The sequence below is a fragment of the Dermacentor albipictus genome, chromosome 5 (genome assembly GCF_038994185.2).
Source record: "Dermacentor albipictus isolate Rhodes 1998 colony chromosome 5, USDA_Dalb.pri_finalv2, whole genome shotgun sequence".
Lineage (NCBI taxonomy): Eukaryota > Metazoa > Arthropoda > Arachnida > Ixodida > Ixodidae > Dermacentor > Dermacentor albipictus.
This window is the reverse complement of record NC_091825.1, coordinates 31,453,770-31,525,858: the sequence shown is the minus strand read 5'-3', so window position 1 is coordinate 31,525,858 and position 72,089 is coordinate 31,453,770. Positions and strand designations below refer to the sequence as shown.

At 45.5% G+C, this 72,089-nt stretch overlaps 1 protein-coding gene across 2 annotated transcripts; it reads right to left on the bottom strand.

The window, feature by feature from the left end:
• Positions 1-26,609: 26,609 nt before the first annotated feature.
• On the bottom strand, positions 26,610-48,279 carry LOC135913827 (thiol S-methyltransferase TMT1A-like). 2 transcript variants are annotated; one of them, XM_070539536.1, is made up of 4 exons: positions 48,207-48,279; positions 36,258-36,994; positions 29,652-29,801; positions 26,610-27,390 (listed from the first exon to the last, which is right to left on the bottom strand). In XM_070539536.1, exons 2-4 carry the CDS (start codon positions 36,723-36,725, stop codon positions 27,157-27,159), a joined length of 852 nt encoding a protein of 283 aa, XP_070395637.1. In that variant the 5' UTR covers positions 36,726-36,994; positions 48,207-48,279; the 3' UTR covers positions 26,610-27,156. The 2 variants fall into 2 exon arrangements, with proteins under 2 accessions (XP_070395637.1, XP_065302591.2); XM_065446519.2 differs by lacking the exon at positions 48,207-48,279 and adding an exon at positions 40,935-40,973.
• Positions 48,280-72,089: the final 23,810 nt, after the last annotated feature.

The following is a 72,089-nucleotide window of genomic DNA, read 5'->3' as shown; positions in this document are numbered from 1 at the left end:
TTGGTTAAAACAAGATGTGTTCTGTAAGTCCGATGATACAGGATCTAAAGGGCACTGTTTATCATTAGAAGTGTTGTGCACTTCGTCATTAACAATGCCGATTCTATCTCTCATTCAGCTACCGGGGCAACTACTTTCAATTTTCAATAAATTTATTATCCAGACAACCTGTATATAATACTGCAAGAGAGGAGCAGAAGGAGGTAAGAACAACCTCTACAGCGAAGACAATGAATGAGCACATTTCTCTTGTGATTTGTCTCACTGGCACTACCTTTAAATGCTTCTTTGGAGAAGCGTTTGCCGAAAATCCCTTGTCCGTGACAGCATTCGTGGAACTGCACGTATCCCTTCATCGCCACACAGATTAGTGGTGGCCGCGACCTGCCTTGCTGATGGTGATGGCCTATCAACAGCACTAGCTGGTATGTCTGTGCTTGTCACCGATTACATCGAAACATCGCAATTCATTATTGTTGTCCCGTCCAATGGCTCACTGAGTTTCTCAGAAGGCGTGAACGGAACAGATTGGACCAGGGGTGCTATGCAGGATGCCCCGAGTTTCTCGTTCACCCGAGTTTTGCCCGAGTTTGCTCGACGGCAGTCAGTGAACGGAGATAGCGCGCAACGGGCCGAAGGTGCAGGCAAAAAATATGTAGACAGAAAGTCGCGTATGACAACATGAGCGCACCCTGCGCGGCACGCTGCTTCCACGTTTCAAGCGCAGAAGGCTGCACAACGAAACGCGCCAGCGCCGCGTATTGTTATCAACGGATTATCGCAACTTAGCGATACCGTGACTGCCCGGCTGTCTGTCAGCACACTTGCCGTGAGCCGTTTGCCACGCCTTTCCCGGGCGCGTCAAGGGCGTGCCTCATCTTTCGGGCGCTATCTATCTATCCTCCATCGAATGCGAACGGGGTACATGCGGCGCATTCTTGCACCTACACTTTCACTCAAACGAATACGTTAAAATGCGACAAATAAAATAACGCACATTTTTATTTCTTTAGGTATCTGTTTTTCGTTTTCAATGCTAGAAATTTGTGATGATAAACGGAGATCGAGCAAATTATTAAATTTTGCACATCTTGCCGTGAGTGGCGACAGGGAGGCGAAAGCTTAGAAACGGTACATTGAAACGGGTCGCACGCACGAGGGCGTTCATACGGTGATAAGTCGCCTAGGGGCGCTGCAGTGCTATTCTCAATAAAGTCGGTCATGATCCATGGAGGGTCATGGCCACTCTTTCTCTATTAGGGGAATAGAAACGCAGCGCCGCGGTACGGCTGTTCATCGCAGGCGCTTCACTAGGCTATTAAGGCCCCCGCTTTACCAACTAAAAACGACACAACAGCTGTCGCTGTAAAATGGCGGTATGTTATTTTAGAGTGCGTAGTGTCGCAGTTCAGTGAAAATGTACCAGTTTATCTTTGTGCGCGAAGCCTTTGCGATACATTGCGAAACGTGCGTGCTTCCCCAGCGACAGAATTCATCGCTTGTCATCGCTTGCCCAGTGAAGGCGCCTCTGAGCGCACGTACGCAGTATATGAGTGTGTTGTGCAGTCGAAGGTGCTTGCGGATTACTTCTGCTGGAGCCAGCAGCGATCGCAGATGGATATCGTAACGACACCGCAGCACTCGCATTTTGGCAGGTGAGGACTCTTGTGTGCAGTTATGAAATCAGATTTCGAACGGAGAGATGTGTTGGAACTGTTGAGTGCGCAGTGCTTGTGATGAAGAAATGTCATTGCACTGGGCCTAGAAGAGCGAGCGATTCTCGGACGCTGATCGTGTTTACGACGTTGTGGCTCCGTTTCATCACCGATGACAGAGCAGCTATCTGAAACGACTGCTGCAATAAGCCCTCCTCAGCATCGTCGTCCCCCTCGACGCCTTGCAAGCACCTACAGTGACGTGCCGATAATTATTTACTGTGCGCTACGCGCCGCAATGCAGGCAATGAAACCGTGTTGTGCGGCCATCTCAGCCCGAGAAGATGTGTGCCAGCGACAGTCAACGCTTTGTTTTCGATAGTGGTGCTCAGTACATCACCGATGACAGTGCGTTGTGCGTGTTTTATGTCGGCGGTCAAGATTGTTCATGCCTCTCAGCTCGACACCGCGTCGCTGTTGCCGGCAGATAAGTTGGGCGTGGCCCAACTGTAGTGGGTGCGCGCGCAATAGTTACATGCCTCGCGCGGGGCGTGACCTCTGGTTTTGATTGACAGGCGAACTCGCGCTAAACTCGTACATCGCGAAACCCCCTCCGAGTTCAACTCGGGAACATGGCGGCGGCAGCAGCAGCGGCAGCGGCATTGCATCCAGCGGCAGCAAGCGTCAGTATGACCGTCCGGACCCGTTCACCTGCATGACCGGCGGGGAGTTTCAGCGTCATTTTCGCCTGTCGAAGACATCAGTGTGCTGGCTGTGTGACGAGCGAGGCGAAGACTCTCGTCTGCGGTGACAGCGTGGCGGGCTTCATTCGCTCACCGTCTTAGAGCAAGTCATCTGTGCCCTCCGTTTCTACGGGAGTGGGAGTTTTCAGGGAAGCGTCGGCGCCGAGCGTTACATCGGACGCCATCAAACTACTGTTAGCCACTGTGTCAGAGATGTGTCTGACGCGCTTATCGATGCGGCAGTGCGTAAGCGGTGGCTAGCTTTCCAGAATACTGCGGCGGAGCGGGCATATATAAAAGAATGCTTCCCACTTCGTGGGAACATTACGAACGTAGTCGGGTGTGTCGAAGGAACGTACGTAGGAATTAAGGCGCCTTCAATGTCAGCGTTACTGTGATTAACAGACTTTTTCGCTGGTTGATCACTTTTTGTCGAGTGTTCTATTTATCTGTCAGGGTGCCTTCCAAATGGCTCACTTTCTTGGGAAAGGGGTTAAGTATAAATAGATAAATGGATATCACTAATTGTGTGAAGTAACCTATGAATCCTAATCTCATAAAGAACTTGGGGTTCTTCATTGGTGAAGTTACTAAGTATGCACAATGCTGAATTTTGGTCATGCGTAATCTATCGGCCGCACTATGAAACAGCGAGGCATTGCACAATTTGTTGCAGAGCGAGATGTGGATGTTGCGCCAAGCCGGTTGTGCCTATGCATTTGTGGCGAAATGAAAATGCATTGAGAATCTTAGTGTGTTGGCTTGCATGAAGAAAATACTTCAGATTGTTTGCTCTGTTCACTGTCGATGCATGTGCCAGAGGTTCAGTGCATCTTCTTTTTTTTTTTTGGGGGGGGGGGGCGGCGTTATTTTGGATGGATAAATTGTATATTTTCGTCTCATAATGGGGCTCTAATTCTTAAGCATTAGAACAATGCACATCCGATACTCTGCAGAACTCTCTGTACATGAAGATGTCATGAACCACCAAGGCATTATTACATATCGGGAGAAATGTGGTGCAGATGCCAATGAAAAGTGGGTCTTTAACCTACCATGATAAAAATAAAACTTGCAGAGCAAATAGACCATTTGTACAGCTTTAGAGCAATAACTACACAAAACGTGATATGCCCAAACGAGTAAACACTTGCCGCATTGCCAAAGTAGGCTGAGCGACATGCAGCATATGTTGGCATTGAACATGTCTCGTAACTGTTATTTTTATTGTAAGCCCTCGCTGTCACACCTTTCCCTCCAGCACTCCCTTTACTGAAACGTGGCACTGTCTTTCCATTGGTGTCATGATGATAATGGTAACGGCGGCAGCAAGGCTCGTTAATGCTTGCCTCTTTGATTCCTGTGAGTTTAGTGGTAAAGAATATGGCACGTTCATACATACAGCTGTGCTGCAAAATTTAACATTTGTGATTTTTTGGAGAACTAATTTGTGTTGGGAAATTTCAAAGATGTGCACCATTGTGGCCTAATAACTAGAGCATTGGTGAGGTTGAAGACGGTGTATTGGTATAGAAGCTTGAAGTTTAATTGCACAACAATTCGACGGGGCACAAAGAGAAATACACACAGCAGAATGCTTTGCTGTGTGTGTTACACTCCTTTGTGTGCCGTTGAATTGTTGTGCGATCCAACTTAAAATAGAGCATTGGGCTTCTTTGGTGCAGGACCGAGGAAGTGTGAGCTATTCGACAACATGCCAGTGCCTTGCCACACACTTATGGAAGTCGGAAGGTTTGCAAACAAAGCTTTGCTTTCAAATCCACCTGCTCATGTAATACAAGCGCTGATTGAAAGAACCATCACACAAAAATAATGGTGAAATCAATGGCCTGTGAAAAGTGTAATTTGTATATAGATACTGTTGACATAATAGGTGCCATACCGGTGCCATAATAGGTGCCATACCGGCCTCAAAATTGTACTGGACAGAGCAGTTTGTTTCCTATGTGAAGCTCGACCTCCCATTACATGCTGTGCAAATAACCAAGCTCAGTTTGTTTTGACGTGCTACACAACATTCAGTGTAATCTGTTTTTGATTCTAAAGAAGTGCCAAACACCACCTCTTTTTCAAGGACGTCATGGGAATATTTGGCGAGACCTTTTTCAGCCCCTCATAATGGAAGTGTGGCCAGCCAGCTTTGCTTGGATGCCTTTATAGATTTCTGCTCCTGATCATTGTGTGCTATCAAATTGCAGAAGCCTATGCAACTGGTGCAAGGCATTACGTGTTTCTATAGTCGGATACAACTTTAGGAGGCTGCGGAATCTGCACTTTAAGGCAGGTGAACACAAGCCTGCACCAATGGGCACGCACTCGAGACTGATATCGTGCCGCCAGACAGACTAATATTGCTCGTTGGAGAGGGACTATTTCTTTAGACGTGTAGGCAATCGGCTGCTGCGCTTTGGTCATCTGGGTGGGGCCTCTCCTGTCTTCTGAAGTTTTATCCGACTGTAAAGGATGCTGCTTTTCATACAACACAAAAGGACAAAGTGTACAATTATTTGGCCTATGAAATGGATACATCAGAAGTGTGCTATGCAAGGGCTTAAGATGTGTGAAATATGGTACATGCAATTATAAGACAATGTTAAAGAATATGTGGTATCGAACATGCATGTAATTTGTAAATGCATGGCACATTTGAATTGGGGAGTGTTGCAGTCATATGCACAGTCTATAGGTGATAGCATTATTAAGCTCCTGCTGTTTCCTTTCTTCATTGTGAATTACACACACCGTTCATCTTGTGGCTAATGAACACGCACTGTATTCTTGCACATAGAAAGAACAAACAGCATGATGACGTGTATGCTGCATTAGTGTATTTTTTATTTACATGGTCCAAGAGTGGCACAGGTTGTCTTACGTTTTTGCCTATTTTGAAGGGACACAAAGTGCATGTTATAAGTCTCCTAATATGCACAGCACAATGTTTACTGCAATAATTTTATTCATGTTCCTGAATAATAAACAAAATATTAAACTGAAAGCTCCTTTATAAGGTGCCTTCTGTGGGCTCGACAGGAGAGCAGTGAGGGCACCGATACTACTGTTGCGGAGCAGCCCTCTGGACCTTTGCCACACTCTCAAGAGCACGTGCCTGGCGCTCGCCTACTGCCACCAGGCGGTTGAGTGGCTCCAGCAGCAGAATGTTTTGCTGCAAAAAAGTGTATTGGAATGAATCAGCCACGTACAAACCATTATTTACAAAGAAAAATGCTCGTTGCACTATTAGTACCAAGTGCCCTTAAATGTGGAAGCCTCTAGTGTAGTATGCATAGTAAAACAATGCGTTGGGACAACATTGGTTTATTTTTCAAAACTGGGGTTTTCTTTTTCAGAGCCAATTGTCATGTGGATTAGTGTGCCAGCAGCTGAGGTGGCCCTGCACCTTCACGAGTCTCTACTGTCCGCACCACAAACCTATTTTTGTTCGCTGCAAAACAAATGCCTCACCCTACAATCCCGTCTTATACGAGCTGATTGCATCCTATGCCTACAAACATCATATTCTTGTCCCATTACGCAATTTTCTACCATCCTTGGCTGTAGTTCTCTCTCCTTGACATTCATTCTGTAATGCTTATGTAATCACCTGATATGAATTGGCAACAAATGATCGAATACGTGCATGGCCTGCCTGCCGATTCCTTTCTTTTTTAATCTCAACTAGCATATCAGTTGCCACGGTTTACTACGCCACTGTCTTCCTGCCTTAATGCTATCTGCAACAATTTTTGTTACTGCGCTTTCTACACAGTCCTTGACATCTCAAGTTTCTTTGTTAACCTCCAGGTTTATGTCCCATATTGCATAACCGGTGGAATGCAATGATTCTAGACTTTTTTCAAGGATATCGGTAACGTGGCGATCACGATTCGGTAATGCCTTCCATGTGCTGTTCAACCCATGAAATTTTTGTATAAGTTTCCTGCTTTATATCAGTACTTGCTATTGATATTTCACTTGGATAAAGATACTCTTCCATAAATTTTCTAGCTTAATGTCACTCATGAATTTCTGTTGCCTTACCAAGTTAGTGGAGGTTACCTTCATCTATTCCATATTTTCGCGGGCCCACTTGCACGTAAAAGCACGAACACTCATTGGTTCTCACTGCCTTCTTTAAACTGCTGGACATTCAGTTCGTTACTACGAAAGTGACTTAATCCGTGCACTCTTATTATGCTAAATATGAAACAGTAGAAATATACTTATCTGCAGTTTGTCGAAGTCTCCTTCACTGTGTTGGTAGCGAGATCCATCGTCGGTACCACCTCGTCGCTTCGTAGCTATATAGGATGTCTACCTTTTGCCCACACAATGTAATGTTCGTTACACTCGCAGTCACGCAGAGTGGAGGAACTCGGCGCACTCGCAGAAGCAGCACCGGACAAGTTGTTTCTTCAGCACTTCGCCGTGAACAGTAGGTGCGCGTTCCGATCTGTAAAATCGCCGAAGCTATTGGCAGTCTTACCGGGTGCACGGGAAGATTGCCCACGGAGGAACAGAACTATCCAAGAAATAGTGGCCTTCGTCGAGCCTGATCACTACGTCGCGCACTGCAAGCTCGTTGTACGGGTTTGTTTACACTGGGCCTCCCTGATGCTTAGCCGCCATGCTTGCCCGGTGAATGGATGTGATGACGCCACTACAGCGCTCCCTCGTGGTATAATGCGAAGCGTACTAAATTACAAATTAGTCTAAGACGCATTCAGTGCACATCTCGTAAGCTTCAAAATGCTTCTAAACCACGTTAAAGTAACTAATAATATTGTACTAAATGCATTTGTTTTACAACTTGCTTCTGCATGTAATGCACTCGGTGGAACGACAAACAAGTGAAAGAAGGCACGACCATGCACCGACGGTATGATCACGTGAGCCCCAGTTTGTCGACCGCCCAGAAGGCAACGCCCAAGAAATGATAGCCAGCCAGAGTGAATCTGGATAAACCAATGAAACTGGAGGCTTGTCGAAAGATAAACTGTGTCTCGGTACCATTCGTGCTTTCATTTTGGGGTGTCGCCAGAGCTCGTCAAGATCCCGAGTTTCGCCAAACTCGGCGCATCCTGCATAGCGCCCCTGATCACTAGCTCGCTAGTGTGATTTTATGGCAGGAGCTTCACTTTCTGGCTACGTCTTCCACAACCTTTAAGCATTGAGGCGAAACAAAGGCAACGTTATGGCACCAATGTACATCGTGGTGCTGAAGCTGCCTGTCACCCACGTGACGGTGTCTGTACTTGCTTGGTGGCAGAAAGGACGCCCTCGGCATTGCGTGTTTTGTGACAATACAGTGCTGGCGGACATGAAGGAAGGACAAAAGCGATGAGATGGCGAAAGGTCTGTGTCAGTGGTGCAGTCGAGAACGGCTGAAGGTAGTGTTGATGAGCGAAAAGTAATGGCATCAAGGTGTAAATGGGTGGCACCATAGTCAACCCCAAGATCTTCAGTACACGTGACCACTAGCACAACTCCTTAAGTCTCACCGCGCATTATTGTCCTTGCATAGTGGTGCGGATTACATATGGATACCAAAGAGGATTCAGACCTAATAGCGAGGACGGCGAACGGGAGAAATAAACTCTTGCGGTGAGCAAGCACGTCATATGAGGGAAACGCCACGGTGGAGTTAAGCACGGGAGTGCATGATAGGGTCCGGCTTGGAAAACTCGGCCGCCCCGGTGGCAGTAAAGCGCCTTAAACTTCGTAAAGTAGCAACACTCTCCTCCTCCGCCTTCCTCTTTCTCGTTCCTCCGCTCTTTCACGCTCCCTCCTCGACCGTGGCGCGACTTACGCTGCTAGAGCGGAGCAGCGGCGCCAACATGCGCTGCTCGCCACCCCGTAGACGACTCTCGAGCAAACATGGTGCTAAAGCAAGGCTCGAGGGCCCACGTGATGCTATTAGGCCAATAGCGACGAGGTGGTGGCCTCTGCCGGAGCGCGCGAGGAGGAGGCGGCATTCTTGAATACGTGGCACTACTTTACGAAGTTTAAGGGGTTCGAGGTGGCAGTGGCAATTGACGCCATCCATCGGGAGGGCGGCAAAGCAAATCCGCTTCTCTTGTACGACCTCCTAAATCTGTGCGAGCCCGCGCGCGTCGATCCAGGAAGCCCTGCCCTTTCACCCCTCCGCACAACTCGTGTCCCCTTGCGCACTCTCGCAACTCCCTCACCTTCGAATGTCACCGCGTGCGCCAGCCGGCCAGGCGCAAGCCTAGCCCGCTGCACGACATTTCAGGTTTCGTTGTTTACTGTTATAGGGAGGCGTGCGCTGCTGTGTGTTGACCGGCATGGGCAGTTTCATCAGTTTCGTGATCCTTGATAGCTGTGTGCTTGCGCGCCGCGATGTTTCACCCGTCTCACGACTCGTACCGCTCCTGCATCGGGAACTGGTGCACGAATAGCTCAGAAACAAGCCCTGCCAGGTTGTTCCGGATGCCTAAAGACAACAGGTGAGCGCGCAGACCCAAGGTCTTGAGAAGGCGCATGTAGACGAAGACAGCTCTGTCCATGTGTGGGCTCCGTGAGCTTCCGGACGTCGTTGCGCCTTGATTGTGCTACACTTCCCTCCTACCGGTAGAGAACGCTGACAAATAAATGTTCCTCCTGATTGTCACCTGGTCTATGACTTGTGTTTTTCTGTGCCAAGTCTCATTCTGCAACTTCAGAAACTTACCCAGCTTTATATTCCATGCCCTCAGTGCCCTTTTCTGTGTGTCACGTTCAACAAACGTACTAACAACTGAAAAATTACTGTTCATCCTTGTGTATTGTCTAAGCAATTGCCGATGGGAAAACCGCGCGAACAACCTTCATGTGTACGCATGATACGTTTTTTTTTCTGGAAAGCATGAGCATTGCAAGTGTCGTAAATGCCGATTTTTGCAGTCCTTGTTTATTACACATACCAGTACCCAGTAGGTACGACTTAGTGCCTTAAGTGACGTAATTTTACTGCTAAGCATTGTATTCGGGGTGAAAGAAGAGTCATGTTGTTGGCTTATTTTACCCGGTCTTTCCTTGAGGAATAGGCCTTTCTGCGTATGTTGTCTATGTGCTGCTGCAAAAGCTGATTACCTTCTGTTCCCCCTCACCACCGATACTGAAGTTGTGGCCAAGTGCAAATTAATGTGATAATCGGTATTTCCGTGTTTAGTTCAATGTCATTTTTGTTCTGCCATGTCTTTTTCATTTTGTTAAGTAGTGATGAACATGTCACGCATTTCATGTTCTTTTGTGCAGGTTCATAAGTACGCTTCCTTTTTTTTGGTATGGCTGTCAATCAAACAATCTTAGCTTTTTGTTCTATTCTTTAGGTATTTTGCGTTTTTTTACCATTACCAGTGAATCCCCCCTTTCTTTATTCGTGCTGACTATGTCATACACGCCGTCCAGTTTCGTGCAATATCGCAATGAGTATATCACAAGCTCTCAGTGCGCATTTCAGCAGCGCTTCTACACTTTGGACTTTAGGGCATTATATAAAAATATTTTATATCTGTGTATATGAAAAGGTCTTCGTGTTTTCTAGAGCTTTATTAAATTTTTTTTTGTTTCACTGTCTGTGAACTTTTGTGTAGGTTAGTAGTCATGTACATGTCATACCAATTGAATTATGCAAAATATTTGTTTTTGGAAACGGAAGTCGATAAAATGAGACCAAAGATCTGTTGTGTTCGAAGTGGAATTTATGTACGTTGGGGCATATGCTGTCATACTCAAAGTATAGACACGACTGCGTGCATGCCAACGCATAAAGAACCCAACGCCGCACCACTCGCCATTTCACAAGCTATGTCGGGGGTAGCGCACTCGTGCGATAAAAAACACACGCCACGGACCGGCAAAAAGAAAGCAAAAGTAAAGGTGCGTGGGCATGCGGAAGGGTGAAGAGAGAGCGGAGTGGGTCGGCATAATAAAAACAAAAACAAACACAAAACTGATTGCTAGGGTGAGGAACGCCGCACGGCTGCCATGACAACGTAAACAATACTGTGCGCCGCCACCTTGCTTAAGCATCGCCCTACCTTTAGGGCCGTACACTAGCGTCGAAAGAGCATATGCTTCAAAACAGACAATGGCAACCTTGCGGAGATTCGCCCCTGGGACAGGGTCACAAGCACCGCCGTCTCCGGAGGTAGGTCAGTATCAGCATCAACGATGACTTTGCGAACACTGAGGTTGGCCGTGACTTGTGGTGTGTCACACAGCGGCGAGAGGGTCACTTGCGCGCGAGAGCCAGCGATGAAGGCACTTAGGCGTGACATGAATTCAAACCCGAGGATGACAGCACAAAGAACTCGATGGCCTACAAAACGTGTTCGATGACTACAAGGGCGATGCATAGAGCTGTAGGATGAATGCGCTGTGCGCTAGCAGTGCAGAGTGCCATGCCAGAGAGAGAGGTAGTGACTTTTCGCAGGGTACGACAAATATTTGCCTGGATTACCGAAACGGCGGCCCCATTATCGACAAGGGCTTGTGCGGCTGCTCCCTCTACATAGGGAACCATACGTAACGAAATTATAGCTGGTCAAATGGGACCGACACTTGATTACGGAAGATTTAGTGTATGATTTATAGGCTTCTACTGCCACGCTCAATGACTCAAATACAATTAAGCTTAAGCTTTTCCGAAAAGACAACGTGTGTGACAGTAACTTACGAGCACAAATGCCGCACTTGCGCATTGCAACGACAATGGCAGATGTATGCCATGCAATATTTGACCGAAAATTCACAAGCATACCAGAAGATGTGCCGAAGCATACGTTGATTGAAGAAATCGAAAAAACAAATATACAGGGCCGAGTGCGAGGAACACAGGGTCACATTTTGGGCCATGTTTTGATAGAGTAAAGGTGTTGAGGATTACTTCATGGACAATTGGCTTGATAAGGCTTGCTGCATGACGTGGCGCTCCCTCCTAGTCTATTTCAAACACCCATGCTTGCGGACAGCTCTATGCGGCAATCTAGGGAAAGCTACAGGTATGGGTGTTCTGTATATGTGTTAGCGTGCCAAGTGGTACGGCAAAATCTCACAGCGCTTTCGGCTTGATCAAAGATACATAAATCAGGGTAGCTTCCATTGGCGACATCTTTGCATTTGCTCGAAAACTCGGAAGAAAAAGTCAAACAAGTGTCTGCGCCAAAGAAGACAAGGCCGACTGGCATGGTTGTTCACATGAGTCGATAAATAAATGTTGATTATATGTCTCTATTTTGTCTCTTTTTTATATGCATTATTCGCGTATTTCGTATCTTAGTCGTATCGTATTTCACGCGCAATTACGACGATGCCCAGTGGGTCCCCCTGGCGTCTTGCAACATCGGATAAGTTGGGTTTATTTCCCAAGCGATTATGATGATGATGAATTTTTGCATCTCCTTTAAAACTAGGCGGCGACAAATAGACAGTTATCTTGTTTGAGTTAAGCAGGTATGTTATACATGCTTTTCATTCCAGAGGATTTGTATGCATCCTCCTACTCTTCTTGCTGTTCCTCAGAATTTCATGTAGTGTTACGATTGACGTTTAGCGTTGTTTACCTGGCAGCCCTTCTCGATAATTAATGCTTCAAGGGCCAGCGTGCAGCTATGAAAAGTCCCTCACGCTGTATCGCCGTTATCTGAGGATCAGGAAGCTAGCTACTAAATCAGCGTAACCAAATCTCACGGACCCGACGAGCGCCCACTTGCACGAGACTGGACCCGGCATAGACGGTGACGCGCTAAGGCGCTCACGTCGTAGCGGCCACAGCCGCCATCCTTCGTGACATCAACCATTACCGTGAATGTGGCTCAACCGCAGCCTGACCATGACAAACGAACTATTACGAATGGCTCATCAGCTGATCAAAAGTGTGAACGTCGAGGACTTCCGTGGGAACGACTTCGACATCGTCATCCGAGCTTGCGACGTCGCTGCTTCGTATGTGGGGACGAACGTGCAACATTAGAGGCGGAGCCCGGTGGACGATGTGGTAGTGGTGGGCGGGATTTCGCAAACAGTTCAACGATTTTGATGGACCGAGAACAAAATGGGAAAAACAGTTGTATAAAACGAGGATGTGAGGTGCTGTGCAAGTGTGCTGCTACTCGTACTAGTGCTTCTAGTCGTACGGATGCTCCGCTCGTACTCATACTTGAACTATCATTCGTACTCGTGCGATTACATGTACTTTGATCATGTAAGTTTGTAAATAAACCGTTTTTTTTTATGTCTTGGACGTCGCCCTCGACCTTTCGATCAGCCGGCACCTGGCACATCATCAGCCAACGGAACCGTAATGGCCACTCGGACGCAGAGCCGCAACAACTCTATGACAGCGATAACGCTACCCTGATTTCCAACATCAGCGTCCGCCGCTTCCTCTGCCTGTAACGGATCGGTTCCTGTTTATTTTACACCAATACTCTAAACGTCTCTTGCTTATCTCTACTCACCTGTTGATGCTTTTGTCCACCTTAAATGCAGGCACTTGTGTATTGCGTACGTTACCTACGGGTGTCAATGGTTGAACAACCTCACATTGCATAAGGTTGGGCTGAGCAGTCTCCAAGCTTTCCTGCGGCAGACACATGCCTCATCTTCTTGCAGAGATTTGCTCCGGTATGGTTTTCGCCTTGGCCTACTCAAAGTATCCTCTGCTTCGGGGCTTCGTCATTGGGCTTTAGCCACAGGAACGACTGCGCGACCCTTTGCGACTATTTCTGTGACACAAGAGTGCTGCAAAGTTAATTTCTTGAAATCAGCAGTCGGATAGCTCATTAAATCTGATTGTGTGTCTGAAGCCATTGTGATACCACTAAAAAAGATTCGCTTTTACATATTAATACGATCATTTTTATTTCTGTGCCTGCCAGGTATATCTATTTTCGATTTACAATAAACGTTATATTTCACCCTGATTTACTTTCTCGACAAGGTCTTTCCCACTCACCCTTCCCTTTAACCTTGAACCGCCAGATTCTTGGCCAAACCCACGCAGTGGGTAAGCGCCACAATTGTGGAACAAGCAAGCAAGCAAGTCACTGCCGGTCATGACGGGGCCTGCTGGCGTGTACTGCGAAATCGCGCCGTTCCCGTACGGCGCCCAAACATGTGGCACCAACTGTCTTCTGTGGCAGACCATCGCCGTGGGGAAGGCGGGCGGCACCCATTCCGCAACCATTAGCGTATCCTGTTCCGGCTAGTGGCGTCTACCTACCAGCGGCTTGCGTGGCGAAATGAATCTCTGGTGTTCGCTGAGGAGTGCTTCAGCCTGCTCCTTCTCTGTCACCATCATCGGGCCTGGCATGGGAACCGGGGGAGTCGCGATCTTCTGCGCGCTGCTCAAGCTGCCGGCGCCGCCATGGGAGAAGGGCACTGGTAGCGTAGATGATGATATCAACGCGCTGGAGTCGAGACCACCTCCGAGAACAGCTGCTTCACTCGGCGGTCCATGGTGCCCACTTTCACAAAGTCGACTAGGGAGGACCTTGTGAGTGACGTCCGGTGCTACGCTCAGACCACGGTCAGATCCGAGGAGTTCGAGGTCAATTACTAACCGTAGCGCCGGCAGCACCGTTCGGGTGATGATGCACATCATCTGCAAGATGCAGTGCGATCTCTGTGGGGTGGCATGGTAGGGAGCCGACAATTGCACCTTCCGGCGACCTGGTGTGTGCACTCGTTAGAACGAAGCCAGGGAGGAAGGCCAGACCAGATGTGCGTCTTAGAATGGCTTAAGGTTTTCGACTTCCTGCAAAACCTCGACAACTTTGACGCTGCAGCGCCTGGTCTGCCACAGCTTCGGGAGGCTTACGTCCGCGAAGCCAGCCAGATTCAAGACCTTCAAGTGTCTGATGGATGGATGCAATAACTTCACTATAAAGTCCTGCGAGCTAAGGGGCGCAAGGCCCCATAGAGCGGGCTACTCCCACGTAGGGACAGGGAGTTTTCACTCCGTGACCGCATTGTGCGCTCGCTGGACCCCTAGAGCTGCTCCGCCAGGTCCGTGCTGCGTAGTGGTTCTTGTAGCCTGGCGGAGTCTTGAGTCTTGTTTGCATGAATCCGACCACACGGCCAGAGTAAGTGATGTAAGGCCTTGGAGACTCGGACGTTGCCTGCTCAGCCAATTCTCGTTCGGTGCATCCAGCAGTCTGCAAGTTTCGTCGCCGCAAGCCGCCGTGGGCCAGTGCAGTCAGTGCTTTCGCAGAAGGAGGGGCAGTATAGGAAAGTAGGCATGATGAGTGACGTGGGACCCAGTTACAGAAGAAGACAACGACGAACGCGCCGTGGAGCAAGCGTTGGGGCGACCCGCGGCTGGGAGCCCTACCGCCCGGCCGCCCAAAACTCGGTCCTGCTGGCGTGGAATGCGAACTCGCACCGTTCCCAGTTTACTAACGAGCAACGCTGCCTTCATGGTAACAAGTGAAGCGGCAGAGCGGACAGAGTTGTTCAATGCATCTGAGGTCTGTTGTTGGCGCGCGACATGCTGAGTTCTGTGGTCTCTGTGAGATACAGAATACTATCAATATTGTGCCATCAATTAGTCATAGCTCTGCGACAAAAGTGCTACTGACATATCCTACCATTTAGTTTCGCTCAGCTAAAGAAACCTTGGCGCATGCCGCCAGCAAATGCATGGCCTTCGAGATTAGTTAGCCTTACTTCGAGAGAGCTTTCACTGGGGGATAGATTCGGACCCCACCCATTACAGTACATATAATTTAACGCTTCATAAAACATGAACCAGAGGAACATCGGCTTCACAAAAATATTACTTTCCTACATCTAAAGTCGCACTTGTCGGCTTCCCAACAATGCCGGCGTACAATCAACAATGACTATCGCGCTCGCCTGTCACTGTTTCCAGCATGTTTCATGAGCACGATTGCATCCTGCATGCAGAGTGAAAAATTCCGATAAAAAATTTCGAGGGGTGAAACTGAAACAAACTGAAATAAAGGCTTGACTTTTTACATAGAACTGGGCTTGTTACAATTTCGATATTTCATGTATTCGCAGTGCCCTTAAGGAGAAACATAAAACCGAAAGAAGAAAAGGCAGTAGGACAGGTAGGAGAGTGGTCTTCAACTAATTTTACCACTCGAAAGATACACTCACAGGTCACGTGGCAACAGACGGACAGATCACATGGCAACAGCCACTCGTCATGGATATGTGGCAGACAGATTCCAATGCAGCTAATCACACTTTTTCATTGACAATGTAATATACGCACTGCTAACACATTTCTGAACCTTCTATAAGTTTCCGCTATAGGAACCGCTATAGGCTGCCAGAATGAAACGGCATTTTTTTCAATTTTGTATCTTCCCGGAAAACGTGTGCTGTCGAATGAAAGTGTACGCAGTTAAGGGCATCACCGGGATCTCATCGCATAGCAGACCACTGTAAGCGATGGTGTACAGTTGCCGTAAATTATTTTTGGTGAAATCAATTTGTGGTGTCACTATGTTTGTTTTTACTTTCTGGAAAGGCAACTATTGTCAAAACCATTTCTTTAGAGAAAACAACGTTACCAATCTGACTGCCACAATTCCTTTTCTAAGTTTATTTAACACCGAAAAGCATCAGTGCTGACATTTTCGTTAGTGATGCTTCGGTTTTTAAGCTCTTTATTGAATTATTGTTCTGAATTATGGCTGTTTTGTTCATGATCTGTTTTCGTATCTCTTTTTGCTCATTGTGCGCCAATTAAAGAGTGTTATTCTATGCTGTTTCTTCACAAATAAATGAGCGATTCTATTCAGTGGGTACATATAAAAATGAAAAACAAATGCTTAATAGCAAGAAGCGAAGGCTGGGGCAGGGTGTCTAAACGTAAAGCTATAGGCTCACCAACAATAACTGTTCAAATAGCGACGGAAATCAATGACCTTGCCATTAGGCGACAGAGCGTACTAGCTGCTTATATAAGTATATTTGCAAAATTTTTTCTACTTTCATCGTTTTACATTCTGTCATTTCTATCATAGTCAATTACTTTGTAATGTAACCGCGCGGCTTTCTCACAACAGTGTTCTGCTTGGAATGGATTACCGGACAAGGTGGTCGCTTCTAAAGTACATATGCAAGGTTGCATGCTGCCGCATGCGTGCCCGTTCGATCGGCCCCGCTGAATAATACGTCACGCATGCAGCACTACCGCATGTGTCATAGTCCCTCGGCTGTTGGTCGGGAATAAAACCCCGCTAATCAATCATTGCTTGACAGAGAGCACATATTCTGCTTTTTTAGCAGGAAACAACATGCTGATCGCTCGGCTCGTTAGTGCTCGCGTGGCTCGCTTGAGTGATCATCAGTGCACTTCCCAGGCTCGTGGATTTGTTTTAGGCTGCCGGGCAGATAAGGGATGCACAATAACCTAATAGAACGGTCACCAATAACGCATGGGAAAAAGGGGATGAAAGGTGGTTTCAGAATCCTTGATATGATCTCAAGCCAATATCTGAACTCGATGTTGTCCTCCAAGATTCGATGACGCTACCATAGGGGCTTTCAATCCCAATGCTTTGAGAGGTCCTTTGTATAGAAATATTGAACATCTATAAACACCAGTATCTCCACACTGCGATACTTTCTTCGCGCATTTTTTTTGCTCCTAAAATTCAAAAGAAACAAAATAAAACCATAGGCACGCAGGTCCAACATATTATCGGTAATTTAAATGATGCGAAGATTGGTTATGTTAGCGAAGTAGCAGTGGTGGTCGATGTCTTGAGCACAGCCTGCTGCTTTTAGCTCTCTGGGTAACGACGGCGGAGGCGCTTTTTAATGCTTGTCGACTGAAACATCTCGATAAGAGGTGTATGCAAATGAGGTGTGACACGTATGTATATAGCTCTTAGGTTTGTGTGCTCCTTGTATGACAGTGACTGATGCCCATTCTGAACTATACAGTATGAATTTGCAAATACCAGTGATCCAAGTGGTCTGTTCGAGCCTTGATTCGGGCATATACCCAGAAGCACCTACGCAGTGGTCCAAATTGTATACTTGGCAAGGCAGCACTCGTAAAATTTGATGAAGAAGCTATTGCTTTAAAACGCTCTTAGAGGGCCCGTAAATAGGTTGAAAAGGCTTTCCACCTGTCCGGAGCTTCCTGTCTCAACAACAGCGTGGATGATATATGAGTGCGAATAGATACGGAACCCACTCGATGTCCCCTCATGGCTTTGAGCCTCTGGAGCACTTTGCGGAATAGTGGGTTTCAATGTACTCTTATATTCAACACCACACAAACATTACTACACCATACGTAAAAAAGTGACCCTAGTCATGGGCAGGCCATGTAATGCGTAGGATGGATCACCGGTGGACATTAGAGAAACAGAATGAGTGCCAAGGAAACGGAAGCGTAGTCGAGGACGGCACAAAACTAGATGGGTGATGAAATTAGGAAATTTGCTGGCGGAAGCTGGAATCGGTTGGCGCTGGACAAGGTAACTCGAGATTGCCTTCGTCCTGCAATATACATAAATAGGCTGATGATGACGAACTCCATCGGTCAGGCTCACCACTAATTCTCGATGAACTTCCTGTGAAGCCTGAAACGCTAATGAATCAAACTTTCAGTCCGTGGAGATGGTGAATTTTCGATTAAAGCAAAAGACCTATGAGAGAGAGCGAGAGAGAGAGAAATTTAGAGGGAGAGAGGGGGGAATACAGGAAGGCAGAGATATTAATCAATCAATAGTCTGGTTGGCTACCCTACGCTGGGGGAGGGGAGAAGGGGAAGAGAGTGAAGGGAGAGAGAAGGTGTATATACGTGTACGGACAGCACTTGAGTTAATTCCGCTCGCGCAAACCAGAAGTTCTGAGAAAACACAAAAGTGCCTTCACGGCCTTCTGAGCCGATGATCGGTCGGGATGTTGCTGTAGTACTGTCTGTTCACTCAGAGGACGATCATCTAATTTCCTCAATGTGTTGCACAAAGATTGTCTTTGTGCTTGAAATTGAGGACAATGGCACAATAAGTGGTCAATGTTCTCCTCGCATCCGCAAACATCACATGCAGGACTATCAGCCACTCCAATTAGTGCTGAGTAGTCATTTGTGAAGGCAACTCCAAGCCATAACCGACGGAGAAGAGACGCTTCACGTCGGTGCAGACTGGCTGGAGGTCTGAGTTGAAGTGACGGGTTTAGTCTGTGCAGTCTTGTGCATCTTGTATGTACGGTATTCGACTCTGCTAAGGAGATAGTCTGTGCTAGAATGCCAAGTTGTCTCGCGGCGTCGGTCCTTGAGAGAGTAATAGGGACGCAGCGGTCATCTTGGTTTGACGTCCGAGCTGCCTTATCGGCGTCATCATTTCCAATGATACCGCAATGACCTGGTATCCACTAAATAGAGATATCATGGCCTTTTTCTCTTAAGTGATGGACAAGTTCCACGATTTTGCACGTGAGCAGATCGTGAGTTCCATGTCGGAGAAACGACTGCACACATTGCAAGGCCGGCTTTCAATCGCAGAAGACTGCTTATAAAAGAACACTTATGAAACATGCAATGCAGAAATTAGGAACGTTTGTTTTTTATTGCACTAATCATAACTTTCAAATGCTTCGTTGTACTCTTCCACGAATTCCCAGTCCTTTAAATAGCAAAGGGATAGAACTGTCTTATTTCAGTGTAGCAGAATTAGCGGTATTCTTTGTTGTATAAACTTTGTAGTAATGCTTTTTAGTGCAGCAGGCGTAGCGGCTGTTGTTCAGGCTGGCTGGTGCATTATCTAAATGTAGGAGATAACAGTGGCTTTCATTGTTGTATAAGCTATGTCTTTCAGTTTTCTTTTATGTCTTGATCTTTATTTAAAACAATGTGTAAAATAAAAATGTACTGCAATATATTGTGCGGTCTTTCAGCGGCTGTCATTGTTGGCAAAGAGGGCGAAAGAGCCCTCAAACATTAATTTGAGCGGTTTTTCCCTGCGCCTGATTTTGTGGTGTGCTATGACGAACAAAATAATTCACTCACTCACTCACTCACTCACTCACTCACTCACTCACTCACTCACTCACTCACTCACTCACTCACTCACTCACTCACTCACTCACTCACTCACTAACTCACTCACTCACTCATTCACTCACTCACTCACTCAATCAATCAATCAATCAATCAATCAATCAATCAATCAATCAATCAATCAATCAATCAATCAATCAATCAATCAATCAATATGGTTGAAATATCTATATATTATAAAGATACCATAAGCAATGCTCGTTGGCCATATGCAATTAATTTACTATAGAGATAATATTTCTGTAGCAGAGCTGTGAGGGTGCATTTATTACGCGTTAGCTACAAGGCCTATCTCTCTCTCGCCAAAATGATGAGAAAATGTAGAGACGCAAAGCAGTTGCTTAATGAGTTTTTCCTGAAGCTGACAGTCAAGTGTTCCCAGACAATAAGACTAACCAGAGGTTCTACAAAGACGTGACGGAGGACAAAATGAACTTCATCGTTATTCTTTTCTACGCAATGTTAACGGGAACCGAGCAGCTCAAAGATAAAATGGAATCTTTGCTATGAGACAAAGTTACTTTCCCTTGCTCTACGAGGTGCATGAAGACAGCTTGTACACGTAATGTTTAGGCGACAGCTTTAAGCGGCTCATACCACCGATGGCCTTGAAAAAAAAATCCTCGTGTGGTCAAGTGGGACAAGAACTATCATAACCATAAATGACTCATACCTCCTAAGCCAGCAAAAAGTGCAATGGCTCATCCCTCTCGTAATGCAGAAGGTACAACAACTGCGCAGAGATCAGAGAAGTCCACTATCCCATAGTTGACGAAGGACAGGATATAATATATCAGTGGTTGCCTAGTCACTGTGGCGTACGTGGCAATGATCGAGCAGACGCAGCTGCCCGATCTGCCCATGACGGCGTCAGCTGCGTTGCCATTCCTCTTTCGAAAGCTGACACAGCGAAAAAACTTTCCGCACTTGCGCGTGACCTCACATTAGCTCAATGGAAGTCATCCGAGTTTACAAGTACATGCCTTCATACCCTGGACCCCAATATGCAGCTCCGTACACCGCCCGAGCTTCCACGACGTGACTGAACCCTTCTTGTCCGTCTATGGCTTGGAGTAGCATTTTCGAATGCATACTCCTCTCTTATCACAATGGCCAACAGCTCACTTTGTGACTTCTGCGGATGCAATGAAACAATCGCGGACCTTCTTTTTGAGTGCCCTCGTTTCAACCTGCAAAGAGCAGTCCTCTCTGCTACCCTAGACAAACTGAACAAGCGCCCTATGGCAGAAAACAACATCCTTGGAAACTGGCCGGCGCGAACATCAGCGCGATCTGCTGTGACGGCGTTGCTGCGCTACCTAAAATACACGGGACTTTCTGAGAAATTGTGACTGTACACTGTGTGACGCAGGATTGTACGGTGGCACTGGGTAACACTACGAACGCCTTTGCGGGCTGGGTGACAGTGCCCACAGAAACAATTCGTGTGTACGTGTATTTGTGTGTGTATAGATCCTTTCTTATTTATTTATTTTATCATTCTCTCTCTCCCACCTATCTCATCGTCTTTCCCCTCCCCCAGTACAGAATAGCCAACCAGAGATAATCTCTGGTTAACCTCCCTGTCTTTTCTTTGCCTGTCTCTCTCTATCTCTACAACTCAGCAAAGTGAAACGTACAGTGCATACATTCCTTGGAATCACGCATACAACATAGAGAAATGAGGCGTCTTGTCAAGCGGTAGAAAGAACAGCCACATGACCTTCTCAATGGCTCATACTCCCATAAGCAAGCAAAAAAATCACCGCCCAAGCAATTCTTACAAATGGTTAACCAGCTAAGCTGAAGCGTACGTCCCCGGTGTTTAAACCTGGGTTAATCCCGATGCTTCGTTGTGCTTGGCTGCAGATACCTGTTCTTGTGCTTGGGCTTCAGCATCAGCACGGCGTGGATGAGCTCGTTGCCGGTTCTATTATTGGCAGCAGCGACGGCGCAGTGGACACCTATTAAACGGGTCTCTCTGCTTGTGCAGGTCAGTGATTGTGTGCTTGAGCGCTGTACATTTCGTTTTGTTGCTTTGCTGTAGCTGCTGCCACATATATTGCGTGCCTTATGTACAGTGTAGTTTTTCGAAGGTTCTGTTTTCTTTCATGCGCGTTTCAAGGCTGTTTTCACTAGGCCCACTGATGCTGAGCTCCCGAAAAGAATCGATGAACTTGAATCAAAATTAGGAAATGGGATCGGTAACATTGAAGGAGACATAGTTCACAAGCTAATGGTAAAAATTAAGGCTACTGGCATAGATTTTCGTGGAATGCAAGAAGAGATCTGTAACCTGGTGTCGAGCGTTGTATTCCTCAACAACATGGTTGAAAGCTGACGCAGCGGCTGTTGTATAACGTTTTAGAGCACTTTGGGCACGTTTACGACCTCACTCAGTCAACTTTTTTTTGCTGGTGATACTTCTTAGCGGCATTCTTAACGTTCCGTTGCATGCCGCCATGATTGTCGACCAGCCACCGCAAGCTAAGTAAGGGAAAGAGGACCAATCACAGATGCCGCACCACCCTCTTCATCGGGTTATCGATTTTCAGTGCACTGGCTCGGCCCCAATGAATCCCTCTCCACTTGAGCCGTGCTCCTCACCTATAACGTTTTAGAGCACTTTGGGCACGTTTACGACCTCACTCAGTCAACTTTTTTTTGCTGGTGATACTTCTTAGCGGCATTCTTAACGTTCCGTTGCATGCCGCCATGATTGTCGACCAGCCACCGCAAGCTAAGTAAGGGAAAGAGGACCAATCACAGACGCCGCACCACCCTCTTCATCGGGTTATCGATTTTCAGTGCACTGGCTCGGCCCCAATGAATCCCTCTCCACTTGAGCCGTGCTCCTCACCTCTTATCAGCCATTTAGATAAGACAAGCTGCTCAGTGTAGGCAATGTTATTCGTTCTTAAAGCAAACAAAAGTTACCTCCTATAAACGAGGAAAGCATTCCATTGGTCTTTTTAAACAACTCGGCGGGTCACCGCCCTATTCTTGCGTAGGCGGTTACGCAAGTTTGACGTCAGGAGACTGGAATAAAAATATATTGCAATAGTTTTATGTCATAGGGCCCGTGGTTCGTTCATGTCCGTGTCTTCATGGGGCAGTCCGACCAAGCGCCGACTTCAATGGAGGGTACGTAGAAGAATCGAAAGCTTATCGGTGAAAGTGCTTAACACCATTGTCTGCGCCATGTACAGGCCACCTTCTGGCTGCGTATCTGAATTCATGTCATTTTTTGAAAATTCACTCAGCTCTTCTAGCGCGGCGAATGCGCCGTTTATGATCCTTGGAGATATAAATATTGACACAATATCCGGTAACTTACATGCTAACGCATTTCGAGACACTGGGGTGCGATCGGAGATGGTTGTTCGGTGCGTTCGTTCGGTTACCGGCGCGCGCGATTGGCCTACTCCGCGCCGACGTCGCAGCCGCGGGGCGCCGCCCCGTTTTTGGTGACGTCAAAATGACGACACGCTCCTGTCAATCATCCGCCCACCGAGCATTTCGTCCGAACGCGACGGGAGTTGAGAAGTTTGGAGCGATCATACGGCTTCGCATGGCGCGTCTGGTGGATTGGATTGGATCCAACAGGCGGCCTTTGCGGCTGCAGAATGGCACGTTTGCGAAACGCGTTTGAAGAAATGACAGAAAGTGAATTCCGGCGTCGTTTTTCTTTCTCGAAACAAATAATTCGTTGGTTGCACAGAGAAATCGACAACATCATCGGTGCCAGCGAGCCACTGGGATGTTGTCGCTGCCTCTTGAAAAGTGCGCCACTCTTCCCGTCGTTTTTTTTTTCTTTTTCCTTCTCGCTGTGCGCGACACCACCTAGGGACGACGCAAAGAACCTTGTAGTTATAAATTGCAGTAGTCACACGTACTACTATTTGAAAACGTGTTTGGGCTTGAGAAGAAAAATAGATTTTTTTAGATAAAGATTTAATTCATTTGGAAGACGAGAAACATTTGGTTTTGTAGTATACTGCTTGCAAGCAGACGACAAACGACGGAAGTAAACTTCCGGGGAGGTCACCGCTTCCTGATTGGCTGCTCTCTCCGCCCCGCTGTCACAAATTTTGCATACTGCAACTTTGTGACGTTGCAGCAACTGAACAGAACGCACAGCGAACAAAATATCTCCGATCGCGCCCCTGTTCACCAGTACGCGTGCAACAATATGATAACACTGCCCACTAGGGTGACCGTTGACACGGCCACATCCCTTGACATCTGCGTCACAAACATAGATAGCGATGGTCTTTCCGCTGGTGTAATCTTGAATGACATCAGCGATCACCTGCCCGTGTTTTGCCTAACAAACGCCTCCTACAAGGAACAACATAATGATGAAGGAAACCTCTTGCTCCGCACGGTAAACGAAACTACGCTAAACATGTTCAGCTGCCTTATCAACGAAGAAAGCTGACAAGCCATTTATGATGAGCATAACCCCAGAACTGCGTACAAGATCTTCTTGGATAAATTCAAACAGTGCTACAATACAGCCTTCCCTCTGCGAAATCAGAAAAAAAGAAATAAAAAAGTTAGAAAACCATGGATAACTGCGGACTTATACAAACGAATACGTAAAAAAAATAATTTGTACCACACTTTCATTAGCTCTCGTAATTGTGACATATTGACTGAGTTCAAAAAATGCAGAAATAAATTAAACTTCGATTTGAAAAAGGCAAGGGATGATTATTACGAAAGAAAATTTTACAAAATTCAAAACGATCAACGTAGACTGTGGAATACAGTGAACGATTTAACTGGACGAGGGCGAAAAACGCATATCGTGAATGAAATTGTAATCGATAATGCCAGTGTAGTTGGGCAACAGCTTGTTGATAAAATGAATCGACACTTTGTTAGCACAGGGGTATATAGTGGAAAAGACTTGGAAGCGGATATCTTCATGATTACAGGGCAGGTTGATTCTATTATGCTTACACCAGTGACTCCTACTGAAATTGAAGCAATTATCATGACCCTAGAAAACAAAGCTGCAGGCGGGGAAGACGAAATAAAGGCCTTACCTGTAAAGTATGTCGCTCATCTTATGAGTCCTGTATTAACCCATATAATAAATGAGATGCTTACACGTGGCGAATTCCCAGATGAATTAAAAATAGCTGAGGTCACCCCTGTCTACAAGGGTGGCGATGAGAAAAAGCTTACCAACTACAGGCCGATATCTGTCTTCCCGGTGTTTTCCAAGATATTTGAGCGTGTTATTAATGATAGGCTTACGTCTTTTTTTCATAAACACAAAATAATTACGAAGTCGCAGTATGGCTTTCAAAAGGATAAGTCTGCAAAACTAGCTTTAACAAACATAAAGGGCAATATAATTGAAAATATTGAGAACAAACTGCTCACTCTGGGGACTTTCTTAGATTTAAAAAAAAGCATTTGACACTGTGCAGCACGATATCCTTCTAAAGAAGCTTGCTGCGTATGGTGTTCGAGGAGTAGCACAGAATTTAATTATATCATATCTCTCAAATCGGTATCAGTATGTATGCGTCGACAATCAGGTATCGCAAAAATTGAAAGTCGAATATGGCGTTCCTCAAGGATCGATCTTAGGACCCCTCTTATTTCTTGTATACATAAAGGATATAACGTCCATACCAAACTCCCCTGAAATAATAATGTAAGCTGATGACACTAATATCTTCTTTACTGGCACTACAAAAGAGGTAATAGAATCATCAGCTAACAGTTACCTCTTACACCTCTCCAGGTGGCTTAAAAGCAACCGGCTGAGTTTAAACACAAGAAAAACCAAATATATAATTTTTACGCCAGCGAATAAAAGAAACCCCTATTGTGTTCATCTGCACTTTGAGGACACGTTACTGGAACAAGTTACATAGCAAAAGTTCTTGGGCGTATCGTTTACAGAGGACCTTACTTGGAATACTCACGTTGACAAATTAAAAAGTGAGCTGTCTCGAGTTTCTGGGTGCATGTATAAAATACAAAATATGCTACCCACCTGGTTGAAACAAACATTATATTACTCACTTTTCTATTCAAAACTCAGTTATGGCATTTTAGTCTGGGGAACTACGACAGCTTGAAACTACAACAAACTAATCATTGTACAAAAGAAAATATTGAGAACGTGGGAAAACTATGTGGGTGACAAACGAGGACTCCGAACAAAACCGCTCTTCATTAAATATAGCATGCTTAAAGCAGATCAAGTTTATTATTTCAAACTACACCAGTGGGTATATAAAAAATAGGCAGCACACAATACCTGTCGACAGTTGCACCTCATACCCAATACGTAAACCACACTATGTAAAGCCCGCCACAAGAACTAATTACGGAAAGCAAACATTGAATTATCAAACGATTAATATACTAAACAGTGATCTCTTCAACGTACAATACACACAATCCTTCCACAGCTTCAAAAATGACTATAAAAACCTATTAGTGGGCAGTGACATTGCATTCTCATCTTGAGTAACTTGTGCTCATCCCTGATAACACATGTAACCTCAGTTATCTTACAGATTTTTCTCAGCGCTTGTAAATCATGTTTGCCATTGTTTCGGCATTTACATTGTGTATCAGTCTAAACGTTCGTTTTTTTCTGAAATGTTTCTATGTACTGATATACTTACTGTATATGCTATTTATTTTCGAGCAAGTGATTCTATGAGTTTTTTTTCTTTGTTGACTTCTGGTGTAAGCCAATTTTATTGTTATGTAATATTTATTGCATATGTATCTTCTGCTTTTCGAAATCTATCCCGTTGAAGCAAAAGTAATGCTTTGGAGACATGTGTTCTGAATAATTGAATTTTTCGTTGCTGTGTGCTGTGTGTTAAAGATATGTTCGGCGAATATGTATGTGAATGATATGTCATGCTGCCTTGAACTGTAGGGGCGCAGAGGCTCTGTCAGCCATTTTGCCTTTCCCTCTGCCCCCTACACGGAGAGAATCTGTGAAACAAACAATAAAGAAAGAAAGGTCACCCAGAGCGCTTACCCAGCACCGCCCACCAAAGTTGTTATGGATGAGATGGATTTATTTACAAGATAGTCGAGGGAGTGTAGAGACAAGATCGCAGACAGTCGGGAATTTTTCTACACCGCACGCAGTTCTATCTTCTGTCCTTCGGCTCCACTGCACAGGGTAGCAATATATCTGATTACCATCGCTTGTGGAATTTGCTTCAGGGATCCTTGAGTTCTTGCGAAATGACGCCCTTGAACAAGTTGAGCTTAAAATTGGTTTATACATTTCCACAGCGGTTGACAGAAGCTTCCTTCATAAATACAGTATAGTGAAGGAAATAAGATTTCTCTTTTTGGCAGTACAGAATGTGAAGAGGAATACGTCCATACGCTGTTTACTATTATTTCATGGGTATTCTCTACCACCAAATCAGCTTGTCTATATATACCACATGGTAGTCGGTAAACGTGTGAGGCCAAAGTGCGTCATCTATAGTCCGATCTGTGAACTGTCTTTCAGCTAGCCCATGTAGAAATCCCAGACAAATATCTAAAGGCGTTTTATATATTGCAAAGTGCGGAAAATTTATTCGCGTCTCGACGAGAAGCATGCGGCGCTCATAGCGTAACCTATCATCAATATCTAAAGTCGTCTTTTTGTGAATGCACTGTCCATTCATGCGGGTATTTAGGCAGTCGCCACGCCGTAGACGTGGAAGCTGTACTCAAAAGGCAGGTACAGATCGACTTCCTCCAGTTGGACCCTCTCGAAGCCGGCCTCCTTGAAAACGCGACCACTGTCTCTGTTCATGTAGCAGCCGCCAGTCATATACTGGGCGAGTGGTGCCAGCAGGTCCTGCATAAACCTAGAGAACGTGCCTTTTTTGTGGCCAACGTGTTCGGCGAAGAGAAGGCGACCTCCCTGCGAGTGAACAGTATCGATGGGTGAGATTTTGTGAAACAGCACTGGCACAGTATTTAAGGCAGCTTGGCCAAGGCTTCATCAGAGGGTAAAGGGAAGCCCTTAGAACACAGAATCACTTACCTATTCACGTACTCATACTACAAAGATACTATGGGTTACCTCGTTTAGAAGAAGTACTCGCTCTATCATTGTTAATGGAATTGACAATTAGATGTTTCGCTTATTTTCATTTCACTTCGTCACATTAGGACATGTTGGACCTCGGTACATGCTATTCGTAGTGGAACTGGGCATTCGTCAGCTCATTTGACATGACGAGGTAATTTTTTTATGTTTATTTCCGCATCTCCCTGAATGATCGCCCTATCCATTTGATACCAATTACAGACCTTACATGTGAGATGGCTGTACTTTTTGAGGCTTAGTGTATGGCTAGTTTGTAGTAGTTCAATATTATTTGTATATTACATCGGTAATTCGAACAATTAGAAGGAACACGAAGGCATCGGTAACATTGTAGTAAATATTTCTTTGAAAAACAACGGGCTTTTTGGAATGCATCTCAGGTGCGAAAAGAAAGTAAAACCAAGGGGGCAATGTCAACGCTAAGCAAATGAATTGGTTGTGGAAGCCTACCTGCGCGGCGTTTTTTTTACGAGAAGTTCAGCATTTAATTTTGAATATTTTGTAAACCTTCGCTGCCAGGATTCATCGCCGCATTTGATCCCTCCTTGCCCTTTCCACAGCCCTTAAAACAGACGTTGTCGTAGTGTTGAATACAAGAACCGCGTATTCTCTTTTGGAAATTGAGGTCCAAGTTCCTATTTTGCCCGGGGAGCTCGGAAGTTGTTCGGTGACTAATTTTCTTGAAATAATATTTTTAGTTATTGACTATATTATAGCGAAACTGAATGTATTTGATTGTAGTTTTAAATAGCATGAAAAATAAATAATTCTGAGTAACATGACGGCTGATTACTCGTGATTTTTCTAGTTGCGTGATCTTTTACTAGGACTTGAAAGTAAACCTATTTGGTAAAATTGTAGAACTCCTTGAGACACTTCTTTACGATAGCAGTCGTTACCCGTTCTCGCTACTTACGAACACGGTACTACGGCTTGAATTAGAGCAACCGCTTCTTTCACGAGCACACGAGGTAGCCAAAGGGTGTAATTCTGTTTAAGAGTGTAGGTTTTCGTGTGGACTGCGCTGACAGCGCTTACCTGAGGATGACCTGAAATACGTTAACGCTGTAAAAGTTTCGAGTACATGCAGATACTGACGACAGGCTTATACAAGCTGGACTGTGCTTCTAGGGAGAAACCCTGATGCCATACGAGGACAAAGACTTAATGAACCTTGAAGCACGCTTTCAAATGAATTCAAATTCGTGGAGGAGACGTGTTTGGTGCGGGTCCCACATAGCAAAACCGTATACAAGGCTTGATCTCTACAGTGACTTGAGGCCCATTAGATAGGGATATGAAGAAATACCTAGACTTGTAACCTCGCTTTCTTGGAGGATGGAAATGTGCGCTAGAAGTCCCTGTTGTGCCCCAGAATGACTCATACAAATCTACCTTGGGTGGCAATCTATGCTTTGACGTATATGGCCCACGCGCATGACTCCAACGTGTTTGAAAAGTGGGCAGCAGCGACGCAATCTTTATTCGGGAAGTGCCTTAAACAACGGAAGAGCAAATAAAGTATAGAAGTAATATGGAAATGAGCTCGACGCTCGGTATTAAACAAAGATGCAAAAATATAACCAAGCATCATGATTACCGCCAGAAAACTACTGCATAGTTCTAACTGCACTTTTGCAGGGCCCTATGTGGTTCGTCAAAAGAACCAGAAGGCAACAAATATTGCAGACCATGCAGTATAGGGATCCCACCCCGAAGGTCGATACCAGTGCCATCGGGAACATTATTTCATATCACCCCAGGCGCGCTGAAATTGAAATCCGTGTAAGTTGAACAATGAATCAATGAAGGCGAATAGAAGATCTAGTGAGACCAGCAGAAAAAGTGAATAAACAATAAATCTGCAGCAGCCTGCTTCGCACGCATTCCAAGCTGTTTGGCTGCTCTCAGCTAAAACTGACGACGTTACGTTTAGGATCGTCACACCCGGTTTGGGATACTGCTTTATTTATGTTAAATGGCTATCGTTATAAAGGATCTCTGAACTTTCTTTTACTAAGCCTAGTATATTGTCTTTTGGTTACTGGTAAGCGTAAAGCTGCACTTCTTACCTTTCTCAGCACACGCCTGCATTCGCTGATGATTTTCTTGCCATTGATGGCCGTGCACAGCACGTACGTGATCACCACGGCATCGAAGTGGCCGTCCGGCAGCATGTTCATGTCTTCGCCGTGTCCGCGAATAGTACGCACCAATTCGACCTGACAAGAAATGTATATTGACATTTTATAGAAAATAATGTACGTCACGCACGAAGTTGTTTACTGCTTTTAGATTCGTTTAAATCTGCATCATTATAATCCTTAGGTAGGTGTGGTAGACGGCGGAAACATATGCATATCTATTAGGATCAGCCCAAGTGGGTCTTTGAGCGCACAGCATACAGCATCGGCCCATTGCTTTAGAAACTCGGGTACAACACCAACGAATCAGATTGTAACGGATCCGTTTTGACATCTCCAATGCTACCGCATTGGATGCTCACCATCCTCACTGGATTCAGTAGTAAATTCTCCATTTTATCTAAGGCCGAGAGTAGCGGTACTGTGGAGAAAATTGAAAATTACTAAAGTATCTTGATCAAAGCTACTGCGCATTTAGGAAGCGGCATTTGTTAGGTTCCGTTTCTTAACTGTTAGCATGAAGTGTAACTGCAATTGCCCTCACGGCGCAGTGTGAGCCGTGACGCGAAAGGGAAGATGACTGAAAAAACACCGTCACAGTACACCGAAGAAAGGCAGGAGGCGATCATGTCACATGATGTCTGATAAAAAAAATTGGAGGACGCTTAAGCTTCGCCTTCAAGAGTGGGACGCGACAGCGTTCCCGTCGACCCGCCAAGGGGTCGACAATGCGCTACGGCACAGCGATCACTTACGATGCGCCCCGCATCGGACTTAGCGCCCACCTATCACGCGGTGAGCGTCGAGCAACGCAGCCTTCGGCGCGGCAACGAAACGTCCGCCTGAGCGAACGGAACGAACCAAAGAACTCGGTGTCTCGGAGGGGAAACGATCTGCGCCAGCCAAACGTCGTGATCGGCACGGGCAGAGAGATAGATAGTTATCTAAACCGGGAGCACGGCGAAGCGTCGTCAGGGGAGAGGGAGTCCCGCGACGCGCCTGGCAGCGGTCCCAATGCGCGCGCGGCGCGCCTCCTGTCGGGGCAGCGCCGTACATTGAGAGGAGGGGGGTCTTCTGTGTTTGCCGCAAGATGGCTCTGCGTGTGCGGAAAGCGCAGAAGAAATGCAGCGGAAACGCACTTCGCAGCTCGTGTAATTGTGACTTCTGTACGTTACATGTTCATAATTACCGATATACACCGCAGTATAACTTTCCACGGCTCGTTTCGAAGGCAATACCGCATTCACTAGAGGCGCGTTTGCACCGCTTGGAAGCATCGAACTCGTGGCTGAGTGGTAGCGTCTCCGTCTCACACTCCGGAGACCCTGGTTCGATTCGCACCGGGCCAATCTTGGAAGTTGCTTTTTATTTATGAAGCGCCTGCCGTGATTTATCGCTCACGGTCAACGCCGCAAACGCCGACACCGACGCCGACACCCGACGCCGACGACACCGGCTTTTCTGCGACACGAGCTCCTTAACGCTATCGCATTAAAATTGGCATAAATATTGATACATGAATATTGCGTGTTCTTGCCGATGCACGTGGGCGCCCCGACGAAGACTACGAACACTCTCTGGCTCTCGAGCTGTCGGCTGAACTGGCCAGCGCTCCAGTTACCTTTTGTAAATATACTTTGTAAAAAGTCTCCAGTCTTAATCCTTTGTTCGCGTAACATTTTGGTGGAGGGTGCCGTTCCCCGTACTCGCCACAGAGCTCCGCAGCGGCCGCACTGTCCTGCTTTCCGCCATGGCTCCCGGTGACACCTCGTCTCCTTCGACTCGTGCGACCCCGACAGCAACGTACGTTACCGTTACCAATTCCGGCGATCCTGGCATATTCTCCGGCCAAGATAATGTCGACGTTGAGGACTGGCTCAACCTGTATGAGCGTGTTAGCCAAAACAACCACTGGGACACTACCATTATTAGCCAATGTCCTATTCTACTTGGGCGGAACTCCTCATGTCTGGTTCCGGACACACGAGGGCGAGATCTCTAGCTGGGATGCTTGCAAGAAAAATCTCGTCGACCTCTTTGGAAATCCTACCAGCCGGCTTGATCGCTGGGCTCTGCGGCTGCAAGAATATACCTGTACAGTAGTGTACAAGTCGGGCCGATTACATCAAGACGCAGACTGTGTATCACGCTATCCAGTGGACGAACTACCCGGCGACCGTGACCCCGATACCGGCGCTTGCGCTTTTCTATTTCTCACCTGCTACACGTTGCCGACGAGCAACGCATTTATGTCACTTTGCGCGTCATCATTGATGGCTTGGAATCTTCGCCTTCTGATTCGTCCCTTCACCTGTTTGTTCTCCGGAATGGTGTCTTGTACCGCCACAATGTACGCCCCGACGGTCCTGCCCTACTCCTTGTCATTCCTAAGCACCTCCGGTCAGCTGTTCTCCAAGAACTTCATGATTTACCAATGGCACGTCACCTTGGCGCCTCCCGCACTTACAACCGGATCCGCCTACGCTTCTTTTGGCCAGGCCTTGCCCGATCGGTCTGGAAATACGTTGCGGCGTGCGAAAAAAGCCAGTGCCGAAAAGCACCATCCACACTCCCTGCCTGGTGCCTTCAACTACTCGGCATTCTTGCGGAGCCGTTCTTTCGCGTTAGGTTGGATTTACTTGGCCCTTTCCCTGCTATCAACGTCTGTCAATTAGTGGGTCGCTGTGGCGACAGAATACGCCGCGCGCTACGCCATCACCAGAGCGCTTCCAACAAGCTGCGCGAAAGATGTCGCCGATTTTCTTTTACGCGACGTGATTCCGCAGCATCGTGCTCCACACCAACTGCTCACAGACTGTGGTTGGACATTTCTTTCTCAAGTCATAGCCGACATCCTGCAGTTCTGCTCTACCAAGCACAAGCTGACTACCTTTCACCATCCACAGACTAATGGTCTCACTGAGCGCCTGAATTGCACCCTAACAAACATGCTTGCAAAGTATGTCTCAACCGCCCACACTGACTGGGACCTTGCCCTACCTTATGTAACTTTTGCATATAATTCTTCGCCTCACGACACTGCCGGTTATTCCCCCTTCTTTCTGCTGTTAGGCCGAGAACCCACATTGCCACTGGACACATTCCTTCCATTCGTCGCAGGACAGACTAGCGAGTACGCACTTGACGCAATCACCAGGGCAGCCAAAGCACGCGAAATCGCCCGCACTTGCTCTCTGACCTCTCAAGACAAGCAACGCCGCTTGTACGATCGTCTACTTAGAAACGTCCACTTTTCGCCTGGATCTGTGGTACTTTTGCCGTCCCCGACTCGTCACGCTGGCCTGTGAGAAAAACTCCTGTCTCCGTACACAGGTCCATATCGCACGCTGTGGGCCGTGATTCCAGTTACCTAAGAAATCGCCCCAGTCTAATGTGTGTTAGACTGGGGCGATTCGCGACTGGGAAATCGGTGACTGGGGCGACTGGGAAATCGCCCCAGTGCCGCATCTGCCCCGAATTTCACTGACGTTGTGCATGTCGCACGCTTCAAACCACATTAATCTCCTGTTATCACCGATATTTAGACACACCGAGACGGTGCTTCCGCCGCCGGGGTTTGTGATGCATGCATATTGCGTGTTTCTTGTGGCCGATGCACGTGGGCGCCCCGACGAAGACGATGAACGCTCTCTGGCTCTCGAGCTGCCGGCTGAACCGACCTGCGCTGCAGTTACCATTTGTAAATATATTTTTAAATAGCCTGCAGTCTTATTCCTTTATGCACGTAACAGTATTGTACACAATACACATTAGAGTCAGTTTTAATTTCAAGCCTTGTCCTAATGCACGCAAGAAACACGGAGTGATTATTTCATAACAATAGAAAATACAGGCGAAAAAATAAAGAAATGTCGAATAACCAAACCTTTGTGGAGCATTTATCACAAACTGCGCTATAGTTGAGTGCTGTTCACCTCCTCCATGTAATTAAAAGCATACAACTCTTGTATGTTTCCAGTACTGGACTGGTTGAGCTTCCGCGCGAAAAAAAAAGAGATGTTGCAGTTTCAACTGAAAGATGAAGCATTGACAACAATAACAAAGTATTAGATAATTACACGACGTAAAGGCCGTGGCTTTATCGAACGTATAAAACGTAGTAAACATCTAGTTGCGAATTAAACACAGAAGAGTATTGTCACAGGTTCCCTCAAGAACATGAACATATTTCCCTCAACGATGGCGAGCACTTGCTGTTACGATGTTAGCGTGATGAAGAGCGCCGACTTCGGGGAGCAAGTGCTTCGTGCTGTTTCGCTTTAACGAATCACTGAAACTTAAGATTACGTGAATTCTAGCTCTAGGCGAGCGGAAAAACAGCCCACATGAAGTAATCGATATCTGCGCTAGCCCAATCTTTGCATTCGCTGCTGATTACTGCCAGGAACGCGTGGAGGCTGTATATGCGCTCAGTTTCCCTGGACAGCGATGCGCCGATACGTCCTGTCTCGAAGATGAGGTGGGCGTTCATCTGCTTCTCTAGCGTGCGGTTGTTCCCGTTACCGCGTGCTGAACTCATGTTATGCTCCTCCTTTGCGCACACTTGATCACGTGGCATTCCAAACTGCTTCTGTTTCATTTCTGCAATCAGACCTCCCCGATTGGTCCAACACCTTTTGCTTGCGTCGGCGGTTACGCATATTTGACATCAGCAGATTGGAATAAAAACAAAATAGAATAGTTTTACGTTATACGGCCCCTGCTGTTGCATACCGTCGTGGTTTTCGACCTGCAACCGCAAGTTAAGCAAGGGGAAGGAGGCCAATCGCCGACACCGAAACCACCCTCCCCATCCGTTTATTTAGGTTCAATACGCTAGGTCGTCCCTCCTGAAACCCTCTCCACTTATGCGTAGTCCTCATCTCTTGTCAGCCAATTATATAAGAAAAACCTGTCAAGGTAGGCTATGCTATTCGTTTTGAAAGCAAGCAAAACTGACCCCCTATTAACGAGGAGAGCGTTTGATTGGGCTATTGAAACAACGCTGCGAGTCAACACTCGATGCTTGCGTCGTTGGGTACGTAAGTTTGACGCCAGGAGATTGGAATAGAAATGGATTCGGACACTCTCAAATTGTACGGACCCTACAAAATTCGGCACGCTGGTGGACGGCATACCTAAACCCACCATCCATCTTTGCTATCCACCACACGTCTTCCGTCGCACCCGCAGAATGTAGCGCGAGACGCGACTTTATCGCATTTAAGCTTCGTAAGGAACGTCATGGCGAGGCCGATGACAACAATAACGCTGAAAATTCACCTCAATTTCATATCGCAACTAATTTGCACAAACATTCGATCACACGTGCCATCGCTAATCAAGAATTGACCTGGTTATATAAAAGATGCACTTCAAGGCGCATATTTTTTTGCTTTGAGCATAGTTATGTCGCGTTTCTTCGGATTCGTAATTCCGTAGAGAACAAAGCCTTTAACTAGCAGATCTGTAGGGTAGTTGAGCAGTACGGGTAGTACTACATATCAGCCTAACCATTAGACGCGTTGTCTGCAGCGGCGCGAGAGCCGGTGCGGCAGGCGGCTGTCCTCTCCCACAGCCGCCACTGGCAGAGGTGGCGCTTCGGAGGAGGGCGCGAGGTGGGCAGGGCTAAGCTTTCCCGCGCCTTCAGCTGCTAGGGTCAGACCGCGGTACCAGCCTATGTGACATGTATGACTGCTCCTCCAAGGGGCGATGACGAGCGGCTAGAAGTAAGGCACGATGTGACTCTCCCTTGGGTGTCGTCGCCACTGACACTGCTGGCGCGACTTCCACGGGACGAAGCGCCGCTTTCGTCGTTGGTGGAACGAAAGTGAGAAGCGTTGTGCTGCGCAATACGGGCTGCACGGTGACGATGGCTACGACAGCAGCGCGGGTTGTCTGTACAGAAAATAAGCGCGCTGCTCACATCGTTCTGTTCCTTATATAAGCCGTTTACCAATATAATAATAATACAAATTATTGACACGCGAAATGAAAACACCTAGGGAGCAGCCAACGAATTTCGCATTAGAGAGTATCGTAATCGTCAGTGAAATTCTTCAAATGTCTGTCGCTTTCCGCGCTCGTCGCGGAAGTCCCACTGGTGGCTCAACGGGACACAACACGTTCTAGCCACCACTGGTAACACGGTCGCGATGCAATCCACAGCGGGTGAGGTGGCGGCTGCACTAGCCAAACGACATGCAGTGTCGTGTTGACTGTCGCAGGCGGCGTCGTTTTCCACGGCGAACTAAACATGGTGGCTTGTCTGCGGTTCGTGTGAGCGGCGCAAGGGGCGCCCTTGTACGAAAACGGCCCGTTTGAATAATGTGACAGTGTGCCTAAATAGGCTGTCGTAATTATTACTCGAGAAACACTCCAGCTGGCTCAGGACTTACGTGCTGACGCCCTGAACCGATTTTCTTGTACACTTAATGGGATGCCGGTCCAGATAAGCGCATGCATCTGCTTTTACGTTATTCTAGAAGTTATGTACGCACACCACGAAAAGAAGAGCAGGAAGATTGCGTTCACCTTTTCGTTAGCATCCAGGTTTTGTTGAAAACCTTCGTCGAAGCTCACGTTTGGCTCCAACCTCCAGTACTCTACGCGTCGACGAATGTAGGGCAGGTTCGGTCCGTAAGCGGCACCCACTTCGAGGACGCGAAGTACGCGGCTTTCTCGGAGAGCGCTGTCGTGGGACTCGAGGTCGTCGAGTCCGGTCATCACGACGCGCCGCACAGAGCCATAGTCGTTGTACCACAGGCGCTGAATCAGCATGTAGACGAAGGCGAAAAACATTTCGCGCGCACGTTGGCTTAACACGAGCACCGGCAGGATAAGCACGCCGAACGCTCCCATCCCGAACAGATAAGCGTGACCGAGGAATATTCGGATCCATGCGAGGACGATATTCGGGGAATCCTTTATCCGCAAGTCCAGCGTTGTCGTGGTGAGTGTTGACACAGAGGTCGGGGCTATTGTTTGAACTCTAGACATCATCGTGCTGTGGTTGCAGTTCCTGGGTGCGGATGTGTTCCTCGCTCTGCTCGTGACCACGGCGCGTTGGCGACGGTGATGCACTGGCTTCAGTCCACGCTGCCGATGCCTTAGTTTCGTTACTGGACGGGGCACTCAAGCTTGCAGCGGCTGTTGAGTCCTGGTTACGGCGTTTCTTGTCCCTAATAAACCGTGCCCTTTCACCGATCTTGTAACGTCTACCAAGACTCGGTGGATAACACTGCTCCAGTATACGATTTCACTGTTGTTTCCTGCAAAGACAGAAAGAGAGATGTACCAGAAGAAAAAAAAAACTGTGCTTCGCTGGTGGGCATAACTGCAGATTTTTGGAGTAGTAGTAGTCAATTGATGTTTTTACTTATTTTTATTTATTTTTTTGCGAACACTGTACTCAAGCACGGATGTTACGTTGTATGAGGGTCCTGTGATAGCTGAGTTTTCCAGATGTAAGTGAGCGCCTGAAAATGAGTCGTGCTATTGAGTGAGAAACAAAAAAAGGTTATACACATCGATCACACAGTCCGGAAATTGAGAGAAGCGGGAAATAAATGTTGTAAAACCCCTCACCTTTGCAACGCGTTTTCAGGCTTTGCCATTAAGTGCCCGCGCCAGAAAACCCAGCAAGAGGCTGAAACCTCCACCACCCAACTCACGTGATCCACGCTATACGGCGAATTACACGACGTCCTGAATCGGCCCACTTTTCATGTAGCCGTCTGCAGGACCAGCACGGTTAACTATTGTCGCTAATTGCCCTATCTGCAATACCAGATCCCATGACTCGGCAAGAAGAAGGCGACAGAACAGGCGCGCCAAACCTTGAAAAATACAGGTTTGCTTTAATAAATTAATTAAGTTCTTAAAGTTGAAGGCGAATATTTATTGCAGTTACAATATTCAGGTGTCGTTTTTTGATTTCACTGAGTAAGTTTGTAGAGGACCAAGGCGGTCTACGAGCAAGGTGGGGATACATATAAGCTTATTCGTTATATATCGCTCTCCTGTGTCCGACCTATTCGGCAAGACACCCGCAACAGCTGCAACAACAGTTAGCGAAGAATAAGAGGTTTCGCCTACAAGGCTTTTTATGAAATGTTACTCATCCTAAGACGAATTTATATAAATAAACACCAAATTCATCTACGTGATCAGGAACCACAGGCATTGTGTTAGGATCCTTGTGCTGAAAATCACCTCGCGTAAACACTTACAGTTGGCGTAAGTATCAGTGCTAAGCCAAGGACGCATTAACGTGAAGCTATTCCAAACTTTTCTATTCCAATTCTGCAATCAGCCTACCGCTATTGGTCAAAAACTTTTTAACCCCCCCCCCCCCCTTCGCCGGTCTGTCAAGCGACGTCACAAAAACCGCGATAGCTACCCATATGGTATGACGAGTGCACACTTATTATGTATGATTGGACGGAACAAAAGAAAAATAGTTATTTCTGATTTGACGCCTCTTCACCATTAGCCCTCGGCTATTGCTCAAATCTTTTCGGGCTTCACCCACTTCAATTAATTGTCACGCGACGTCACAAAACCACGAAAACTCAGCGCGTTAAAATGAGGTGTACGCGTTAAAGATGAATTAATATGCCAAACAAAACTAAATTTTCTTCTGAATAGCCGCAGGTTGCCCCGTTCTAACCGGAATCAAAGATGGCTGCTGCTGGTCGCTTAGGCAATGTCTGCTCGCACCTGCCAGAGAGCATGGGTTTATTTGCGTACAATAAAGCTTTTTGTATGGCCGTGTAACTTTATCCAGCAGTTTCCGCACGTTTGTGATCTCGCTCTGGCAACTATTCTTTGATGAGGATCCGGTTCAGCGGCATTCTTAACTTTCCGTTGCATGCCGCCGTGATTTTCGACCAGCCACATCAAGCCAAGTACGGTAAAGCGGACCAATCGGAGACACCGGCACCACCCTCTTCATGCAGTTATCGATTTTCAGTGCACTAGCTCGGCCCCATAGAATACATTTCCAATTGAGCGTGCACCAGAGGCGTATTGTCAGCGAATTAAATAAGACAAGCCGCTCAGTGTAGGCGATCTTATTTGTTTTTAAAGCAAACAAAAATGACCTCCTATAAAGGAGGAGGCCGTTTGATTGATCTGTTCATAAAACCCTGCGGGTCATGCCCGATGCTTGCGTCGGTGGTTACGCAAATTTGACGTAAGGAGATTGGAATAAAAACATATTGGAATAGTTTTACGGTATAGGACTCCAGAATACTTAGCATACCCAAATAGGTATACATGTACAGCTACGTATATTATTCTAACTGCTTTTCTAACACATACATACCTTTAAAAAGAATTCGACAGAGGCACCTATCGCTGCTTACGGGTGGGAATGCGAAAGCATTATACCGCTTGCAGACCTCGGAATGTGGTGAGCACACTCATTTTATACCCTCATGACATGGCGCCGCCTCCTCTCTGTTGAATGCGCCGTCACGTGGCCAATGACGCGCGCGCGAGGCACACCTTTGGTCCACCGGAGCAATGCAGCTGGCGTTGCGATGGGGAAGCGCGTTCGTGTCGCACCCCGGTGGCGCGGGCTCGAAGCCCACCCAGGCCGAAATTTACCGCATTCTCTTTTCAAAGCCTACAATTGACATTTGTTAGGGGAACCTCGCTGAGAAATTTGACACAAATACCAACATTTCTAGCGTGTTTATTCCTTGTGCCATCAGTTATTGTCGGTACCATCGCTCGGTCACGTTGCCGACGACGAGGTGGGCTTTTCGCGTAATGGGGCATGCAATGCTTTAGCAATAATACTGCATGGTGGAAGCTGCCGCAATTCTCGCCCGTGAGCTGGATTGCTCAGAGGCGGATATTGGTTGCACGAGGAATTCAATTGTATTATGCAATATAATTAATTAAAATTCTCGCACTAAGTGTTTGACTGTTTGCTTTACGTCAGGTATAGTGTTATTACGGACTCTGTTCGGGGAGCCTACAAAGGACATTATCTTAAAATAACTTCGCAGGACGAGACAACTTTTTAGAATTGCGTTCTCAAAATGTGCGACGAAGTTTATTGTCACTACAGTTATTTTTGTACTGTAATGCAAGTAATCCAGGTAAATGTGCATGCTTACTGTAGGTTTGACAGGGCGTGTATTGAAACAATTGCCCTAATTTAATTTTAACACTCCTTGTAAGTTCATAGGCTGTACTTCGTAAGTTACAATAGATGCGTTAAAGTAATCAGTTAAAGTTTGACAAGGGGCATGTTATAATTTAGTTCATTAAGTAATTCACTCGGCGAATAAGTAATGTATGCGTCTCTGAGAAACCCAGCTTAAAGAACTGAACTGTGCTGTTGGGCACAAGCAATTCGTAAAAAATACCCTCTTTTATACAACTCTTGGTATTTCAATATGGCGCACAAGATTACGAAGTGCGCAGCTGTTTATATCTACTTTCATCAATGTTCATTGCTAGGTCTGCATTTTAGTCGCCTCAATCACATCAGCATTTCTTTTACGTTACGCACATAACCGCCTCCTTCGATAAACAGAAATTTTGAAATCCCATTTGTATACTTGCGTAACACTGTAATACAAGTTACGGGTCATTTAGGATGAACACGTTGACTTTTGCCCTGCAATGTCTGACAAGCCCTGGCTTATTAACCAATTTCAGGAACTATATCCTATAAGTGGCTATATATTATGCAGCAGCGCTATACTATCGTAACATGAAATCCACGAGAAAAGCTAGGTGGCATAAATTTGTACGGCAAAATATATATAATTTTTTTCACTAGCGTAAACCAGAACTTCCTAAGATGCATTTCGCACCGAGAACTTTGCAGGTACCCAAAGCAAGCTTTCAAGGCACTTCAATGAGAGGAATTTGCTAAAAGCTATACGTAACTGATCATTTTCGACAGCTGACTACTAAGAGAGCACACTGTACGAATAATTGCAAAGTCATTGAAGTCATGGAAGGGTAGAGCTTAACGTCTCCGAATTTCAATGTAGGGTCAGGGGGGCCCCGTAGTGGAGCGGTGCGAAATAATTAGACATTCTGGAGCTTTTGCGTACGTACAACGCTTGTGACCTTAACATCTTTGCATGCTGCACCAATCCGAATTCGGCCGCCAGGACCTTGCACTCGGCCGCGATGTGTCATAGATACCGTAGCGAGCAAGATAGTATCGCAAGATATCCTCACCTTATCTTATCGAGAGTATTAGTAGCGAGGGCCTTTCGGAACAGTTGACTGTGGTGCTCGTCCAGCCCTGATTGACACTGGCACTTGTTTACTGAACGCTGGCCTTCGAAAAACTTGGAGGAATGAACGCGTCATTCAGAGGAAGCATTAGAGGGGCCGAACATCTTGCGCGAGATGCGTTCATAATGTACTTTGTCGTGTCCAACCGTGAGTAACGGAATGCTTAGTGTTGACACGACCGACGACACAACCAGGAAAAGCCTCCCTTGAACAGCGTTACATCATTTCCCGGTCTGTGGGAGGAAAGCGAGAATCCGCTTAGCAGGGCCGTTCAATCAAAATGTGAATGCAGTTCCTCCACCGTCTTTCTTTCCAAGTGACCCTCCTGCCTCGCCACCACAATATCGAATACACACACACACACACACACACACACACACACACACACACACACACACACACACACACACACATATATATATATATATATATATATATATATATATATATATATATATATATATATATATATATATATATATATATATATATGCCTTCCACAGGAACCCCGCTACAGACGAAGCCAAACCGTTAGGAAACTTCAGTGGTAGGGCACATATAGCTATAAATCCCGCGGACAGAAGAGGCACCATTGTAATTCAAAATGCCACGGATTACATAAAAGAAGTTTTCATAGACGACGTATCACTAATCGGGTCCCGCGGCGAGGCACACGCATTGAAGTTAATATCTTGGTTCAATGCAGTCCTGTCCGCCATCTCATTCTCGCATGCAGGTTCGGCTTCCGCAACCACCTTTCTTGATGTTAGTGTAAGTGGGCACAACAAGCTTGCCTCGTCAGTTGACAACCAATTGACAAGCGCGAATTCTTACATTTTCCTAGTAGCCACGTAAAACATTGCAAAACAGCAATCACCTACAGCCACGCTTTTTGTTTCAAGCTTATATGCAATAAATATATAGCACTTAGCATCGAACTGCGAACAACTCCGTGACGACTTACTGCGCCAGCGTTATCCTCCCTCTGTTATCAGCGACGCGATTAACAAAGCAGACAACCTTGATTTTCACGCTCTCATCAACAGCAAACCAGCCTCGCCCCGATTCGCAGACTCATCTAATGATGATGACGATGGTGATGATGATTTATTATTATCCTTTTTGAAACGGGGCAATGACAAATCGCCACCGAGCCTGCTTGAGTTACTCAGCCACGCTATGCGTGCTTTTCATTCTAGCAATTTCATTATTTATGTCTTTAATCTTTTGTTTCTTTCTCAAAACTTCTCTCTCTACCTTGTACCGCTACCTCTCCGTGTAAAGGTTCATGTCGTATCAATTTCTTCCCTGATTTTTTTCCTAGCAATACTCTAAATCTCTCTTGCCTATATCGAATGCTGAACAGTTGATGCTCCCATCCATTTTAAAATCAAGCGCTTCTGGAAGCTGTACTTCATATACCGGTTGCACTGCGTAAATTCCTTGGCATTCTGTTAGGATCTGCTGAGTTGTCTCTGGTTTTTTGCTGCAGCATACATATGCCTCATCTAGTTGGAAATATTTGATCCGGAATGCTGTCTTTTTACCTTGGGCAGCCAGCTCGAGCCTCAAAGAGCAAGGCACTGCCCTTCATGTTATTAAGCCGATTTGCCCTTCTGATTTCTTTCTTCCAGTTTTGTAAATCTTCACAGTCCTCTTAATGTTTTCGCATCCAATTGACGGTCTCTGTTCCACTTTCTTTTTGTTGTCTGTTGGTTGTCTATTTACACTTCCAATTACCCTGTCCTTGGTTGCCAAATTTATTCACCTCTTCCTGTGCTCAGTGTCCACGCTTTTTAGGTACAGATAATTCAGCACTTTAGCTACCCATTTATTGTGATCCATGATCCTCAGCCTTTCCTGAAAACTAATTTTGCTGTACGCATTTCGGATTTTGGAAGGAGCCCAACCCACAACGGCCTGCGCCGCCTCATCTGTGGTTTCGCCGTGGGATGGCAAAGCCAACCGGCCTGTCGATCTCTGGCTAACTTCCAGCCCCAACAAGACGACCAATTTTAAGCACGGAATGGCGTTTCGAACCTTAGCGCTGACAGCATTTCTTCTTTCCAGATTTCGCACACCGTGTCACATTTATTTATACTTGCTCCAACAAAACCCATATATCGTCATCACCTCATATTTATAGGGGCCCAAAATTTCTGTATGTTTCATGATTGCTGCATTTCGCTTCCCCTTTGTTTTCAAATGATCTTGCTAGGTGCCTGTGTTACTATTTCCTTCGTTTATGTATACGACGACGTACTTATATTGCTGAACAATGGGTATGAGTTGCTGTTCAATTGAGACGACGTAATTACTTGTCTCTTCATAACGATAATTATTTTCGATTTCTCTGTGCTAAACTTAAGTCCTAGATTTGTCGCTGAGTTGCCACATGTATTCGCAAGTGTATGTTACTCTCTTCTATTGCCCGCTAGTAGCTTATGCCATCCGCATAGATCAGCCCGGGGAACTTCTGTTGCACCACTGGTCCATTACGCGTGCATGCTAAATCAAACTCTAATCAATGGTCTCAAATTCGTCTTTATGTGTCCTTCACATAAAGCGTCGACAGCAATGGAGACAGGGGAAATCAATCCTTGGAGAATTTCTACCCCTCATTACACTTTCAGCCTTCCGATACAATTTGTACTCAGGTGTCTATATATATAAATATATATACATGCATACATACCCACACGAAGCATCGTACATCAATTTAACTTATTTATTTAGCAGTCATTCACTATACACTCACGTATATCATCATTGGAATCCAAATAAAGGCAGCTCGGACATGGAAAGTGTAATAAATAATGAAATGCTTTTTGGTACTAGCCTTGCAAATTGATTTAGTTATAATTTTGTGTCCTTGATACATAGTAGGTACCATCCTGCTTGTCTGCGCTACCTATACGCGGAGAAGACCCTCAAACCGCATTTTTCTTCGCTACGGATTCTACGCTACGAATTCTAAACACTTTTCTAGCCAATGGAGAGAGCTGGTTAGGAGATGCATGGAACCCAGGCTTACGCAAAATTGGTATAATTTGTTTGCTTGGTTTTTTTGTGTAAGGTTCAACAGGAGCACTTCGCTGAAGACACTACCATGTTTCACAAAACATTCCACGAGCACTGTTCCAAGGGCCAATCATTAACTTTTTCCTTTCTCTCAATGCAGGAAACAAATAAATATACCCTCCGAGCAAGGTGAGCCGTTGATCCAATTTTTTTCCACATGAAAGCGCCACACGATTGACTCTGCACTCAATCAGGGTACGGTTACATTCTGATTAGTCGAACATATACGAAGATTCAGCTTGCAATAATGACATACAATGTGTGCAGTCTACAACGCTTCTTAGTAAAAGTGTGTTCATTGAGAGGCTGCCATAATTATACACTCATAGTAACATTAACAACACCGTGTACATCACGTTATTATATACAAGCTTTGAAGACAGATTGCGGGCCATTATGCTAAAGGGACAAAGCGCGTATTGTTCGTGATAATCTTGAGGACTTCTGATGTTTTTAGAATCCTATTGGTTAGCTAGGTAGGTGCGCCTAATTATGAGAAATGTCAAATACCTGTTCTAGGGCATAGGTTATAAATAAAAAAAGCCGTAAAGCATGCTCATAAACGCACAATAAAGTTGCTTATATGGTGGTATGGTTCACGTGATTCCGTCACTGCAGGCTTGCGCATCTCAATCGTGTTTCAATAACACGGACGCCGCATATCTGTGGAAAGCCAACACAGAGGTTAGCATATATTTTCAGCTAGCGCTGGACACACATGCAAATCTAGTGAAACACACTCGCATCTTCGGGGGGGGGGGGGGGGCGTACGTTGGATGCCTAGGCTGATTGTTATATTTCATTTGTAATCGGCATGCAAGCATTTCTTTTCTGAGACACTACTGAGAGCGCTTCAATTCAGACGCACGCATGCACGCAGCTATAGAGTTTCCTACAATAATTACTAAAGGGAACTCTGGCACTGTGATCGCTAAGCCACCCGGGGAAGGATGGTTACCACATGAATTTGTCTGATCTTCATGCTTGTGGCTTCAGGTATTCCTGTGGCTACGTTTATTACGCTTTACCTGCCTGCAGTGGCCTCAATTTCTACACAATGCATACTTATCTTTGTGTCCAGTGCGGTAATTAGCCTCTGTAAAGCCGCATAATTCCTAATAATTACAGCGGTGCGCTTGTCCGTGCGCTCGTAGAGTAATGCATTACTCTAGGGATTAAAAACTAGGGATATTGTTTTAATATCGGGCTTCTAGGCCCGAGGTCATCTGCGCTGCCATCGGTAAGGCCTAATATTGTTTATGCATTATTGATAATGCAGTACTTTCGTGAAAACTGGCAGTTTAAAGTCAAGATAATGAAGTTTATGAAGATGTATGTACAACCCATAAGTCTCATGCTGGAGCTACCACGTCGCTTTTAGCTCTAGAATATATATATATATATATATATATATATATATATATATATATATATATATATATATATATATATATGTATATACACGCTGGCGCAGAAGTCACCATCCATTAATGGTATGACACTCTATGCAAACAGGACATCATTACATTTTCTTTCTCATGCGGCGTGGACTTTTTGCAAAGCTAGTAAAAAGAACCACGAAAAAACTAACATGGGAACAACTTTATTGGATGTTCCTTATCTTGCGCTAGAATTTTTCGACATTGACCTATGCCCTACAACACATATTTAAAATTTATTATTTACCAGTTCACTAATTGCTCTTCGTCATATAGTTAAGAAAACTTGAGATGACGACAACGATAGATCAGTGTATTTTAAAGTTGTTTCTTTTTTTCAATGACGTGAAACACGGGGTATCAGAAAGAGGAAGGACGTTGCTGCTCCCCGCACTGTCTGACTGCAGCAGCTGACACCTGAACGGTAGTGAAAAGAACGTAGGGGTTACAAGATTAACAAGACAAGGAGCGATGACATTGAAAAACAAATGGGAAAGATAAGGTGGGATATTTGCATTCTATACAAAGAAACTCGACCACATTGCAAAAACGAGCCGTAGCTGTGTATATATATATATATATATATATATATATATATATATATATATATATATATATATATACGACCATGTCGTCCCTACTTATTGGTGTATTCTAGAATTTTACATTTTACTGTAATATCAGCATTTGATGGACCATTGATGGCGTGAGCGACATATTAAAGTGACTTACTCCGCATTCTTTCCTTCGTACTTTGTGACAATGTATGCGTGTTATTGTGGGCAGCCCTCCTCGCGTGCCATTGAGAACAAGACTAAACAAAATCATGTTCAGAAGGAATCGCGCGATTATTATGGGCTACATAGATCACATAACTTTTTTTTCCTGAATGCAGATCTTTGCTTGGTTCCCCGTTCATTTTTTTTTTCAAACAACACTAGAGGAACTCATATTCACGTACGCAACAGGGTACGTAAGAAAGGTCGAGGAATAGACAGAGTGCTATAAGCTTGAGCTTTTGATTATCTGGACTTCATTAATTTTCCGTTTCAAGTGGATTGTCATGAGTCATACGCGCAGCAGATGAGACAGTGCTGATTACGTCTAAATAACGTAACTGACATTACATGTACAGTGGAAAACCATAGCATGTATAATATATTTTCTGCTTATGCATCAAAGCATCAGCACCATTGAGTGATTCCTCCACCACTGCCCCCATTCATCAATACAGCATCAGTCTTTCACAGTGAGTGCCACCATTCTCTTAAACTCGCCATTGCCAGCCACGTAAGATCGTCCTGGTCCGCTACAGCCAAGGATTTGACGAAAATTCATCATGTCAGTTAGCATATTGATGAAGTAACGATCAGTGACCAAATCAGGGTTATAAATAGAAGCTTTTCGTATGACGTACGTGTTCATTGGTCACATCGTGTGTGACCAAGTGACCCGTATGACGCGCAACGTGTTCGTTTTTTAACGTTTATTTCAGGTGACCAATGTAGTGACACAGCCTCCAAAGCTTCCGTTTTTTTGGCGGTGCCAATCGTCGCGCATATTAACGAGACCAAATGTCTCCACAATGCCCAGGCTTGCCCACTGGGCTCCTAAGTGCAAACTACCGCAGTCGCACCGGCTCGGAGTAATGTGGCGGGGGCATGGGCAGATTGTTATTGAAATCGCCTATTATCCTACTCTGACCGTGTTTTGCGGACGTTCGTATTCGCCAACTGACACGCTACAACTCATCCTTTATATCTAGAAATCTATTCAGTGAAGCTGCTGTTATGCGCTCTTTTATTAGCAAGTATGTGTGACTAAGAGAGAGTGATAATAAGATTAAACTAGTACAAGCAATATGTCATGATTTCTATCTTCATTACTCCTGAGAGACATCCTGCATCCTGGGCGGTGCTACGTGTCTGCAAATGATGTTCTCTGTTAGTTAGCCTCCTGAGGTATGCCTCGTCTACAGCGGCGGTGATCGACACTCTCGATAAAGGTGACTTCGTAGGCTCAATGAAAAAAGACAATCGAACAATGTTTTGACGTTTTAACGCCCCTGAATGCTGGAAAACCTTTATTTGAACAGCTTCTAATTTAAAACCGATGTCAATATAACTTGCCCCACTGCAATCACAATTTCATTTTTGAAAACTGGCTTGGGTGCGCGAGGGCTAAAAGCATAAAATGAAGGAACGACACGTGACTCAGAGTAACTCTACCGCAGCCATATCATAAAAAGCCAACAAACATTGACACCAAGGACAATATAGGGGAAATTACTTGTGCTTAATATATGAAATAAAGAAACGAAGAATTAATGGAAATTAAAGTGGATGAAAGAACAACACCGCAGCCAGGTTCACGAATGCTAACTCCGCCTCAGCGACTCAACTAGTCAGTCACTGAGGTGCGGCGATATTCAGGCTCCTCAATCTGGCGGGTCTGGTCAGTCAGAGTGTAACAGCTGATCTACGCACTATATAATTTACCTCATAACCCGGCTCAGGCTCTCAAATTGACTCAGCCTGACTCCGTGCGAGGGATCCGATGTTGAGGGTGCAACAAAGAAACGGATTTTTAAGTCACCGAGTGCTTCCACAAGAAAACACGTCTCCCTTTGTGCACAATTTTTTGTGTTGGTTGGCATCAAGATAATGCACAAATGAAAACAGGAGGAGCTTACCTTTCCGACGATGTCGATCTAGTGATAAGGATGTGGCGAGCGCTCATCGGTAGCTCGGGTGACTCTGGGGTTGTAACGCATACAATGGCGTAATAAATACTCGCTCGTCGTCAGTGATTACGGAAAATAGTTCTTCTTCTCTCACCTGCCACCCTTCAGCCTCGACATTCACTAGAAAAGTAAGGCAGTGCCATAGCCTGGCTGATTTTCAGGGCGTTGCAAACGGTGCGTCAAAGGCAACATTTCGCTCATAGCCGTGCCTTATATAGTTGGAAAGGAAAGAAGAGAGGCCACTAATTTTGTACAGGATCTTTCCATTGAGGATATTGTCGCTCAACTTGGTCTCGAATCATTGACAAAATAAGCGGATTACAAGTCGACCAGTATGCAAACACACACGTAGTGTGTGCTTGCCTCCCTGTAGACAAGCTGAAAGCCGTGTGAGTTGGAGGACGTTGAAGCAGGCGACGGAAAACGTCAACGGTCCAGCTGATTTGAAATTGGCACCCTTCGTAGTGATTCCTACCTGTGGGGAAGCTAGAAAACAACATTACCAGCTACAGGAGCCTACACCTATGTCAGCCCAGCGTTTCCTTTCGCCACGGACATTATTGAGGAATAACACATCATCAAGCGAAAACCGTGTTCTTCCCCCTCCCCTCTTCCATGCGCTGACGCACTTTGCTATAATAACTGTATTTATAACCTAACAGGGTCATTTTCGTGTGCGTACTTTCGTCAATGTTGGTATTATTTGACACGCAAACAAACAAACAACAAAAAAATACCAGTCGTCAACAAGCACGTCGAACAGCTATTCGCCCCGTATGCTGAGCACTAGTGAACCTTGGACGTCACAGTCAGCCTTGGAGGCCATCTATTGCACAACGCAACGTATTGCTGTTGAGTGCCAAATGATGTTGCTCACTGAGATCAACAGCCAAAGAGAAACAAAATACTGCATTCTAACCGTTGATAAGCGATGCACTCGGGCACAACGTTGTGGACATCCGAAACCGCGTTCACACGTTTCTATAAGGCGGAACTACCGCGCTTCAGGCGTGCTCGTGCATGGAGTGAATCAGCTGACCAGCGTGGGTACCGTGCGGCGAAGACGTGTTCCTGTCGTTTGCATGTCAGCCAAGCAGGCAAAGGGTTCGTTTTTTTTTTTTTTTTGCTGGCAATGTAACCTTTATGAGTGTATTTCTTACGTTCGGCTTTGTTCTAAATCGCCATACGTGGTACGCACGGTGCACTTTGAAGCCTAGCCCTTGGTGAGAAGCCTATGCTGTGTAAAACAAACCACACATTTATCTATACCATACTTCTTTTTTTCAAGAATCACCTCTGACAGGAAGCACAGCTGTAAGCCTTGAACAGGATTACTCGAAGAGCTGCACGTTACTGCTGCAAGAAATCTGAACACATTGTAATGCGATCAAGGAGACGCAGACAGCATCCGTCCTTGGGCCAGCTGTTCTATTCCCTTTCACATCCTCTTCCTCCTCTTCACTCTTCCCGAAAAGTAGCCGAGCCCCGGTGCCATTCTTCATCCTCACAACATTTTGAAGTAATTTGGAAAAAATCACATACTGTGTTTGCAACTAGTTTCTTAGCGGTGCACATTGCAATATACAAATGATATCTTGTGAATTTAAGAAGTGTAAATATTACGCGCAATTTCTGAGGGTGGCACCGCTTTCGGGAAATTTGTCATCAATCTTACGACAGCATACGCTGCTGTTCCACTAACTTTTTTTTCACCTAACAGGAAATTGTTCCCCACGACCGCCTTCTGGGTTCCGATGAAACTGGATCCGAATTGCAAAGTTCAGTTGCGTTACCGTCATTAACAGACTGTCACAATTCGGCGCGCTGCTCACCTTAACGATTGCTCGCTGCATTCTGATGGAATGGATATTTAGATTTAGGTTCCCAGTAAAGAACTATGTGTGATCACAATTAATCTGTAGACATCACTACTCCGTCCTTCCAACAGCCAGCATGTGGCTTTTTGGAAGTTAATTCCCGCAACCTCAATTTTTATCATTATTTTCCTTATGAATATATCCTCACTAAATTGTTTCGATTCACACCACATACTTTTTCTTTCTGGTTCCTTTACAAAACTTACATTTAACTTTCGGCACGGTAAATTTTGCGTTAAGTTACTATTGCAACTAACTTATAATATAAAGGTTACTTGGTTACTAATACAATATGATATTTGTGTGTTTCTTTTCATTTCCATCGCGCTTAGAGATTAGATGAGTCGAAGCGTGTATATTAAAGTTACTGCAATGCGAAATATGTCGCAACCTTTAGATTCTAACCCATAGAACCTACACGCACCAATTAGTTGCTTAGGGGACCTACAGAATGGATTGTAACTTTACTGATTATCCAGTCGCATTTCGAACCCGAGCTGGTGTTCGCATTATAAGCTGCGCTATATGGTGTGTGGTCGGGAGACTGAGGCAGGTTGGGCTAAATTAAGGTTTTATTGCTACCATGCAGTCGGGCACAGTGGCTTCGCAATGTCAAAGTGGCAAAAAAGTTTTACATCTTACACGAGCGTATGCTAAAGTCGGACAAAAGCAATTCATTAGGTATTGATCTGTACTGCATACGCGCAAGTGCGATCTGAAGACAAGCCACAGGAACAATGAGCAGACATCGGAAAATATTGTGGCATACGATGTTGTGGCACTTATTATCGCTGTGGTAAATGTGGTGGAGAATCCCCTGCTACCACTGAAGGCATTTTGCGCAGTGGTATAAAACATGGAGGTGTATACGAGCAGAATAACTAAAACCAAATGCACTATTGTGATCGAATATATAGTTGTACCCAATATTGTTTTTATTTCCTTGTGTATCAATGCTCCCTTAACCGCGCTCGTTTCATTTCCTTCTGAACGGCGACATCCGCTGACAGCGGGCGAACACTGGAGAGCGGACGCTGCAGTGCCGTAAACGCTCGACGACCGAAAGAATGAAAGCTACAAGCAGGTTCAATAACTATTCCGTAGGCCGAGAAAGATGCTTTCTAATAAGACTTACTGTACACTTCAAGGTAATGTAGGGTCACCACGCTTTTTTGTGTGTCCTTTTTTTAACGTATAACAGGAAGTTATTCCTAAATTGCAGCAAATGTCAGGTTTATTAGGGAAGCCATACACGCACCAATTTTGCCCGCACACCAACACGCGAGAAAGACGCCGCTACATTCACATAAAAGCGGGCGACAACCGCCCCAGTAAGGTCTCGTAGAGAGGCGAACGTGAGCTCAATGGAGGCCGGATAGATGACAAGGAAAAAAACATATATGTCGAAAAGAACAGCACAATCTTTAAGATAATATAGATTATTGACATATTGATATAGTGTTCTGCACTACTTCGATGGAACTATAGTCTGACCATTATTTCTGGCTGCGCTAGACCCATGGCGTAATCAAACGCCAATCAGCTTGAGCCAAGCATGGGCGCAGCCTTATCACCTCTGCTTTGCGCAGCTCGAGATGCATGCCGGGAAGAGTGTCGCCGGCGCGGCAGTGCTAGCAGTTCTAGAAGATTTTTCCTAAATGTAGGAATTCTATGCATCGTTTAGGGAAATATATAAATGCGTACAAATTTAGGGTAGCTTCGTGCCAGGACATCGAAATGGTAAAACTGATGACGTGATGGCGTGTTTTGACTTCAGTCAACTGCCAATTACTTTCTAAGTACCATGCGAACTGTTAGTTTTGATAGTCTAGCAGCACTGTGAATGCATCTCGTCCAGTAAACGACAGTGTGTGGATGGCCTAGGCCCTGTAACGAAGTATTGCTGCTATGATTTTGTATTCGTACCGCTATAACTGAGCTATCGATGTCTGTGCGCTCTAAATAAAATATTCATCTGTAACCAGCGAAACATGCGTATGCTGGGACACCAAGGAAAGCAACAAGGTCAAATGAGCCCGTAAGCAGATATGTATGCTTAGCGCCGAGCACGAGAGTGCGATCGCACCGCTAAACAGCAGACTACGCGATCGTATACTAAAATAAAACTAAAAGGACCAGGAACCGTACTTAGGCAGAGCTACCTTGGATCTAGTGGTTATGTGCGTGGGCGAGTATTTCTTTAGAGTAAAAATAAAAATTGGCTGCATAACTTCGCGCTTTCCTAGAAACGACTCGTAAGCGCGCAAGTGCATGTGGCGGTGCTACATTGATACACGGCATTTAAAAAAATTGAACACAGTTCAAATTTTTGTCGTAAAGAGGCGCACTGTTAAATGCGCAAGCATTTATTTGTCTTCGCAACGAGGAAACAGGTCCATCTGGGCGTCCGTCCATCAGGCAAGACGAATCTCTGAAAAGGAATGCATGTATAAAACAAAAGAAGTTCGAAAGGAAAATTGATTGCGCACGGGAGTTTGGAAAGTACAACAGCTGGCTCACAAGCAGAATGTCTTACCCACTGCGCTAGCCACCCACGCTTGCAGACAGTGAATATATCTGAACCATGCGAATGTGTTGTACCGGTGGTACATTGCAAATGTCGAAGAAGAGCAGTTTCTGTGAAGGCTTTCTTGAAAGATTTAGGGATGGTGGAATGAAAGCCATCTCTAGTACCACATGTAGAGCAGACTCGGAGCGTTGTAGACATCAGGAAAGTTCCGATTTTGCGAAAATCTATAGCCAAACACGCTACAACTCCAATGCTTTTCGGTGGTCGCCGGGTGCACCTTCTGTTGGAGCGTTCCTTCACTGACCGAAATGCTGCCGGTCTTTGACGGGTGGTGAACACACACACACAAGCACTGAATGAGTTGATAAAGATGATAAGGAGTTATGAGGCATTATATGGGTCTCATTACGGTCGACCAAAGTTCGACACCGATGCATAAGGTGTGAAAGAGCAATAAGATATTTAATGGTCGGAGCCATTCTGGTAAAATTAACAAGCACCGATAAGGTTCAGATCCTGTCCGATAAGGCTCATAAGGACTGATAAGAGTTAATAATGGTCGGATCATGCTCGATAAGGTTAATAAGAAGACACAAAGGTTTATAATGATCGGATAGATTTCGATGAGGTTTATACCGGCTGTTGAGGGTTGATAAAGCTCGGATCTAGTCCAATAAGGTTCATAAAGATCGATAACATGATAGGGGCTTATATTGGCCAGATCAAGTTTCGCAACAATGTTAATGAAACTGGGAGGCGTGGAGATAAGCACGTGCCACAATGCTTACGCATACGCATACGCAGACTATTCCCAGAGGACTTTCTGCATGATTTTTGTGACACTGTTACGTTCTGCTAGGGGGGTACGGCGTCCGCGTTCTTCAAAGTTCGAATAAGATTCCGTGTAATTCTGACACTTCGGCCTAGGTGCAAGACAGTTTTGCACAACAACAAATCACATGCGTGCTGGCGTCTTCTCCTGTGAATACAGCCTCAAGCAAGAAGTTGTGTTGTTGGCATAATAAATCGCATAGTGACATGTGTTCAGCTTGAATTCCGTAATTTCGTTATTTGAATATCTTAAAACGAGTTAAAAATAACTTCAATTTTAAACCTAAAAGAAAATTAAAATTATAGTACATAATTTTCCGTCTATTTGCATAGTACAAACGCAATTTATTCATTCCAGAAATTAGACTGACAGACAGAAAACCGTAGTTTGCGACAAGCTAAGGAAATATAGAGGAAATTTTGTGCGATTTAGGGAAAAACTGGCTGCAGTAGTCGGCAGCAATATGGTGCGGTCTTTCTGTAACGGTCGTGTTGCGCTTTGTTTCATCGCTTTAACCGCCGTTTTACGCTCCCTGATGCGGCGGCGCGGGCTTAGCAAGCGTAAGTTCTTCGCTTACGTACCTTAGAGTGGTGAGCATCGGTTGTGTTGTGACTGTTGTTACGAATGCCGAAGGAAGTACTAAAAGTCCCCTAGGAAAGCAATGCTTCTTGTTAAATTATTTATTTAGTGGTGCGCGTCTGTTGTACATATCGGCGGCGATTCATGCTCATACTCGAATTGCCCAATTATTCTGGGGCTAACGACTCGCTCGCTTCATAAAAGCTAGTCGTGTTGTTTGTTCTCAAAACTCAAGTTTTCGTTGCGCTTGTGCGCGGACGCACAGCATTAAACCTCACCTACGGAATGGTTCTTGGTGCTGATATGGTCAGACGACGGTAAAAACCAACTATTGTTGCACAAAAATGTAGGTGTCACGATGAAGGAATGAAGGGAGCGCATAAGCTGATTTAGTAGGTGTGAGTAAACTTTTTATTGTGGTGGTGTCGCGATCTTATCAAGTTTTCTGGCTACATCGCTGTCATAACCCTTGTGCTCGGGAGAGATCGAACAAAACTTAAAATCCGGAATCTAAAGCTGCAGGCAGCAACGACGGATTGCCCCAGACTTGCTCTTAACGCATCAGCTCGCCGCTTTGCGTGACAGTTTGGGCAGTCCCTCGCGCCTTGGGCACCGCGTAGAGCACATTTCTTGGCCACTTCCCAATGAGTTGGGTTATGCAGCCCCCTCCTTAATATCTCATTCTCAACTGTCCGGGTGTCAAATGTAAGGGCTTAGTTGTCAAGGGTGATGGGGATTTAGGTACATGTTTGGGAATGGAATGAGGTTAAGCGTAGGTTTTAACAATGTTAATGAATAACCCCATGCTTTAGTGTGAAGACTGCGAAACAGTACCCCTACGACATAATATTTTCAATTTTAGATCGTAATCATCGTTGGTACGTAATTTTTCACTGACGCCTCTGGCAATTCTTGTGCCATGACCACTCAGTATTCACATATGTTCACCTCTAACACACTCCGTTACATCTTGCCGAAGAACCAACGAAACGAGGCAACCGGGGATAATACGCTATGAAATAAGCCACACACTGTCGCTCGAAGTTTTCTTGGAGTCACACGAACGCCAAACATCCTGGAAAGTAGGACTCCAGTGGTACAACACGGTTAGTATTGTTGGTATGTCGTACAACATTATGGTACTTTGTTATTTGTCCAAGAAATATGAACATATATGTTTTTTCTCATCTCTTCTAGCGAGAATGAGTCCTGTCCCAGCCCAGATGTTCGAAAAATGCGCAGGCAGCACAAACTAAGATGTTCCGGCCTTATTTGTACACTGTATTCAAATTGATTACTGCATACACTGAAACCCAGGTCCTCTGCGAAGGCTCCAAACTTTGCCGCCTAAAAGCTTCCAGGCAACGATTCTTGATGGTGGATGCAGCCAGGAAATTAACTTCTTAACTTTATAGATAACTACCGATAAAAGAAACTTAAAGTGAAAGAATGTCCAAGAATCAAATGAATTGTCAACTTTCCGTATTTAAAAAGGAACATTAATTACAACAATTCAGTTCGTGATCACCTGATACTGTGGTTTTACTGTTCAACTGTCACATTTTGTTGGCGTTGTCTTTTGTACATGAAGGGAGTGCGCACTGACTTGGGGATTAATTTGCATTCCCCTCTTGAATCTTGAATTTTTATTACTAAAATTTCCTGGATACATGCATGCAAATTTTGTGTGTTCAGTTATTTGTTATGCAATAGTTTTTTCTCTGTCTCCAGATTATTCCCTTTCATTACTTGTTAATAGCTGTTATTTGCGGTGTGACTCCGACTAGTAACTATGAAATACTAAAATTATTATTGTATCCTCATCGGCTCTATGGTCCAGACGGTATGTCCGAGAATTAGCAACTGAAATACTGGCAGCAAACAGATTATGCTCGCAGCAGGGACGAAATTGTCTTCGTTATGGTAGTCTAAACCAATACGTATTTGTATTTAACATATTGTACACGAACTTTCAACATTTACTTATGTTTGCATCATCCCTCAGGCTGCTGCAGAAATTTGTACTGCCACGCAGTGCTGTCCTCAAAGGCTATTTGATAAGTGCTTCATAACCGTGAATAAAAAAAAGAGTGTTGAGGCAGTGAAACAGAGCAAAACAAACTGCTTTTGCTTCTAAAGAGAAAAACTTCCGTTGTCTTGTGTTGTATATGCAAACAACTGTTGTGTGTTGCGTGTAAATATCTTGCGTGTCGGACCTGTAAGCGAGTACATTGCAGTCACCTCTGCCAAAGTGGCATACTGTGCATTTCACCAATTATAGTGTGGTTTGCATGTTTCATATCAAAATTACCATGTGCCAGCTTATTACAAAAGGTAAAACTTTTTTTATCCATCGTTCCTCCTACACTATTTCCTGCAAGCTACCTTGTGCAAATGACTTGCGCTGTAAAATAGGAAGGCAGCAAATGTGATTTATACGCTGTGATCTAGAGGTTTATTAAATAGTAAAAATAGAGAAGTGCAGACAAAATGTCGATTTCTGCTGAACAACTTTGTTATCAAACGCAACAAAATTTGCGTAAAGCTCGTTAGTATGAGTAATGGGAATATTGTTCTGAATCACATGTAAGTAACCAATTGCGGTTAACGGCAGAGATAAAGTCAATCAGCACTTCATAACCGGTTTTACAAATCTGTCTGCCACGCAATAGACTGAGCAACACACACTGTAAACACGTAATGAAATTATTGTTCCAGTTGAGCCTTTTGTGTACAGGTCCCGCAGAAACAATAACTGAAATAGCAATGCATCTCACTGCACATTCTCACTTCCAATTTCTTGGAACTGGTGACAGGCATAATTTATAGCAAATTGGTAAGCCTACAGTGCTGGCTGCCTTCAATATGCAATGAAATGTCCAAAACAATAAAGCTACGTTAACCTATGTTAAAGGTTACTATTGACACGTGAACTTATTTATCTTCTACGCGTGAGCGCTTTTGACAGTCTAACAAATGTTACTGCTCAGCGCAGGACGCGCCTGCATGTAGCGGAAGTTCCTGGAATGTTATCGAGGCTTTTATCCGCTGTCTGTTGTCGCCGAACCTTGTGTAATTTCACGCATGTAAGATGCGCGACGTGAATGGTGCAGAACTTTCTGGAAGACACGAGGGCACCAGCGACTACTCTAGAAGATTCGATGGCTGTCGTTGTGCTTTGAGTGTAGCCTATTTTTGAGGGCACAGTTCACCCAATAAAACCCTAGTTTCATTACTCACAGCTTCGCTGCATTGTTCACCGTCACGACCACCTTTTGTCTTATAGCTGCAGAAAATTGTGTTAGTATGGCCATTTATTAAATATTAGCATGCTAAGAGTGACGAAGCGCTGCTACAGATTGACTAGGGAACTCAGGAACCGCACGAGGAGGCCAGAAGAAAGCATTATTAATTCTCGTAAGTAGCACCAAAAGCACTACCTAGTGTGTGGTGTCCGCGTGTCCTCCTTGGATCTGACCCGCTGTTGGCATGAATCGAGGAACTCGCAGGCAACTTATAGAGAAGTATTTATATAGCAGTACTTATAGAAGAGGTATGGCTAGTCTGAGCCACATTGTGCTTAAAAGTACGTGCGAAGAGCTGGCCATTGTGTGCAAAGATACAATGCTTGGATGGTAAAATCAAGCAATTATTTCATGGCGCTGCGTGCCATAAGAGAATTATGGCGCTACGTGGCACAATTCCACAGCTTCCGCCTCTGTGGGTGTAAAGCGGCACGTTCTTTACTAACATATATCACCCAGTTCTGTCATTAATTTCTTCTTTTAATGAAAAAATTCATTGTATAGACGCTGTAGTGGGACATCGCTGTGAGCGTTCACAGCACTGCCTGTGCGCCATTTTTCTTGTAAATCATTTACATTTTGTGGTTAAAAGTATAAGATGATCAACATAGAAGTCATTCTTCTGACATTACCAACAAAAACAAAGTTTATAAAGTAGGAGAGCGCATTAAGCAATACCATGTTTTCAGTAATTTTATTCAACCTCACATGGTTATACCTTGCGGAAAATAAAATAAAACCCTTTAGTATCATGGGCTGTAGTCGCTAGATACACGTATCGCATAAAAGCCTTCGACCGCTAGCCTGTTAGTTAGTGGCTATTTCGTTGCTCTGCTGAGTACAAGGTCGCGGGCTCGATCCAAAGAGAGTGGAGGCATCATGCCAGACCTGTACGTAAAGAATAACATGAAACTAGTACTTGTACTGAATTTCATATATTGGGAATTTCGCAATTTCACTAATATTTTCTTAACTCGGTAACACTCACTCTAATTCAATTACCTTTTAAAGCGAAGCTTTCTTTACCGCTTATTCCGACTTTCCCACTTCTGCTGCTACTGCTGCTGCTGGTGCTGCTGTCTGGCACACCGCGTCGGGGGTGGGTTCAGAGCGTGTGCGTACATGAGAGGAGCGATGGCACAGTTGGAAAGGCAACCCGAGAAACTCGTTTCGACCCTGCAGCGTCGAATGTGCACAATGCCCTCTGCGCATTGCGCACATTCTTGGGCACACTTTCTGGCTGTCGTCACATTAGCCTCTTGACAGTCGTAATTATCCGCGACTGCCCTGAAAACCAATACGGAAATTGCCGCGCTATCCTTTCTGCTAAAGCGCGAGTCCAGAGGAGACGTAGATAGAACTGTAAGGGTGAGTGAGGGGAAGAGCCAGTTCCCATAGAAGGAGGGGAGGGGGGCAGAGGTGACGTGAGAAGGCAAGGAAACCCTTCTACAACACGAGAGCAATTGCTGGGAAACAGGCTAAGCTGAAGTTCAAGGTACGGTACAGTACGTCCCTGGTAGTTCAGAAAAATATACAGCATGCAAATATGTCAAGGGGAGAAATTACGCCTTGTGTTCAGAAAGAGAGCCGCATTAATTAAAGCCCACCGCAGGGTCCAGGGACACCACGGAAGCGGTCGACCATCCAATCAATATTTCTGTGCCCGCCGCGGTAACATTGTGGCTATGGCATTGCTACAGTTCAGGGATTTGATGCCGACCGTGGAATTTGCATTTCCACGGAGGCGAAATAGAAATTGCACGTGTACTTACAAATTGTGAAATGTGAAAGAACATCATGGAGTCAAAATTAATCCGGAGTGCGCCACTACGCCGTGCCTCATAATACCATTGTGCTTTTGGCCCGTACAACCCCATAATCCAATTCAAGATCAATACTTCTGCCACCATGCCATGTGCCATGTGAGACAATGACAGTGCTCAACCCTTTCAAAGGTTATCTACTATAGCGCACAACAACACCTCAAGCAAACAGCTCGCCCTGTGTGTTCTGTGTGCAACGCAGACAAATAGTAGTGGTGCACGGAAGGTAAGGTTTAACACCAACTCATCACTCTCGTGTTAGACTGAACGTTGAATAAATTAAGCTTCCGCGGTTAACATCGCCACTAATTATTGACACCCCAATCAACCAGCACAAATAGCTTCGCTTACATCGATTCCTAAAGTGCGTGGGGTCTGCATAATTTTATTTCATTACCAATAACATGTAACAGTTACTTTATGGGGGAGACGAGCTTTGACAGGCGACGCCGCTTTGAGCATGGATCTGCACTTGAACGCCTGACAGTGCGAAGCGCAGCATCCACGCCGATACGCACATTCCGGAAAGGAAAATTTTGACCACAGCATTTGTCGCCACACCTGGACTTGGCACCAGATATTGGACTATGAATCGAACCCGAGCTTATATGTCTCGATAGCGACGGCCGCTTGGGAAGTTTTTGCCAGGAAATACTGAAGACATTTTTGTTAACGTTTTTCATTGGCACGGCCGGGAGCGTATTCTCCCAGTGGCAGCAACAATGAAGGGTTACGCTTCAGAGAAACCCATGATGCTGAGTAACTACAATCTTGCGCGCCACAAACGTTACAACATCGACTTAAGCCTCAGCGTAGACTTCCAGCGAGTTATTAGTGTTGCTGCTAATGTCTTTTAAACAAAAACGAGGTAGCTTGAGAGACCAAGTTTTGAAAGGCAACTGTAAGGGAAGATAAACAATGTACAAGAAGCTGCTGGAGAGGCACCAAAATTACCACGGCTGCTTGTTCTGGTTACTGTAGCAATGCAGTGTTCACAAAAGATCGGCGAAGAGTATAGCACAGAAGCAATGGATTGCTTTTGAGAATTCGTCAGTTACCATTGTGGCGCAGTAGTAGCAACTGTAATTAAGTATATTTGCGAAAGAAATACTTGTAATTGTGACCAAGTACTTTCTTGCTTTAACGAGTACGAGTCTAACTCATACCGATAGTACTGAAATGCAAAAATGCTCGTGTACCGTGCGCTTTCTCCACGTTAGACAAAAAAAACACATTGATTGAAATTATACCAAACATCTCACCATGGCGTGCCACATAATAAAGTCTTTGTTTCCTGGTGTAAAATATTAGAATGTAAAGCCCTATGCAGGAAAGCGACTTCTAGCATATCAACACGTCCGATTAATATCCACACATAAGAATCCATTCTTGCCTCAAAATTTATTGTTTCATCGCCGTCATAATTTTCAGAGCACTGCATAAACTCGCAGAAGCAAGACATTATGAAAGATCACGACATTTCTTACATGCAGAGAGCAGGGGCCCTATAACGTAAAACTATTCCAATATGTTTCTATTCCAATTTCCTGACGTCAAATTTGCGTAACCACCGACGCAAGCACCGGGTGGTCACTCATAGGGTTGTCTGAACAGACCAATCAAACGCTCTCCTCGTTCATAGGAGGTACCTGTTGTTTGCTTGAAAAACGAATAACATTGCCTACACTGAGCGGCTTGTTGTATCTAATTGGCTGACAAGAGGCGAGGAGAACGCTCAAGTGGAGAGGGATTCACTAGGGCAGAGCCAGTGCACTGAAAACCGATAACCGGATGAAGAGGGTGGTGCCGGCGTTTGCGATTGGTCGGCTTTCCCTTACTTAGCTTGTGGTGGCTGGTCGAAAATCGCGGCGGCATGCAACGGAAGCTTAACAATGAAGCTAAAATTGACCCTCAGCAAAGAAGAGTTGGCAGAATGAGGTAGTAAACGTGTCCAAAGTGCTTAAAAACGTTACATGGTCACGCAAGAAGTTTTATTATACGCAAATACACCCATGCTCTCCGGCAGGTGCGAATAGCCAGCGTCTCAGCGATCGGCGGCAGCTATTTTTTATTCCTTTCGGAACGGGGCAGCCTGCGGCTATTCCGAAAAAAATTCAGTTTTGTTCGGCATATTAATGCATCTTTATCGCGTACACGTCACTTTGACGCGGTGAGTACGTGCGGTTTTGTGACGTCGCGTGACAGGTAGGTGAAGTGGGTGCAGCCCGAAAACTTTTTACCAATAGCCGAGGGCTAATGGCGAAAAGATGTCGAATCAGAAATAACTGTTTTTCATTTTTCTGTCAAATCATGCATAATCAGTGTGCACACATCATATCAGATGGGGAGGTATTGCGGTTTTTGTAACGTCGCGTGACAGACAGGTGAAATGGGGGGGTGGTCGAAAAAAGTTTTTGACCAATCGCGGAGGGCTGATAGCAGAATTGGAATAGAAAAGTTTGGAATAGTTTTACGTTATAGCGCCCCAGCTGGACTGCAGGGGCGCTATAACGTAAAACTATTCCAAACTTTTCTATTCCAATTCTGCTATCAGCCCTCCGCGATTGGTCAAAAACTTTTTTCGGCCACCCCCCATTTCACCTGTCTGTCACGCGACGTTACAAAAACCGCAACACCTCCCCATCTGATATGATGTGTGCACACTGATTATGCATGATTTGACAGAAAAAAGAAAAACAGTTATTTCTGATTCGACTCCTTTTCGCTATTAGCCCTCGGCTATTGGTAAAAAGTTTTCGGGCTGCACCCACTTCACCTACCTGTCACGCGACGTCACAAAACCGCACGAACTCACCGCGTCAAAGTGACGTGTACGCGATAAAGATGCATTAATATGCCGAACAAAACTGAATTTTTTTCGGAATAGCCGCAGGCTGCCCCGTTCCGAAAGGAATAAAAGATAGCTGCCGCCGATCGCTGAGACGCTGGCTACTCGCACCTGCCGGAGAGCATGGCTGTATTTGCGTATTATAAAACTTCTTGCGTTACCGTGTAACGTTTTTAAGCACTTTCGACACGTTTACTACCTCATTCTGCCAACTGTTCTTTGCTGAGGGTCAATTTTAACTTCATTCTTAAGCTTCCGTTGCATGCCGCCGCGATTTTCGACCAGCCACCACAAGCTATGAAGGGAAAGCCGACCAATCGCAGGCGCCGGCACCACCCTCTTCATCCGGTTATCGGTTTTCAGTGCACTGGCTCTGCCCTAGTGAATCCCTCTCCACTTGAGCGTTCTCCTCGCCTCTTGTCAGCCAGTTAGATACAACAAGCCGCTCAGTGTAGGCAATGTTATTCGTTTTTCAAGCAAACAAAAGGGACCTCCTATGAACGAGGAGAGCGCTTGATTGGTCTATTCAGACAACCCTATGGGTGACCACCCGGTGCTTGCGTCGGTGGTTACGCAAATTTGACGTCAGGAAATTGGAATAGAAACATATTGGAATAGTTTTACGTTATAGGGCCCCAGCACCATGACCTGTGAGCAACGTCTTCCGTGAACGAAGTATGACAAGCGCAAAATATTGAGGATACCACTTTTTGTTCCGCCGTCTTAAAATGTGCACTATGTGCACATTAAACATTATCTTCGGGATAGGCTAACTTAAGGGGAGTGTTAAACGCCTATATCACCTCCGCCGCGGGTCAGCCCTGCATTTCACTATCTTCGGGATCGGCCCACGTATGAGGAGTGCTAACGCCTGCTTCACCTCCGCCGCGGGTCGGGCCGGTATTGCACTATCTTCGTGATGAGCCAACGTATGGATAGTGCTTAAGCCTGCTTCACCTCCGCCGTGGGTCGGGCCACTCTTGTATTGTCTTCGGGATCAGCCCACGTATTGGGAGTGCTTAACGCCTGCATTACCTCCGCCGCAGGTCGGGCCAGTATTGCACTAGCTTCGGCATCAGCCCACATTTGGATAGTGCTTAAGACTGCTTCACCTCCGCCGCGGGTCGGGCCAGTCTTGTATTGTCTTCAGAATCAGCCCACGTATTGGGAGTGCTTAACGCCTGCATTACCTCCGCCGAGGGTCGGGCCAGTATTGCAGTATCTTCGGGATCATCCCACGTTTGGATAGTGCTTAAGCCTGCTTCACCTCCGCCGCGGCTCGACCCGGCATTGCAATATCTTCGATATCGGCCCACGTATGGGGAGTGCGTAACGTCTGTTTGACCTCCGCCGCCGGTCCGGCCGGTTATCTTCGGGATCGGCCCACGTATTGGGAATTTTTTGCTTACCACAACGACACGAAAATTTCCTTGGACTGTCCAGGTATACAGCCTCGCTGTAAAACACGGCGCAAATATGGCAATTGTATTCGCCACGCGTAGTTTTGCAGCACCTCGGTAGCATCATAGTGGCAACGCATGGCAACAACAGGTTTTATTACAAGGCAAAGGTGGCTTCAAGTTTTACACTGCCGCTTGATTATCAACACGATACGGAGCTTATTCTGAAACTATAGGTCTGATTCATGCCAGCTGAACTTATAAGCCGACTTGATATCGATAAAAGAGCTAGTCGAAGAGGCTGTATGCCGAACGTTCTATAGAAATATGGCAATATCTTCTCAACGTTGTCCTTATGGCGCCACTACATAACAAAAGAAATTGAAAAATGGAGATGCACAAGGGTTGGCGATAATGAGCTTGCAAAATTTCTGCGTTTGCAGTTATACTTAGTATGATTTGAGAATAAAGTGATATTACGAATAAAGAAAATCGCTAGCGTACGTAGGCCACATTGCAGGATTATTTATGAGACAACGGTGAAGCTGTGTCACTTTGCTTTGAAGTGCGGTTATGAAGCACTATGGTGTTTCGTGATGTAGCACGAGTGCTCTCAGCATTTCGATGGGGGCGAAATGCAAAAACATCCGTGTACTTAGATTTCGGTGCACGTCAAAGAACTCCAGGTGGTCGAAATTTCTGGAGTCCTCCACTACGGAATGCCTCATAATTAGAAATGGTTTTGGCACACAAAACCCCATAATAAAAATATGGGCGCTCTCAGCAATATTTTGTTTCCGGAAAAGGTGTTTCCCAGATTGATTCTTCAGCATTGTAACCAAGAAGGATGTACACTACTGTAATTAGCCTCCCAAATATGTTACTATAATTTTGACTGCCAAACAGGATTTCAGACATGTTGCAGAAATGTGTATAATATAAGAATTTTGCAGTGAAGTCTACCTTAAGTGAAGGCACAATTTTTTTTTAATTGTAAAATAACAGCGATATTTTAAATCAGAAATGTGGGGCCGCGCGTTTATATGGCTTCCAATTTAAATGATTAATTTCTTTCTACCTGCTCTCAATAACACGCATTCTCAATAGATTGGCCATACACTTTGGATTCCTAGAAGACTTCACAATTAGCTCACCTTACTTTTTATGCTTCTATTGCGACGACCTAAATCGAAAATTCGAAACCAACAGTCACTAGATTTTAAATTTTTCTTTTATGTGCAACAACCCCGTCAAATTTGGTGCTGTGGTTGCCGAGAAAAACGAATTCTCCTTTTACATGTATCTAGATAGGAGCACCCGAGCTAAAGCTTCCTCTTAAGCTACCACGTCAGCCACCGTCCCATCTACTTTCTTCGGTATTTGTGTATGCATTCAGAGTTAGCTTTTGAAGTGTTAGCCGTTGCTACATACGGCAGATCTGGAACATTGTTTCAACTGAACGCGTCGCGTTGGCCTTGAACAGCATTTGGACGTATTCCGAAAAACGTCTAAATACTGTCCGAGACCCGCAGGGCTGGAACATACATAATAAAAGAAGCTCATAAATATTTGTAAGAAAATATATTCTACCTGTCTGCTCAAAAATTACGCCTATTTGTTTCTTTAGAATAGATTGCTGGTGTGAGTAAACATATGGTGTTTGCACATATATATGCTGATCGGGGGACTCTTCCGTTCAGCGGAAAGTTGTGGAGGCTCGACGCTTGGGGTATTAGTTCCGAGTGGGCCATATCTCTCCAATTTGACCCCTTTAGCATTGCAGTCATTGCACAGGTGAGGGTCCTTCGCGTCTGTTCTCCGGTCATGCTTCGAGGACTATACTAACCAAACGGTTAAGTTACCAGAGATCGTCATTACAAATCTGTTTATTGTTTAAACAGCACGTACGAGATCATCGAGCCCGTTGACAGAATATTGAGACATAATTTCTTTTTTCAGTCAATGATCATTACGGTCCCAAAGATTAGCAAACCCACGAAAAACGGCCACAAAGGTGTTCATGAAAGCTTTTTCAGGAATCACATGTCTTGCTACTCCATTTTTTATTCCAAATGACATGGATACGAAAGTACGTATGAAGCTGAAATATTCGACAGTAGTAATGGCAGTAATAATGATGGCAGTAATAGATCATGCGCTCAACATAACTACATCATCTTAAAGGCAACTAATAGGGCATGGGGGTGGGCAAATAAGTCACAATACCTCTCCCCTCCCCAATCCCACGCAAACACACTTTTGAAAGCGGGCACTATCAACTGCTCACTGGCAAATCCCGCAAAACAACAGCTAAGGACAAGTTTTCTTTCGGAACAGCGCCAACGTAAGTATTCGTTTTTTATTACGCATCCACTTGTTGGGCAGCCCGTAGGTTCGCCTTTCGTGTCTCCACGTGACGCGTGGTAGCAGCTGGCCCTCGGCAGGCCGCACTCGACAGCTGAGGGTTGCGGTTCTCCAGTGCGTTAGCCGCGAACTATGCGGGCCTTGCACGCCCGCATTTCAGAGGAGACGCTGTACGTGGGGGGCGGGATCCAGAACACGTTTCAGCTTGCGTCATTTCCATCATCGTGCGTTTTTTGGGGCCGTCTAGGCAACCCGTCTGTAATCGGTCTGGTCACCTTAGTGATCTTGTCGCTAGGGTTAGTGGCTTTCTTGTCTGTTTAGCGACAAAGTTTTCCGCTTAACAACCAGCGACGTTTGTTCGGAGACTTGAGGGATCTATCGGCGACCTTTTAGTGACTTGGAAGTTAGAAAAGTTGTTCCAGAAATAGTCTTCTGAAAGGTAGCCTGTTATTTAAAACTTCCTCTAAACGACCAAAACTGGCAGGCTGCGTGACAATGATAAAGCAACGGTTGCCCTTCAGATTAATAATCTTCTCTTTGCGACTGTGCTTCATAGCGAAGCCGTCATCACATACATCACTTTGGGTGCATAAAATTTGTGTTTGTTTGTTGTTTACAAAACCTATTTGAATTAGTTTAGGCGCTGCTAGTAATGCATGCGTCAATAGGACGTTCGGATGCTTAGCTGGAAAAAATTTACCAAAGCTAATTGGAATGTATTTTGAGTTCAGATTGAAAACAAAGCAGGTAAATAAACGCGTGGATATTGTAGCAGCAGATCTCCTTGACCCGCATTTGAACAAATTGCTTGCTTTCCTCACGGATTTCGGACCAATCACGCTCGAATTTCTGGTAGAACGAGGGTGGAAGCGTAGAATTTGACCTTTACAAATATTGCATAATTGTCATCGCCATGTTAACAACATGCGGCAAAGCGCGTTCCCAATCATTTAGTTCTCTGATCACGAATGTCCAGAATCAGAAAAATCCAGGGACAATGTTGACGAAGACCTTTCCAGCTAGGAAAACATTATTTGTGTTCTTTTGAATTTTGCTATATCCCTAAACATACACTCAGAATGTAAACGCGGAACTTAGGCTGTCGTCATCCGTCGTATTACTCTATTAGTAAGGTAAAAACCCTCTACACCCTCCTAGTCAATGCACTGTTTATCCCTCGATGGTACGGGCATTGCACAAACACGAAAGACCTAGGTAAATGATTTACTTCACACTATGTCACATTCTACTATCCCAGAACATCTACGTCAATTAAAATTCACTTGACAGTTTTCGCTCAAGTATTAGCCACCTTTTTGTCTCATCATTGCAGCTACACGCATCGAACCTGTTTTGCAACACTGTCTGCAATGGTTCACGGTGTGTCATTGATAATCAAATCTGTAGATCAGAAAGAAAATCACTGACATCATGCTGCCATATTTAGTGCAATGGTTATCTGAAAATCTGATATCTATCTATCTATCTATCTATCTATGTCTCTCTCTCTGTATACATATATATATATATATATATATATATATATATATATATATATATATATATATATATATATATATATATATATATATATTGACAGACAGAGATACATTCCTGTGACGAAGGCCAGGAGCCGGCGGAAACGGCAGCAAATCAACATTGCATGCATTCCTCCCTCTTGTAAGGTTTCAAAGCTGCGGGACCATCTGGTGCAACATTGACTTGATATATATATATATATATATATATATATATATATATATATATATATATATATGTGAGTGTGTGTGTGCGTGTGTGTGTGTGAGAGAGAGAGAGAGGAACAGCGCGAAATAGCAGGGGGAGGTTTGCCCACAACTCCAAAAATGGTTCGTATGCCGCTGTGCATCTGTCATACTTACCGCCAATATCAGGCGTATAGTGTATGCTCGTAGGAGACAGACCACACCAGATTTGCAGCTGCACGTGGCCAAGATTGTTAGAGACTGCCGATCCTCCAAGCGTAACAGAGATTGCGGCTAGTGGGCGGTAGTTTTCGCTGAGGAATGTCGTTAGGCCCCCCACGCGTTGGTGACGCTTCGATGCCCTCAGATATGTGCAGGACATTTTCCAGCTAACCAAGATACCAATCAGATGGTCTTCGACCGTTCCGCCTACTCGCTCTACTGCGTAATGAGGCGTGCCTATTTTTGTTGTTGTTTTTCAGGTAGCTTCAGCAAGTCACTCCTAGGTTTGTGCGCCTGCCTTTTCTCTCAAACTACGTATTTGAATATGGAGCTTACAAGTTTACTAAGCAGTCTAGTGGAAATGAAGGAAAAAAAATTCGCAGTGCCACCTGAAAGGCGAAGCACCGATCGCGATAGTAAATTAGTGGATAGCTGTATGAAGTAAGGATAGTAGTTTTATCGGCCGTGTGAACTTGTAATCGTTCGCTTACTAACTAAATTAACAATGATAGAATGCGTAAGCGTGGCTCAACGAGGATGTAGAAAGAAACTGACGCAAAGAGACATGCGCTGTCTTTGCCTGTCTTACCTTACCCATTCGTAACGCTTACATAACAATTACCCATTCTACCATGAATACAAACCAACTAGCCCCTCAAAGTGTTTTAACGAAATTAACCAGCATGGTATCACGCGCGTACAGGTAACCATCAACAAATATCGCTTGATTGCTGTGGAAACTGTCTGTGAAAACGCTGGAGTTAGGAATCGCGGCAGCTGCCGCGAGCCAATTGGCCTACGTGCATCTGTCGCTTCAACACGAACGAAACGTTGAAAGCACAAGGCATAAGCAGCTACCGCCACTACGCGCACTCTGCAAACATCGCAGATCGCTTTCAAGATTAGGACCGCGCGGGCGCGCACTTTGGGGACGTCGCACATTGCTTTCAAGACACACGTGCGCAGGCAACTCGTCCCTACGGCGTCCGCCACAGGCGTTTACTGCGGCGCCCGCGATTCGCGTGACCAACGTCGCATAGTAGACGCCTCAATACAGTGTTTTCATTGGGCTTCTTTATGGTACGCTCTGCTCGTAGTTTCCCCGCTAAGCCACAGTGGAGCGGCGGGCATTTTCACGTTTTAGTTATATATACCTTAAGCGTAGCGGAGCAGGCCTTTCATAGTTGCAGCAGCCTCTGGCCAAATTCAGGGTAATAAAATAAAATAAAAACATCCATTGATTACTTTTATCAAGTGCAATATATATATATATATATATATATATATATATATATAACCTATTCACCCATGAAATATCTAGACATGCGCTTGTGATGTGTTACCGGTCCATATTATTCAGTGGAACATAAAGCACCGTCTTGCGGAACGCCACCTGATAGCCAGCGAGCTTGCTTTACGCATCCAATCCAATCCTTTCTGACGCCAACGCTAGCCTACGTGCTGTGTACGACGTTCATTTGGGGGATCGCCAGCCGTTTGTGCGAAGGTGTGAGTAAGAGTGTGCGCAGGAGAAAAAATCTGGGAGATTTTGCTCCTTCAATATACGGCTGTGCCCAGTCACTACGGAGGAGGTTTCTTGGCGCGTGTTGTATGCGTTTGTTCGTAAGCGTGCGGACATTGCAGAGCGGCGCTCGTGCTAAGTTAGTCGTGGCGGATCATAGCTTTCTCGCGCCTTACGGCGATGTACCTTGTAAATAACATCACAGATGTTTCTGTCGGAGCTGTAGCGGCCGTAGTAGAGCCCGGGCCGCATATATTGAATATGTAGAAGGCAGAGCGCCTTAGCAACTGCGGTTGAACGCAAGTGGCTGAAAGGCCGCTGGTGATGATGACTGACTCAGCACCAGCGCCGCAGGCGCGTGAACTTCTGTCCGACATACCTTTAAAGGCAAAGTGCTGCCTGGTGTTGCAGAAGTCGAGGCGCGTGGTAGTGCTTAACCTAACCTCACGGGGCGGTAGCTGGACGCAATTGTATTTATTCAATCGTCTTTTTTACTAATTGTAATAATGTTGTATCGGCCGCTGTGTCATAGTGCGGGCTACACACTGCGCAAGCGTGAAGTTTTCTTTCTAACTCGCTATGTCCCCTTTCCATTCTCCCTCTCTCCTGGATTACTATATAACGACCCTGCTGTTGACAATAAAGGCTGAATTTTTTACCTGTCTCGTTCCCAGGCGTGTACGTACGTTTCGTTCCTGCCGTGGCCTAACAGCCGCGACAATGTTACAGTGGCAACGAGTGAAGACGACACCCTCGCAGTCAAGGCAGACCCAGACACCCGGCCCTGAAGACAGCCGTGCCAGCGATTTCCATGGCGTTCCAGATGCTCCCGAGCTTCCACGAAAGCACAGATAAGTGGAAGCCGTACATGATCAAAGTCGAGGCGTATTTCGAAGCAAATGTCATCGTTGAGTCAAGTAAGAAGAGAGCACTTCTTGTGGCTGCACTGAGCACGCAGACTATTCAAATCCTTGCCGGAAGGGTGGCTCCCCGCGCGCCAAACTTATTGAGTTGTGACGAAGTTATCAAAGCCTTGAATGAATACTAGACCCTAAACGGAACGAAATTTCGGAGAACTACAAATTCTTCAGTCGTTGCCAACTGGAGGGAGGATCTATTCAGGCTTTCCTCGTCGAAATCCGCCGCATCGGAGACAACTGCAACTACGGCAGTTGCCTTGACAGGATGATCCGAGACAGGATTGTCTGCAGGGTACGCTCAAGTGCAGTACGGAAACAACTCTTGGCAAAGAGCTCAAGCTAGAAGAAGCCGAAGCGACAGCAATAGCTGCTGAAGCCGCGGAAAACGATGCGCTAAGGATTTCCGCAGAAGTAACGGCACTATTGAAAGTGGAAGCGCGACGCCGGCCAACACCGAGAGAAAGCGCCGAAAATGCAGCGTGTCGGCAATGCAGTAGATGTGGAAGCTTGAAACATGACGCTAACAGCTGCAGCTGGGCCAAAGCGCGCTGTTATCACTGTGGCCAACGTGGACATCTCGCAAAAATGTGTCCCAATCGCCGCGACAAGCAACTCGGGGCTGCTGCACCTGCGCCTCGTGGTCAAACATTAACAGTGCAAGAAACCACATCGGAAGATTGCTATGAAAATGCTCATATCTGGACTTTGCTGTCGGCGCGAACGAAATGTCTCGAGCCGCCAATTCGCCGCAGATTCAATTGGGGCGGCGTAGAGCTGGCAATGGAAGTAGACACAGGATCACCAGTATGCGTCATAGCGCGACAGGTTTTCGATAAGCATTGCAAACACTGGCCAAATTTGAAGCCTTCACATCTGAAACTTTCGTGCTACGCTGGAAGGCTGCCTGTGTTAGGCGACCTTCGGCTAGCTGTTGGGCACCAAGGTGTGTCAGTTGAATGCACGCTCATAGTACTAGACTGCACCGGACCAAGCCTGTGTGGTCGAGACCTGTTAGCCCTGCTGGATAGGGCTGGAGTTTCGGTACTGCAAGTCAGTAAAAAAGAAGTGCCGGTGACGGGAGAAGCCATCAACCACATTAACGCCTTAAGCAGTAACTACGAAGATGTCTTCTAAGAGGAATTGGGCCTGATGAAGGGACCCCCAGCCCGCTTGGTGCTCAAGGATGGTGCGGTAAACAAGTTTTGCAAGGCGAGACCACTTCCGTACGCGCTCCGCGACAAGGTGGCCAAAGAGCTGGATCGGCTAGTGTCGCTAGGCATAATATCGCCCATAATATATTCGGACTGGGCGACCCCCATAGTACCAGTGCTTAAAAAAAGATGGCACAGTCCGGATTTGCGGGGATTTTAAGGCCACCTTGAATCATGCTTGTGCACTTGAGCAGTATCCCCTTCCGGTGATTGAAGACATGTTCGCGTCTTTAAGCGGTGGTGAAGTTTTTAGTACACTCGATTTGACAGATGCCTACAACCAGGTGCCACTAGACGAAGCTTCACGCAAGCTGTGCGTCATTAATACGCTCCAAGGCCTATTCTGTTACAACAGGCTGCCGTTCGGCATTTCCTCTGATCCTGCTATATTTCAAAGGAAGATGGATACCATTCTAGCGGGCCTGCCTGGAGTTCAGGCACACTTAGATGATGTGCTTGTTTCTGAAAAGGCGGCAGAGAACGGAGCTCGGCTGAAAACAGTGTTGGATCAGTTTCGAAAGCATGGCGTAAAGCTGCGGTACGACAAATGCAATTTCAGCCAGCCATCGGTTACTTATCCGGGACACCGTATCGATCGTATCGGTCTTCACCCGACGGAAAAGAACGTGGAAGCTATCATGAAAGCACCGAGCCCTCGTAACGTGAGCGAGCTGC

Coding starts and splice junctions, on each gene's coding strand:
- LOC135913827 (XM_070539536.1), bottom strand. CDS start 36,725: ATGATGTCTAGAGTTCAAACAATAGCCCCGACCTCTGTGTCAACACTC. Junction 29,802..36,257: donor ACCTGGATGCTAACGAAAAG/GTGAACGCAATC, acceptor ATTTCTTGTCAG/GTCGAATTGGTGCGTACTAT. Junction 27,391..29,651: donor GCAGGCGTGTGCTGAGAAAG/GTAAGAAGTGCA, acceptor GTTCACTCGCAG/GGAGGTCGCCTTCTCTTCGC.